Raw genomic sequence first — 67,053 nt, forward strand, 5'->3', positions numbered from 1 at the left:
AATCAGCGCAAAGTATGCGGAAGTAGTTTCATTGCAAAAACCGTACAACCAAACAAAACAGGAGAAGTATTCATTTAATATTTACTTGTTTTTGATGAGACAGTTGACTCAGATGAATTAACCTCCTCTCCCCTATGGTAACTATCTGTAACATCTCTCCCTGTTCTTGTCTCCATGGATTTTGTTGCTATGTACCTTGCTGTCTACAGTCCTATCATTCCTCAGTAAACACATTAACTCATTTATAGGTATTAGCAGAGCCCCATGTGTGTTCCTTTCAGCATGAAGTAGTCAGTCATGTGCTGAGTACGAAGGGAAAAAAACAAAAAAACGTGCATTTGTTTTGTTGGATGTGGGAGCAGCTTTAATGTGGTGGCTTTCAGGCGAGATGAGGTTGTCTGCACACCTGTGAGAGATTTGCATTTGCGGAGCTGGGCTGCAGAGTCTGGTGGCACTGAAACCTGCCCCGGGTGCTGCTGATGTGTTTTGACACTGCTGTCACCTATATGCAAGCTGAAAGCAAGCAGAGGGTCACTGTCAAAAATAAGACTGAGACACACACAGGGAGTGAAACAGGTTCACAGGAAGTGGAGAGAAAATCATAGAAAACTAAAGGAAAACCCACAAAAACTCAAATAACTACAATTCCTGAAGGAATGCATATCGCCCACCATCAGAGTTTTACACTAAAATCAATTCATGTTGAGAAATGATGGAGTTGTGGCCGTTTTTGGTCAAAACTTTGAAGATAAAATATTTGCGTAGCAGACAGACATGCACACATTGGCACAGGGCAAAAACATTATCGCCCACCTTTCACCTTCCAGCAGCAGGTGACAAAAAAACCCAGACATAATGAGAGACAGATTCAATAATACATTTTTGTTCACTAAGTTATTATGTTCTGTTGCTTAAAAAAGTTTAATTTCAACCCTGTCTACCGGACAAATACGGCGGCTGACACGTTCCTTGGTAACATTTTCTTCATGAAACAAACAATTTTCTAAATGTCATGTTGAGTTTTTATGGTCTTTCATCCATCAGCAGCTGCCCAGCACAAATACCAGAGACAGCTTGTCACACACACTCCCAGGAGTCTCTGTTCCTCAGACTGTTTATTTGTGGGAGTTCTGTATGTTTGCTTTGCTGCCTCTGAGATTGCCTGGACTACACCATCTCCTGTATTAAACTCACTGCTTCAGGGCTGGCTGTTGTTGCTTAGCTGTCAGATTGCATTGCTCTAAAAAAAAAAAAATGCAAACATTACATTATGCTTGAAAAAAAAAAGGAAGCTTATTCACAGTCCCCCTCAGCCACTATTTGGTGCTGGTATCTTCACAAAATTATCATCTCATTCCCAGTCAGCAGAATCCATTCTGCAGCATGATGCTCTCATACATGCTTCATATCAGTAACCTGGAACCGCACTGACCCAGCTGTTTTCTGAGGAGGTCCTGAGCCGATCTCAAGTGTCAGATCAGGGTTCCTGATCAAGACGTTTCTCATGGGTCTGCATAAGAGTATCTGACCACAGTCCTCTCCTGATCACTGTTGTTCACCTACTGTTTATGGTTTTATTCCAGCTATGCTGTGAAGCGTTATGATATAACAAGCCATCGTGTCTGCAGCATGGAAGTATTTAAAATACAAAATGAGATATGGATTTGGGTGGGAATCTTTAAGCACCTCACAATTCAGTTCAGTTACAATTTAGATGGCTGCAATAAAACAATTATTGATGCATTTCGGTCATTTGGATGCGTCCTCCCCACCCTTTCTCATTGTGTGACTGCTTTGGAGTTTTAAAGCAATGTATTTCTATATTTCCAATTAATGTACTTACAGTCCTACATCTCAGCCATCATGTGCACGTGTCTGTTATGACCACACCATAGACTGTCAGGCCTTTCATGTTCCTCAACATTACATTATCAATAAACATGAACAAAATCAATTTTTAACATTTGAAAATTGATTCAGAATTTATGTCCCCCCTCCCCCCAGTTCGGTAGCTACTTGCAACATTCGCAATTCCTGTGGCAGTAGTTGTAGAGCGACATTAAATTCTGACTACACTGCCTTCACAGAGCTAACATGGCTAGACAGCACTTTAGAGGAAACTCCAAAGAGAAGAGACAAGTTTCTACTCAATAGCAAGAAGGAAAAAATGGTCACAGAGCTGGTGACTGAATTTATCCTTTTGGATGACAAAACCATCACCGTCATGGAGAAAATAAGTTTTCATCACCTTTTGAAACCATTGGAGCCACAGTTTTTTCCCTCCTGACACCACATAACCAACACTGCTCCATCACCTGACATCTTGTTAATAATAATACTTGGGGAATAACATGAACACCTTTGTTTTAGCATTAAAGAGCAGTTGAGGTGTAAAGCACATAGTGGTATTAATTTGAATAACTTTAATGTACTTGTAAATATAAATAAATAAAATAATGCAAGTATTTGATGGGAACTTGGTAATGGCTATCATTAAATCTTAAAACAAAACAACTTTTGATTTGGTTTCTAAGAAAACTTTTACAAACCAAGTTACACTCTTTCAAAAACCTAAACAGAGTCCCGCTCATGTCAGTCTGTGACAAAGACGCTACCTCTTTGGGGACTGTCAGATGCATAGTGCGATAAAAACAGGCGATAGAAGAGGAACATGTTCTCTTTCTGCCCTGGGGTCGTTTCAACAGCGATCTGCTCAGCATGTACTAGCTGTCAGCTCAGGGACCTCTGTGGCAATGGCCTAACCTACTGACTACATTTAGTTAATAACCAATAGTTATTTTAAACTGAAGTTTTTACTCTGTTATTGACAGTTAGAGCTTTTAATCTTTTTGTCACAACAAAGACTGTGCATAATTACTTAAAAATAAAGTTTTGGGTCTCAAACCCAACACAACATTTGCAGCTTTGTTTAAAAAAAGAAGGACAAGCTGCACAGATTGTCCATGTAAAGCACCTGCTTCAGGTCCCCATGATGGGTAAATGTGTGAACAGAGGTGTGGTGAGAGGCGCCATCGGTCACATGACGCCCTGAGGGACTGTGGAGGAATATGATCACTTCTGCAAGGGGCGGCGGAGAGGAGGTCGGAGTCTGCGTCAGGGCACCAGCTGCAGTTTCTGAGATTGGCTGCAACTTCAGGGAGCAGATTATTGACAGCCATGATGCTGTCCTGTCTCTCTCACAGCATCATGACAGGCTGATAGCGTTCTAAACATCTTTATTTCCACGCTTTATGAATACGTTCTCAGTCAAACTGCTCCACATCATGGGGCCTGGCAGGTTTATTATGCCAGTCTTGGATGTGCATCTAATTTGAAAATGTGAGCTAAAATATGTTTTTGTTTCTTACCAAAATAGATCCAATTAACAAATTAAAATCTACATGAGGTATTAGGTAACTTTTGTTGTTCAATAAAAAGCATTTCCATTCGAATATGTTTATTGCTCAAAATTTCTTAAACATTTCCTGAACTTTCTGTGTAAACTATTAAAAAATAATCACCATTTTGGTGAAATAACAACAGTTTTCTCTTGTATTATTGAAAGGGTTTAACACATCAGTTAGTTGGTGTGTTTGAGCTGTCATTTTTCATCAGTGATGGACAAAAAAAATAGTTTTCTCTCGGCCGACAGTAAAAATATCAAAATCTAATTTTTTAAACTTTGTTTGACTTCTTATTGTCATAAAGTGGCATTTAAAAAGGACACATTTAAGCTCAGATAACCTTTGTGCACTTTGCTGTGGCCTAAAACAAAGCACGCTCTTCTGGGAAGAAACTGAATGAGACTGAGAATATCCAAATGGTATTTAAATATATATTTAATGTACAAACCTCATGAGGTGAGACGGTCTGACTTGGAAAAACCTATTCAGGGCAAACTAGGAGTGGCAGAAACAAACTACGGCACAACAAGGACGAAGATCTACTAAGGACAACTGAAAATCTTAGACTATGACAGACAAAACATGACATTTTTACAGATATTGAGCTAAAATTTGGCAAGTTAGTAGCTGAGAGGCAACAGATTGATGGCCACCTTTGTTTAAAACATTGGCAACAATATGCATTCCTTCAAGAAATAAATTCGGCAAACTGTGAGACAAGACTTTGATTGTTGCACATTACAGAGATAAAAGACTGCAGAGACACTTCTCCGAGTTTTAGACTTCATTCTTTGAGATTTTATCGTGACCAAAAACAAAAGACACTTTTCTATGAAGAAATTAAGTGAGATTTAAATTCCCCAAATGGTATTTGTGTGACTTATTTGTTATACAAACCTCTGGAGGTGAGATGTTCTCACCACCAGTACCCAAAAAAAGAAATACAGATTAATACAGTCTTTGAAAAGAAACATCATACGTTCATGAATACAGTCCAACGTCGAAGGTCCAGTTTAAGAGAACTTGGAGCCAGTTGTATCAGTGGGATCTCAGCTTCAACATGTGGTTAAAAACATATCAGATCTTATCTTTTCTGTAACTTCAGTATAAAAAATATAAAGTGCATTATTAATTAAAAGGTGTGGTGTAAATTAAAGCAGCAGAGTAATTTACCTGTTTGACACTATACTACACAAAATGACCTATTTGCCACCAGCTCACATGAAAGCTTTTATTGAGCTGATACGCCGTATAATGACGAAGATTTTCACCTGAACAGACTGGATGTGGTCATTTTGAACAGGGGGAAAAAAAAGTGTCTTCACTGTGTGAACATCATGTTACTGCTGTGTCACCACACACAACTGCAGCCGCTGTAAAAGCCACCCACACAAGTGTTGGTCTGTGCAGACACAAAGACGCCTGTCCTGCTCTTTCCTTTTTTAATCACTAATCAATGTGCCCCTCAAAGAGGAGCAGGGAGCTGTTTAATGGCCACAAAGAGCAGAAAACAAGCAGAGAAACAGATCAAAGCACCTCTAACACAAGCCAGGTGCAACGCTCTCGGATCAAACATTTTATATGTGACGACTTTAGCAGCTGTGTACATAATTCTCAATATTACTGCCACGCTTTGTCTTTTAGATGGATGCTTCAGATTTTCAACGTCACAAAATTGTTATGAAGTCTCATTTAAAGCTAATTACACCTGAACTGATTGGATGACAGGCACCTTAGATGAGCTGTCATTAGCGGCCTATTAGAAAACAGAATCAGAGCTACTTGGCTGAATGGTTGTAACGACTTTACAGTGCCTTGAAAACATATTCATACCCCAAACCTTGAGGTATTTTACTGGGATTTATGTGGTAAAAGAACACAAACTGATGCTTAAATGTGAAGCAAAAGAAAATTCTGCATTATTTTGATATATTTACCAAATAAAAAGTGCATTTGTATTCAACCCCCTTTATTCTGATACCCATAACTAAAATCCAGTGCAAACTGCCTTCAAAAGTCACCTAATTGGTAGATAGAGTCCACCTGTGTGCCGTTTATTCTCAGTATAAATGCAGTCGTTCTGCGAAGGCCTCAGAGGTTTGTTACAGATCATTAGTGATCAAACAGCATCATGACAACCAAGGAACACAGCAGACAGGTCAGAGATGAAATTACTGAGAAGTTTAAAACAGGGTTAGGTGGTAAAACTTTATCCCAAGCTTTGAGCATCTCATGAAGCACTGATCATCTATCATCTGAAAATGGAAAGAGAACGACACAACTGCAAAGCGATCAAGACATGGCCGTCCAACTAAACTGAAAGGTCAGACAAAGAGAGCATTGATCCGAGAGGCAGCAGGACTTGAAAATTACTGTTCAGATGCTCCCTGACTGAGCGTGAGCTATTTTGCAAAGAAGAAAGGGCAAAAATTTTAGTCTCTGTATATATAAAACTGGTAGAAACATATTCCAAATAACTTGCAGCTGGACTGCAGTGAAAGGTGGACCAACAAGTACTGACTCAGGAGTGCTGAATACAAATGCACCACCACACTTTTTAAACTTATTTATAAAAGTTTTCAAACACTTGCATCATTTTCTTTTCACTTCACGATTATGTGTTACTTTGTGTTTGTGTACCACATTAAATGTCAGTCAAATACATTTAAAGTTTGTCTTTGGAACGTGACAATATGTAAGTTCAAGACTTACAAATATTTTTTTCAAAGTTCTGTATTAAAATATTTACTTGCCTTTTGGACAGGTTTAAGTAAAACTGTTATTTCTTTATTTGACCTAAAACTCATATCCTTATTAACCCAGAAAACCATCTTTGTGGTCGTGTTAGCAAACCTGAGCAGATGTAAGCTGACGCGGTCAAACAGGCCGGAGTTTATTGGTCACATGACGGGGCTGACCTTTCGTTTGTGAGGAGATGCACAGCAGAGGTCTCTCAGTCAGAAAGCTGCTCCTGGAGAGCCTGCTGGTAGGATGCTGATCTTTTGTGACAGCTGTGGAGATGTAAGGTGCAGCTCTGACGGTCATTTTTCACACAAACACGCACACAAACACACACTGCTGCAACGCAGTGAAGACCCTCACAGTGTAGAGGCACAGGAGAGAAACGGAGACACACACCAAAGAGTAGAGATAAGACCCTGATGAATGAAGCTCAAACTGGACAAAGAAACCTAAAGAGGACATTTTCAGTGTGTCTGTGGTTAAAAACCCGTTTACTGTTATTTTGGCACATTGAGTCGTGAAATAACACAATAACATAGTCGCTGCTCTCACAGTGATTCTATGTGACATGAGCACTTTTATATGAGTGACATTTCTGAATGTCACCCTGTTCAGCTGACAGGAAGTCAGATATGATTTCTCAGGAGCAGAGGATGATTTTGACACTGAGTGACTGATGCCTTTTTTTCTGACCAATTTTAAAATGATCTACTTATCTGACTGAATGGCTTTAATCTACTTGCCTCTTTGTCCTCTGCTGTATGATAAATCTGTCCTGTCAATGCTACTGCTTATCTTTGTCCAGCATAGTCTTCCCTTAAAGGAATCTGTCTTTGATAAAACATTATACTTAGCTGACAAATAATTGGTCATTTTTAATGAATGCCAATGTCGCCCGCCGCCGTAGACAGAAGGGCGACATTGTTTGTCTGTCTTTGATGTGGAAGTAGCTGCGAATCATTCACAACACATATGTTGAGCTCTAACATCTCGCAAGATCTCCCAATATCACATGAGGTCGCACATTACGACATTTAGGTTTGTCCAAAATGGCCAAAAGATGATTTTAATTTAAAATTATGGATAGGGGAAAGGTGTTCGAGTTACTTTCTATGTTTACCTGATACTGCCACAAACTTTAACTTACTTTAAAATGTTTTTATTGTTATTGCTGTCACATTCTGTGCTGTGGGTTTCTTTGGGACTTTTCTTTGGAGTGTGGTTTAAACAGAGGTAGTCAGCAATGTGACGATAATGGAGCCAGGCCTGAGGGAGGAAGAGCTCGCAGCACCATGAGAAGCAATTTGAGGTAGCTCAATAAGTCATGACCCTGTAGAGGTTTTATCATACAGCGCTCGGTCTTACTTTCCTGTGGTGTGACAGAACCAGGAGGTGCACCATTAGGCTTGAATTCCCAAAGGTATCAGATCAGAAACGAGGAAGACATTGCTCTCCCAGCAAAGCAAATGTGAGCTGCAGTTGACACTGCTAGCAGATGGAGTTTCTCCTGTTCAGATAAATGCTTCATAATTCTAAAACATGCAACATGAATAGACATAAAGAATCAAGAGACCAAAGAGTAAAAATTGAATTGCTGTTATGAGGATTGGGTTATGTGCTGATCAGTACAGAGATCAGTACAGAGGCTGAGTGCAGCTGACAGCTGGGAGCACAGGAGAGCGCCACGCAGGCAGGTAAGACGCTGCTGTTTGGCAGGCAGGTCCGAGCTGTCACAGCTCATTCCTACAGCCAGGAATGAAGGAAGCACCTCTCGTCAACGTATCTTTGCTCAGTCAAGAGGTTAGACTTTTGCATAAAAGCTGAAATAGACTTTCTGCTTTTATAAATATTGATTGGATTCACTTTTTTTTTTTTGCCGCCCTAGGATTTTTGCTTTATGGTACTCTACAATCTGTTTCACTCCACATGAAGTGGTAAAACGCTTGAGTGAGCAACACCTCCTCTCCGTCCTCCAGGTCTCAGGAGAGCAAGCGACAGCTATGATGATGATGGCACAAGTTCCAAAAGCTGAGTGTGTTAGACTCATGTGAACCAGATGTCAAACTAAGGTCTTCATGTCTCTTTCTGGTCACTTGAACTGACAGCAAGAGTTCAGCTTAGCTACTCTTTTTTTTTTTTTTTTAGGATTTTCAGCACTTTAGAAACAAAAGTATGTGCCAAAGATTTAAAACAAAAAAAAAAAGGATACTTTAAAGGAAAGATTATATAGATACAGTACGTAAAGAGAACATGTAAAAGCTCAGAATATAATGAGTGATTATGCTAATTTGATGTTCAGAGGCATAAACTTGAAAATGAATATACTTTGACATCTTAGGCAAAAAAACTTCCTAAGATTGGATAAAAGGATAAACGCACCAATCATAGGTTTAAACAACTTTCAAATATATCTAATGCGTCAGCTACAGGCTGCAGTTTTTTCCACAATCACTGATGACGCAAATATATTTTTAAGAACCCAATGAACACAAGTCCCAAGTTCCCTGAAGTAGGTGCTAAGACTCTAGAAATAGAAAATAAAACAATGCCAAACAAAGCGAAACAAGAGGATACTTAGATTAAATGACTCACAAGTGGCTTTTTGCTCAGATAGTATTGCATTTAGGAATGACAGTTAAGAGGCACAAAGGTTAATCATCATCATGTCATAAATCTGCAGATTCTAAATGCTAAAACAGAACTTTATCATTTTTTTGTGTCCAAAAATGTCCTGTTGAATGACAGAGACTTGGATGATTGAGTTCATAAATTACAATAAAAACCATTCCATTCTCACAATTTTCTTCAGAAGCATTTTATTCATTACAAAATGAAGTTTGGGTAAATATATGGAGAAATAGCCCCCCCCTTTAAAATTGCGAGCTTCAATAATTTGAACAGTGCCTATACAGTAATATGAACTGTAAAATAAAATTTAATTAAAAAGTAGACCTATAACTCCCACTGTGCAGTATTTTAAAAAAGTTTTTATTTGACATCAGCATAATAAAACCCCTCAATTTGTTATGACTTTTAGTTTTGATGTGGCACCCCGAGATCATCAGTGGCTCCATCTGGCCCTTTGAAAACCTTATGGAGATGTCCCTGATTAAAATATGCAAGAACCAAGCAGAAGGACACAAATCAGGTGAGTGAAGGCAGGCAACTAAATAATGCATATTTCTATTAAACATGACACACACACACACACCTGCTGCATATCTTTGATAACTATGGCCAATATTACAGGCTTTTATGCATAAAACTGTCTTTTTAAAGTTGAAGATGATGGGGGAAAGCAAGCAGCAGCATCATTTCATTAGGTATAAAAATGAATAATGGTCCAAAATGCACAGTGGCTTGGTCTCATTTTGCACAGTGAAAGAGGAACGCTTCAAATGGAGTCAGGCAATTAGCTGAATGGTAACACGCGGACCATAAATCACTCCCCATGTGCTTTTTTCAAAAATATATTTTATGTTTGAAAGAATAAAACCAATAGATAGAATTTGCACTGTGCTTTCTTAAGAGGCAGTTTACTTGTTGGTGCAAACTTTGCTGCGAAAGTAAAGCGAGGGGTTCCCTCTTACAGACAAGAGGGTTTTAGGAGCTGCTGCAGCGAGCGGCACGATTAGAAGGTCAACAGACCCTGAAACACGCTAACACAGGAACTGAAACAGATCGCAGGGTCAGTATCACATCACCGCAGCTATTATTTTAAAGTAATGAACGCTCATTATGCATCCAAGCGACTGAGAAGAATAATTGAGTTCCTAGTGGCTTCCTGTGAAAAACTAATTAGATCTAACAAAGTCTGCACACTGGATGCGGTTATCGCTTTTATAATAACCACACGTTTATCTTGATTGTGCACTTTAATCTGTTTTAACTTGACATGTTCCCTTACTAGCTAAAATAATAAAAAATACAACGACTTTATAGTTTGTCCAAGTTTTATTAGATTCTTTAGTGATGAAGCACTTTTTCATGCAGTGATTTGTAAATTTCCCTTTCATGAGCACTAATATTAGTTTGAATATAATGACCTTGTGCAACTTATAGATTTTAAACTGATGGACACTTTAACAGTGTGTTCTCAGGCTGATCTGCATTTTTGGTTCTGCACCCATGTTTATGTAGATTATCATGTTACTGTCATGTTTACGTTATGCAGAATACTTTTGGCATCCTCTTGCTAAAATAAAAAAAGTCCTTCAGCGAGCATTACTAGTGCTTCCACTTCTGTAGAAATGACCCTTACAGTGTGCACTTCACCATCATTTGCGGTGGCTTTTGAACAAGCTGGATTTCCCGTTTAGAATAACTCTGGTTTCCTGAAAGTATTTCAAGCTTTCGTTCAGTTTTTACCTCGCTCAAGTCCACGTTAAACGAGAAGTTTTAGAATCTTTTTCTCTGCAGGGCAACACTTTAACGTGGATTAGCGGCTGCGCTGATGAACTGTGGTGACTGAAAACGGCCTTCATTCCTGAGCTCACGCAATTATTTTCCATACAAAGAGGATTTACATTGTTGGGGGTCAGTCTTTGTCACTATATGAATGAGTTTCCATCGTATAACAGGGAGATAACAGGTTACAGTACTGTAACCACACACACACACACACACTTACACAGTGGATTACAGCAAAGTGTCAGAGGCAGCATTGTTCAGACGTTAAATCCCTGTCGTGTTTTCAGTGTAAAACAATCAGCAGCACAACAGACCCATGACTCATCCCATAACTGGAATCTGTTTTCAGAACCAGTCTGCTTGGATTTATGACACTTTCTGCAGTTTCAGTGCCTTCTGACGTCACCAACAGCTGATTCCCTTTTTAAGATTTAAAGCCTGGCATCCCTACAAGGAATTCATATCGCCCGCTACAAGCCATCAATTCAGATTAAGATCGTTTTATGTTAAGAAGTGACACAGTTGTGGCTGTTTTTAGTTAAAACTTGAAAATGATGTTTGTTTAATCTCATGCATATTTCAAACTTCAGCTCAATATCTATAAAACTTATTCAGTTATTAACATCTATCAAGTGGTTCAAGAGATATTTTGCTGACAGAAAGATATGGTTGATTTTAACAGTTAAGGCTAAAGTTTTAAGCAAAACCACTGCACAATGGGTAGCACTTCGAGTATGTGTTCGGGATTTGAGCTTAATTTATCAAAGTGGCTGAGACATTTCTATGTTTCCTAAGGTCTATAGTTGAGGGGTCAAAGTTGGATTGGGCTGGCTCCAAAATTTGATCATTTGTAGATGTTCATCCAGTAATTATTTCCTGAAAGTGATGAAAATATTAAATTTGGTCTCAACAAATTTGACGTTAGAATTCTAACTCTGTTGGCTTTGGAAGATGATGAGCATTTAAATGTAATTTTTGCTTAAACAAATCAAGACTATTCTTTTCCAAACAGAACTCGGCAACATAAGACAGATGTGTTCGTCCCAAACACTGCAGGAGATGAGCTGAGGGAGAACGGGAGTAAAATAGAGGTAAAAGCAGAGAACAACGATGGTCGTCTCGCTGCTATTTGGGGCTTTTAGTCACTATCCAGTTCATTGACCGGACTTCTGCTCAACAACCAATCACATAAGAGCGATCCAGGACCTGAAGCCTGTTTTAGCGCACAATCAACACCCCACAGATGCTGTCATGGTTGAGCACAGTCCACTTTCAGTCCATATGGGATAAAGTGAGCAAGTCCTGCACTGTTCTGTGCTACAATTTTTTTTTTCCATCAGACTGCTGGTTCATGATGATATAGTGAGCAGTGATCTTTTTTTACACCCTTGCTTGACCCAAAACACTCTCTGCCTTTGGGAAAAAGTGTGAGAATACACAGTGACATCAGGCATTCAATGTATTTTTAATAACCTGGCTTGCTGCTATGGGTTTGTGCAGAGTAACAGAGACGTCACATTTCTGAATATGTTAACAGTAGAATAAAAACTAAATTTTTGCCACTAAATTTCTCTGAGCATTGGTGTGTGAAATCTTTGGGATCACAGTTCAAAATGCCTCCAACAAAACTAACCTCTAAAGGTTAAAAACAAACTTACTGGTTTACATTTTTATTAACTATTTTGTTTCCCCCCAGGCTCCTTAAAGTCGACCAGATTCCCGTCTGAGTATTTGTGCATTAGTCCCAGCAGGATAACCGGTTAGGAACAGACACAAGATTGTTCTCAGCTGGATGTTTAAAAGCCGCAATATCTTCCTGCACGCAATTTCCAGCACTCATTAATGAAAGCAGTCACACAAAGCTGAGGAAAAGCCCTGCTGTGGGACCCAGAAGTGCGTTGTGACGGGTTATTTTCTGCTACTCTCCTTTTTAAAAGGACAAATTAAAAATAGCATGTGGTTTATTGATTTACATTTAGTACCTGTGAGGTCATTGCTTTTTTTCTCTTGTTTAGAAAAAGTAAGATTATATTTCATGTGAAATGATTTTACATCGAGTGTTTTATCTCTCTGGTCTGAATCCAACCCTCCACAATAAAAGGTTTCAATATAAATAAATTATTGCTGACTTTATGAAGCATTTCCTGCCTGAGATGACAGTCAGACATATTGTTCCTTTTGCCTAAATGTGTGACGTGATGTGGAAGTGAACGCTTTGATTTGTGTGCAAATTTATTCTGTGTGAAGTTTACGTTTTTAAAATGTGTCTTTTTCACCACTTATAATTATGTGTCACTGCATATTTTTTTAAATGAGGTTTTAAAAGTTGAAAATATTATAAAAAGATTTTGTCTTGAATGAACATTTGTGGACAATACCTCTGTATACTTTGTGCTTTTCATGCATTCATGCACCAAAATGTGAAGATGCTGTAACTTTTATCTTTTGTAGTTTTTATACTTTTCAAAATATCTAATTTTATATGAAAGTATTGCTTTTAGCTTGTGCTCTGTTCCTTTAGCGTTAACAACTCAGTCTCAGATGCTTAAGCAAATTCATTCAGCCCTCATCATTCACGCTGCATTTTTGCAGAAAATGCTATTTCTTTAGTTGCACTTGATTGCGTTAAACTGTGCTTTATATGCTGCTGCACTTATGGTTGAATCTGCACCATGATGGATCTTTTCTGCCCTAAAAAGAGAGAAAATCAAAGAAAACATCGAGATTTTGGCCACTTACAGTTTCGCCATCTGTCGTTTTAAACATTGTAGATCATTCTGGCAGATTGCATCAGTTTCTTAACATAAAGACCTCTGGTGTGGTCCAAGATGGTCAATCTGTCAGTCCTGTCAAGCATGTGGACACCCATCAGAGAGAGAATAAGACCTTTGTCCAACACAACACATGGCTCCGAAGGGTGGGAGGAGAGGGTGAAGGACGTTTTAGAGAAAGTAATCTGAATCTGGGTTTAACTTAGTGCAAAGCACAGGTGGCGAACGAGTCAGCAGCATATTGCCTGATGGCTTCTTCTCCCTCTTCTTTCTCTGTGTTGACAAGACAAGTCATTTCTGAGGCTCCCGGGGAGCTGGCAAACAGGTGAGCTGGGGCCAGAGCATGACAGATGTTGTGACAGAAGGAGCAAAGATATGAAAGCCTGTATGAATCAAAATCTGACCCAGACAGGAAAAAAGGAGGCATAATTAAAGACCTAGCATTCCCTAAAAGAATGCATATCACTCACTGTCCTTCATGCCGGAGTTTTAGACAAAGATAATCTCATGTTAAGAAATAACAGAGTGATGACTGTCTTGGCCAAACCTAGAAAATAACACTGTCACGCTCAGAGTATCGTCAAATTTTAGCTCTATATCTGACTGAGATATAGCCGTTTTTGTCACGACTAATGTTGATTACTTGTGTCTGCCATCTTGATTTAATTTGACTCCAAAAGTTCATCAGCCGTAGATGCACATCCAGTGATTACTTTCTGAAAGATTTTATTAAACTCTGTCCAGTCATTCATGAGATATTCAGATAACAGACAAACAAGGTTGACCCCAATAATTAATACTGAAGGTTCTAGCAAACCTTTTGATCAATGATCCACTTGGAGTTTGTGTTGTGAATGACTCTCAGCTACTACCACAACAAATCTTAGCCCAGTATCTGTAAAATTGACTGAATTGTGTCAGTTTATGTGTTTTCTAAGGTCAGCTGGCTGTGACATCATTTTTGAATTGGGCTGACTCGAAAAACTAATCGGCTGTAGATGTTTGTCCAATGAATATCTCCTGAATGTTTCATTAAATTTGATCCAGTGGTTCATAAGTTATTTTGCTAACAGACAGACAAACACACACAAAACCATTATCACCCATTTTTTGGAGAATAAGAAAAATATTTGATTCTTATTAGATAACATTTTTCTAGCTTTATTTTGATTAAATGTATGTGTAATTTGATAATTTATTTAAAAAAGGTCTTCTCCACATTTATAAATCCACAAACCTTCATCTTGTCTGAAAAAAATAAAATAAATAAAGCCACATTATAATACATACATCAGTAACCTAACTGCGCTGCAAGTTAGGGGGGGAAATGTGTGACAAAACATTAATTTCAGAAGGGAAAAAACTTTAATAACAGAATAAATGTATTCAGATTAAGAAGATACAGGCTTCAGCCTTTTCCACACGCACTCACCAGCTCGTCCATTAAACAGAATATTGTCTGTATGGACAAAAAACATGCAAACATTTCCGTCCCCATTGCGTTTTCAGTGTCAGAGTGCGTTTTTGACGCAGCAGATCCACAATCTGTGCCACAAACTTGCCGCTTGACGAAGGGTGCGAGTGGTAAACTGCACCAGATCACCTAAGGAAAGGGCTGTGGGAGTCTTAGAAAGGCCACACCGTGTGCCTCAGAGTCCGGCTCGGGAAAGAGTTGCTTCTAAACAAGTTGATCGCCGCGCTCCATCCATCCATCCATCCACCCTCCGTGCGTCAGTAGGCTCCAACAATCACCGCCTCCGTTTCCTTGGACGGTCTCCTGTCCGTAACCAGAAAGTTGATCATCCCCTCGGACTTTATGAGCAGGTTGCAGCCCAGGAAGAAGATGCCGAACACCACGGTGAGGGACAGCACGCACATGACGGCGATCTGCACCACGCGCATGATGAAGAGGCTCCTCTCATCCGGAGCCGCGGCCACGAAGCCGTTGTCCGTCACCACGGAGGAGAAGTTGCAGCACAAGAACTCCTCCGTCTTGTTGAGCAGTCCGCCTTCTGTCTGGTTGAAGCCGGTGTTGTTCATCTCGGCCACTTGTCCGTCTCTCTCTCTCTCTCACTTGCAACAAAACGGCGACAATGAAACTTTCGCAGATCCCACAGGCGCAAGGAGAGGGAGAGGCTCGGGTCCACCGCAGGAAGTGGCATCAAGTGAGCAACGAGGACGAGGAGCCGGTGATGAGTTGAAGAAGTTCCTCTCTTCTCCCGGAGTTTAAAGAGACGCCCCGGCTGCGCATCACTGGAGGTCTGGTGTGCTGCGCCGTCGTTTCCCTGATCCAAATGATGGCACCGAGCCCGCGCTTCAGCAGCCAGCCCGTCTCTGTCTCTGTCTGTCTGTCTGCTCAGTCAGAGCGCCACCATCCGACCGGACTGAGACCGTCCCCGCAGCCTCCATGGTCCACACACACGGGGGGGGGGGCATTTTGTACACAGCTAAAGTGCGTGTGCGCGCCAGAGGCGTACACGCACACTGAGTTTACAGAGGGGCCCGAAGGGGCCTGGTGGGGCCACCAACTTGGAAACTAATTGGAAACATGTTGTCCCTGTAGACAGAAACGTGTGACTTTTATAATAAAACTTCCACATTGTTATTAAAAAAAACAACAAATAATTAATTTTAAAAGAGTTTGGAAAATATCTCGTGTCTTGTTTTAAAAGACACGGAGATAAATCACATCTCCTGTGACATTGCTGAATGACTGCTGAATATGAAACAAGCAGAAAGGAAGCTGAAATGAGCAGAACAACAGCTAAAAGTATAGCAAAACACTAGCTAAAATAATAATAAAAAAGGGTACACTAATTTAAACAGTTGAAGTTTTAGCACAAAATAGATGAAAGGTTGATAAAAGTGACTTGAATGAGAGCTGAGCGTTTGATATTAGTTGAAATATTTGTAGGAGACAAAGAAAAATAAGAAGAAAGGAGCAGAAGGAGACATGAAAAGACAAAAAAAAGGACATGGACTAAACAATGCAGCAACTATACTTAACTAAATTTAGTGTCATGTCACTGATAGAGAAATAAAACAAGTAGACGAATAAAATTCTGGGTGTTTTTCTTGTACGTCATCGGTGCAGAATCCAAAAATTTACCTCACTCGCCACTAAAAAGGGATTTTTGTAGGGATGATTTATTTCTGAACCCAACTTTGGGAACTTCTGGTCCTTACAAACAAAGACATCCTATTGGACCAACTGAACCAATTTGGACACAGCAGCCATGTAAATCATTAAATCGTAAATCTGTGATGTACAGTCAGTTCACAGACAACATAAGGCTCTAAAATCAAAGTAGGCTTTAGTTGGTAGCCTAGAACTTTCCTTATTATTTATTTTGATTAATTGGGTGCCAATAAAGAAAGAAAAAACGAAATTGTAGTCTGTTAGACTGGGTGGAAGTGGTCAGAAGTAAGGATCTGCATTCATACATAAATTCACCCTGATTTCATGGTTGATTGCTGAGCTGTGCCTTTTTCAGCAGGGCTGTTTAACCTCAGCTGCAGGAGGGTCCCAAATAAAAACTGCTGGGGGTCTGAGGGCCACAGGTAAGAGTTTGTAGAACTTCTTCACCAACCACAACTTCACAGCTTCATGCCCGAGCCACTCGCTGTCATTGTTCTGTATTTTAAGCTATACGTACAATTCAAAGATAATAATAACAGAGTCCCAGTAAAGAGTCCGTAGCTGCACTCCGCTGACACTGCATTCAAGTTATGACGATACTCTGAATGTTAATTAAACTCTGGGCTCAGATTTGACAGTCTGAAGCAGCACTGTGGGGGTTTCTGTTTTCCACAGCAGATGGCAGCATTGTTCAACTAGAGTCAAAACCAAAACCTGCTGCTAAGGAGGGTTTTGCATAAAATGAGTTAAACAAACTTGGACACGATTTGAGGAGCATATTTGTGTAAATTTTAATGCCTAACTGTTGCATGTATATTTTTATAGCAGTGACTGCCTGCAAAATGCTTAAAGGTGTAGTTCAGCTAATTTTTTTCTGTCATCTGGAGGAGCCCCAAGAAACGAAGACCAAGATGACATGAGATGAGATAATACATAATAATAAATAAATGTTTTGAAACCAGTCTGGTTAGTATGGCATTTTAAAAAGCAGTGCAAGTTAAGCACTTTTTGTTGCACTGCAGAAGACATTTGTTAAGTTCAGGCTTGTGTTTTGATTGATCTCATTACTTTAGTGTATTTTATTTCTGCTGCTGCTAAGCTAAAAAAAGAAAAAAAAAAATGGAGGCATTATATCATTTAACCAGGCAGGACAGATTAAGAACACTTTCCTATTTATCACTGTGACCTGACACGTGGACCTGAAAGATACAAAATCTTTTACTAGTACTACATTTAATCTGTGCACAAAGTAAATGTAAGATTCTTTCTAAAATACAGTACATACATAAAAATACACATAATTTAAAATACAAAGCTTAGAGTAATAAAAAAAATAATGCATACTATGTATTGGACAAAAGTTTGTAATGCATAAACTGTAGTAATTAAAAGTTATTTTCAAAAAGTGGAGTTAAGTACAATTATTACACATAAAAGATCTGACGATAAAAGAGTGACATTTGTATATTTGACAAAAATAGTGTCATTCTTTCTTAGCAGTTTTGTTATGTTTTGGAAAAATAAACTTTAAATACATTAAGGTTCTTAAATTTCCACCTGAGGAGACAATAATTAAGAACCCTTAAGCTTAGAAAAAGGACTTGCAAACAAATAAAAAAGTACAGAGGAATGGCTCAAAACTTTTACTGAAAACGAATCTATAACTCCATCATTTTTAACAACAGCTACCACTACACCTACTGCTACTTCTACTAATAATAAATATGCATAATAATATTAAGAAAGTCTGTGGCAGTATCAAATAAATCCTAAAATATGTAGTAATTTGCAGTAATTTTAAAAAATAACAATTATCTGACACCACTTGATGTATTAAACTTTAGCAAAAAGCTATTTGGGGCTGATTATTTAGGAGTTAATTATTTAAGGGTAATATTTAATCGAAGACAAGTTATTTGACCAACAATGAGCAGTAAAAAGACAGACATGTTGCATAAGAAGGAAGCGTAAAGAAACTTAAGGACATTAACGATCAAAATTTAATATAGAATATTAAATATCTATACAAAACTAAAATGATAAGGTGTTGAACAAACAGCTGGATGAGCAAACCCCTGGTTTGCTTGTGGTGCGCGCGCCCTCAGACTCTTCCTGAGTGACGTGTCTGTCAACCAATCAGAGAGCAGCTCGGTCTGCGCCGAGGTTAGATTGTATATGTGTGTGTGTGTGTGTGTGTATGTGCAGAAGTATTATTGTTATCTCGCCTGTCCTCGTGCACGCTGCAGCCCACTTCACTCGTGGAACAGGTGCGTTCCGTTTCCGAATGGCTCGCGCTCGTTTGATAACAATAAGAAACAGATAAGAGACGCCCGTCTGGACTCCTCGCATCGACCGGGTTCACTGCGGCTCAGCGCGACCGTACAGGGCTGGTGGGGGGGGGACAAAAAAAACCCACATCTGTGAGTCCAAGCAGGTGCCGACGGTCATCATGAGAGGCATGGCTGGACGGACAGTGTCTCACAGGACCGTGGACTCCCCTGGTCTGAGATGGACCGTTTCCAGACGCTGTCCGCTTTGAAACGCAGGTTTTTTTCCGTTTAAAGCCGCCCCTGCTGGAACCACTACATGTTCAACACGTTGCCAGGGAGCGAGGCTGGAGCAGGCCACCGGTTCACTACGTCCACAATTTAGGTGAGTAAGTCGTGTCCCCATTATTTGTCGCATTCGCACCTTGGTTGGACAAATAATGTCCCAGTCCTGCAGCACGCGCGTCATAAATAACAGTAAACACGGTCACAGTTCATGTGTTGCATCTCAGTGCAGAAATTAATTGTATTGTCACATGCAGTATATTAGAATAGCTGCAGCCTAACCCTGCAAACGTTTGGATTTATTTATTTGTTTCCCCCTCCACAAGGTTAAATGTTTTGCAGTGTCTATCGAAATAATCAGTCGCTGGCCTAATGGGTCTAAAGAGATCAGCTCTGTAATCACCTTCTGCTCCTGCAGGGATTGGGTTTAGAGAAGCAGGTTTCAGTGTTGGTGCCAGTTCCAGTGTGTGACAGCGAAGTTTTGGAACTCTTACAGGCAGGTGCAGTGCTCTGAAAGGGTAAAGTATGCAACCTCAGGCTTCAAAGTACTTCACCGGGATAGAATGTGATAGGCAAACACAAAGTAGGAACTGTGGAGTGGAACAGAAGTAACACGTGGTTCTCGAAAATCTTTTTTTGCAAATAAAAATCAGAAAAGTGAGGTTTGCGATTGTGTTCTGCCCCTCTGAGTTCATACTTCATCGTCAGGTTATAGCTGCAGGTCTTTTAGGGTTAGGGTTTTGTCCCTCCCAGCTTTGCACACCGATGGAGTGAAATCTGTGTCCATTTTTCTTTGTGAAACAGCTCAAGCTCAGATTAGATGTAGAGCGTCAGCGGACAGATTGTCCTGAGTTGTGGATCCAGAGCTACCATTGGCTCCTCGTTTGCTTCTCAGATTATTGTTCTCCTTACCCAACCTGTCAGTTTAGCTGTGCGGCCATGTTCTTGGTAGGTCTGCAGTTGTGCCGCACTCTTCCAGTGTCAGATGACGGATTGAACAGCGCTCAGTGAGATGTTTAAAGGTTGGGGTATTGTTTTAAAACCTAACCCCGGTTTAGACTTCTCAACAACTTTATCCATGAGCTGTCTGGGGTGTTCCTTGGGCTTCATGATGCCATTTAAGTGGCTGCACTGGATTTGAGTACCAGAATAAAAGGGGCATGCCATACTTTTTGATGTTTATTTGTAAAACAACTGAAAAGCATGTATAATTTTTATTCTTGTTCACAATTATGCATTACTTTGAGTTGGTCTGTTACATAAAATCCCAGTAAAATCCGCTGAATTTGATCTTCAGGTCAAAAAGTTTTGACATTTAAGAATATGCCCATAACAACGCTCAGAGAGTTTTCTTGGTTGTATTGAATATTTCTGTTTGCTGCAATTATTGTAATGATTCTGTAGATTTGAAATGAGTGAGTTTTGTATTTTATGCATTCATAATGACGGATGCAATCTGAATAAGTGTGTATTTTTGGTCGTCTTTTGAAAGCAGCCTCACGGTTTTTGAAATTGAACGACACAAACACAGTAAATCTTGATAACGCACACCCAGCTTTACGTCCACAAGCGTGCAAACAGACAATTTCAGTATTAGCCTGAGTCGGACTGACACCAAGTTTAATATGATCATCTTTCAAGGCTCTTAAAACTTCTTCCCTGTCAGCAAGAAACAAAAAATATCTTTGGTTTGAACTGACAAATATGGACAGAACAAAAAAAGCGTGCAAGCAGTATTTGATCACATCTGTGTTATTTCCTCCCTATAGGTAACTGTCATGGTTCCACTGTCAAGTCTAGATGTGAGTCTGGTCCAATTATTTCACTGTGGAAACCAGTTTGTTTAGCAGCTCAGTGTACAGTAAAGTCACTCCAGTTGAATCAATGAGAAATGTGTAATCTAGACATTTCACAACAAAGAAGGTTGCTCAATCAATCAATTAATCAATCAATCAAATTTTATTTGTATAGCACATTTCAGCAGCAAGGCATTTCAAGGTGCTTTACATAATTAAAAAACAAAATAAAAACAGCATGTGTGTGTGCTCATAACTCAGTTGTCATTTCAGAAAGCAGTTAATGGCTGTTGGTTTAAGCTTGTCATGAAAGGAGTAGAAAAAACAATATATTGCAGACAGGACCAATTAATTTATGCAAATTGTTGGAGTAAATGTGTAAGATGTCTGCGGACAACTCTTAAAGCCATAATAGTTGTCAAAATATGCATTTTTAAATGATTTAGATTTGAATTTCAGGATAAAAATAACCACTAAATATGCATAATTCCCTACGAAACATCCATGACGTAATTTATAATAAATCAGGAATATTTGCTGTTTTCTAACACAATTTTTACCAAACCCCTGTTGAGTTTGAGTCACATTAACCCCCAAACAATCATATAACGATGTAGAAATTGTTAGAAGCCTAAAAATTCAAATCAAAAACACATTTTACCAGCTATTATAGCTTTAAAGGGAGCTGTTTGTTGTGTGGTCAGTGTTATTGTACCAACCATCATATTTACCACTGATGCATGAAAAACATCAGCCTCCAGCACAACATATTATCACTGATCTGTTTACGGTGCGAGCGTGCGTGATATGCCACATGCTGATTCGTGGATCCGTGGAGTCTTGTCAGCATCGTTTATTGGCTTTGCTCTCGTTGCTGCGGTCTAGGTTGCGTGCATCGGCTCGAGTTGGAAGCCAGCGTTTGGATTCTGCCTGAAATCATCCGTGAACACCTTGTTGATGCAGCTGGACAGAGGCTGCCTTGTTTCTGAGTGGAGGGAAGTGCGAGTCCAGGGCAAGCCTCCGTGTCAGCCTCTCTAATGGACATTTAGACAAGAAGCTGAGAGAACACATGCGTGCGACAGTGGAGTGTGCGCTCCATTAGTATGCTGCAAGTGAAAAATATGGAAATTAGCCAGATTTTCCTGCTGGATATGCTGCAGACATTTTCCACTTGTAAAAATAACTAGTGGGGCTTTTTTTCATTCAGTGTTCATTTTATCTAAAGCTTAAAAGTTAGTGTCAAAATAAGATTAAGCTGAGAACAATTGGAAAATGTCTGTGTTGCCTAAAATACACCTCATAATGTGTGTGTCTGTAATTTTACCTGATACAGCTCTGAGGAAGGACTATTTGTTCCTCCAGCACATTATAGCAGCTCAGTGTGACACCTGCCATCCCGTTCTTCCGCTGGTGCACGCAGGCACCAACAAGCCTTCTTGTTTTGCCTCAGCAAACCTATGAAGGACCGTCAACCTTAAAACACTGCTTCCCTCCCCCCTCCTGAACTCCCTTATTAGATTACTGAAATCTGTTTGATGCACAGATGAAATGGTCGGATCTTACAGCCACACAAACATTGTTCTTCTAGTCGTAGGGCAACAACAGAAGCAGCAGTTAAAAAAGATGAAATCTGCTTTGCGAGTAAGCAATGTGAATTTGTTAATCTTGATGAGAGTTTTGTGCACACAAGTTTTTAAAGATCTAATTTTACGATCTTTTTACTCCAAAATTAAACTCTTATTGATGCAAGATTGCTTTATTTTGTTGGATTTTTGTCTTATTTATGATTAACCACGAGGCCAGGTTGCATTCACATACCAATTTTCAATATATTTATCTTTATTTTTTTTTCCAGGTGCTTCAGTGACTTTAATAAATGTCCTGTACCTTAACATCTCAGATTAGTTTAAATCATCGTGCTTGTTTTCCTATACAGTGTTATGTAAAGGAAATGGTCCACAGTGTGATGGACTTTATATGAAAGACCAATGATTGTTTGTGTGTCTCATATTTGATAGGCTGAATGCATTTTTCCACCACTCTATTTCCATACCACTTACATTTTGATAGGCCTTTCAGTCAACAAAAAAGCTATAATTTCAGACAAGCAGACATGTTGTTTTTCATCAGAAATATTGTGAAGCCCACATTCTATGCCAGGGAGATATTTAATCTCCTCAAACTGCCTCTGGTATCAAAGCTTCCCAGATGGTCTTAGCCGCTCTGCTGATGAAGTAGGGGAAGTCTTTAAAGGGGAAATGAGCACTCGCTCATCCTTTCAAATGGAAGAATGAGAAGGGTCAGTGGGCAGATCAATTGATGTTTTTTTTTAGTTTTTTTTTTTTACAATTTTATTGGGTCTGCATACATTCAGAGGGCAAATCCATGAGTAAAAATGACAGTATAATAGACTTCTTCAGTCACAAAACACATTTTGTTGTTTAATAAATTGTTGATCACTGTTATGTGCTTTGGGCATATCTTAATTGTTTTTTTTTCTGTTTTTATCATTTTTGGGGTTTGGTAATCTTTTGTGCCCCTTTTGGACGTAACAATCACCAAATTTTTAAAATGCTTTCATCATAAAAGGCTTTTTACTAGTTTATATTTTCAGTACAGACTTGTAAATTGTAATCCTACAATATTATTGAATGAAAATTTGTACACTGAATGTGTTTTTTCCCACTGTCCTGTTTTATTTTTACATATCAGCGCTTTGGTCATTAGTTTGATTGGGCTTAGACAGTCACAACGGAAAAATTTCTTATTTAGAGCTGCTCAGTATTAGAAAACTTGCGATATTCAGTATTATTGTAATATTGCAATAACAACATCAGTTGTGATAAACCCATATTTTCTCTCAATCCTCACTTTCTCTTTAGTCATCACTATCATCTAAACCAGATGTGGGAATCAAGGCCAGTGAGAATCCACTGGATTTACCAAATATTATATTAGCATGCAGAACATGAATGCATTCTACTTGAAATGGGGTAGAATATTCTAAATATACCCTGAGTGTGAGTGCCGTGGTTTTACATGTCTCTTTGTGGGCCTATGATGGACTGGTGACCTATCCAGGGTGTATCCTGTCTCTCACCCAATGACTGCTAGGAAAAAGACATCAGGTCCCTTCAACCCTGAACAAAGGAAATACATAATCCCCTGTCTTCTTATTTGTCTTTTTTCCTCTCTATCTTGAAAGATGATGCCTCCTGATCAAAGATGCTTGGCCTCATCCCTGTTTCCTCATCCCATCGTCAGAGTTCAAACGCTTCACCAGCAGCCTGAAACCTCGTAGCTTTTATCCTCCTCATCTGTCTGCCTGGCTGACTTCCCTGTGAGGTGATGCGACGGTTTGTTTACTGCAAGGTGGTGTTGACCACCTCCTTGGTGTGGGTCCTGGTGGATGTTTTCTTGCTGCTGTACTTCAGCGAGTGCAACAAATGTGATGACAGAAAGGATCGCTCTCTGCTCCCTGCCCTCCGAGGTGAGTTTACAACAATGTCCACACCTTTTATTCACAGACGGGATTGGAGGAGGCGTAAAGTTTCACGTTATGAAATCTCAAACAGATTCAGTAAAGGTATAGCTCTCTTGTTGCTTCTCTGTTTAAGACGATCTGAATTTTATTTCAAGAGTTTTCAGTTCTAAAAGTAATTAAGAGGGGAAAAAACAAGTCTTTTAAATTCTTTTCATGTAGGGGAGAAAGCTAAAGTCTGCCTCAGAAGTGACTTTTTTCAGTAATAAACTTTTAAATGAATTTGAAAAAAAACATTTTAATGAATTCATTTAACATAAAAATATGCAGGACTCCTACAGGAAGATACATTTTTAACTGTTTGTTTGTCACCGATGCTGCTTTATTTTTCACGTCCTGGACATAAAGAACCATATTCTACCATTTTTGAAATGCTGTTTAGTTGTTGCTAAGGTTGCAGTATATCTGTGTGGTAATAGAGCTGTGACTGCAGATTGCTTTGGAAAGCTTTTCTCTACACGTTTGAAAGAAAGTGGTCTCAAAAAACAACCAATTTTTACACCTCACTCTTACATACCTGCTTCCCTTATGTCTGTATGTTTCTGTGTTTTTCAACAATTGTTCATCATACATCAAACTTGGTTGGTGGTCTGCTAAGTGAGAGATGTCTGAAACAAATTTTATACATAGTGCTCCATGTTAGCACCTCTGGGTTATACTTCATGCTTCCTATGTTATCTGCAATGCTGGCTTCATTTATAAAAGATCACTCTGTTGCAGGACATGGCTGGGTTGATTAATGATTGGCTTAAAGAGAGGCTTGTCTTTGTGGCCGTATTACAAAACCATTTTGTGAAACACATGGTTTCTTGTACTTTATTGATGGACTAGATAGTTTGACGACATCAAGTGAAGTCACTCTATATGCCTTTTACTGCTACAATGATTAAATTAGCCTTTTAAACCCTCTACAAGTTCAAATCTGTTTTATTATCTATGATTGTTAAACACTAATCACATTTCTAACAAGGAACCAAACGTCAAGACAAACCTGTCTCCACTCTGAGGAGCGACAGTTTTCTTTAGTTGGGTGTGAACCAATATGCAGTTGTCTAAATACGTTCATATGCAAATGTCTTAACAGCAACTGCAGTAGCAATAAATTACAGGAACAACATTAACTCTCACTTTCACATCTTCATAGATGCATGTGCCTCTAATGCCATCACGGTGAGTGAGTAAATACGTTGTAATACACTGACCTTTGTGGTTGTTGAGTTCAGTGTAAATCATCAGTTTTTAAAAGAATCGAGGCAGATTGAGGGCCGCTGTGATTACAGGTGGATGTTGGGAATTTAATGCACTTAAATGCACATAAATGCAGTGACAGCTGTATTCTCATTTTCCAAGGTTACAGTGCAAGGTTTCTTTGAGTTTTGCAAACAAGAAAACGAACATTTCCACTTCATGCATTATGTCCTGCTGCTGTGTGCTGGAGACAAAGGCTGTGAAAGCATCTCACCGCCTCCTGTGTTCATGTTTAAAATAAAATACAACAAAAGTATGTTCCTGGATCCTGAGATCAGTTTTGCACATCTCTTTAGCAAGGCTTGTGTCCTCACATGCCCTTAAGAAAGCAGTTTTCTAAGTTTCTAAGAGGCTTACTAATCTTCTTTTAGATTTGAATGAGGTAGAGCTGCCATCTACTTTGGCTCATTACTATGTGAGAGTCTAACATTACATTTCAGCTGATTTCTTAAGAAAAAGGTCAGCTTTCATGTAATATATCTATTTATTTTTCAGCATCATTTTGAAGCAGTGGCATTTTAGATGTGTCATGATTTTTTGTCCCTTTTTGTCCAGCCTTCACCTAAATATACCACTTTTATTCAAACACATGCTGACTTTCATTTTTGATTTTCATTTTGGGTTGCTCTCAATTTAAATCTTCATTAGATTCCATATTTGAGAAACAAAACAAAACCTGCAACTAATTTCATAAAAATAATGGTGAAATGAGTTGTTATCCCAAGACACACTGAAGCAGGGGCCATTCAGGAATGCTTTATGTTGATTAAAAAATCAATATACTTTAATATGAAAAGACCTGTAGTTTTTAATCTTTTTATGGGCAGGAAGTCAAAGCAAATCCACAAACTATCCAGTTAAGTTGTGTTATTAGGTTGGTTTCTTTTTGCTGCTTTACCAGCTCTGACAAGTCAGACATGGACAAAGAACTAATGAGGATGTCCTGGAGTATCTGGTACCCAGATTTTAACCATAGATCCTTAGGCTCTGTGGATTGTGGGGTGGGATTTCAGTGGATTTGGTTTGCTTCCCATCAGACCGTTCTAAGTCTGATACCTTCGGAGTTTAGTGACTGTCCGAACCAGTCTGTTTCAATGAGCCTTCCATAAGCAGCTTTTGCTTAGCCCTTTGCTTTCCTGCTGGGGTAATGGGTGAAGAACTGGTTGAACAGGGATGTGATTGTTTTACATGAATATTTAGGTTGGTGGCAGGTGCCAATATAACATTTATAAGAATGCATGAGTGCAGCATTTTTTTTATTTTTACTTCTGAAAAACATGACACTAAAACAAAATGAGCAGTGTTACTTTAGCTGTCTGTGGCCGTATTGTTGTGGCTAATTATGTATTAACAAATAGTCTCACTTCTACAGTGTGACATGAAAATGTTTAAAGATTTATTTTTAACCCTTTCATAGTCATTGTGGACAGTGCATCTTTAATCGCATCTCTGGGAGGATAATGACCTTTTAATATATGTTGACTCTAAACTCCTGATTAGAGCAGACATACTTTGGTTCCATCAATGCTTTTACTTTGACATAAATGAACTTTATTGCCATTTGCTCCTGGGTACAATGTTTATATAAGACTTTAAGTATGCCTGACAATAAAGTTGAAGTATGCCTGACAATAAAGTTGATTGAGGGGATGTTAATATGTAAAGAAAATGACCTTTAAGTCAGCTGTTGTATCAACAAGATTTTGCCTACAGTGGAATTATGTTCAGTCTTCTGCATCTGTTTTGCACCACGCAGTAACTAAGTTATTGAATTTCCTTTGAGCTGGTGGTTTTAGAAGAGAAAGGTTAAAATAACAAAAGCATATACTGTAGTAGCTGCTCTTTGAGTTGTAGTAGGGGGAATACGCCGTTATACTTGCCATAATTCAATCGTAAGCTTTCTTGTAAACATGCTTTAATCTGAGATTGATTTAAGTTAGAACTCTGCAGAATTAACCATCTGTTGCTCTGCGCTCCATTGAGAGTTTCTGTGAATCAATCTGCTGCTATAGAGCTGCTGCAATCCAAATGAGATTTGCACAGTTGATCACGCAGTGCGACACAGAGTGGGTTTTTCATTTATAAAGTAGCTGAATAACTTTTAATTCTGAAACTGACTTACTTTATAACACAATGAAGTCTTTCAGTATTTAAAGAAATGTACAAAAATGTATCTAATCTGTTGAAATTGTGGTTGTCAGCTGTTGTAGATGCTAAACACGTTTACTGGCAAATCTTGCAGTGACTGTTTTTTTTTTGTTTGTATTTTTCTATAATTAAAATTAGAATTTTTGCTTGCCAAAAAATAAAGTCACCACCTGGCTGTAATTTAACAGAAAGTTAAGCGCCTCCAGTTTAAAAAGTACTAAAGTTTATAGTCCATTGGTGCAGTGGGTAAATGTTTTTAGATAAACAACCATACTGACAGACACAAAAGCTGTTTTGTAAAATTTCTTTCTTTTTTTTAGACATGTCAAACTGCATCAAACAAACGCAACAGCAAAGGAGGCTGCCAAAACTACTAAAACAGTGTATAAAACCGCAAAGAGCTGAAATGATGGGGTAAACTATCACCTTTGAAAGAGAAAAGTGGTTTAAAAAAAAGTTAGTTATTAACAGAGGTCGCATATTTTGCTAAAAATCAAATGAAAAATCGATGCTTCAAAAGAGCAGTAAATGAAGATCACCACTCTACAGCTGACTCATAATTGAAAATGAGGATAACATATTGATAACAGTAGGAATAAAATGTCATCTTAATTGATAAATTACACCAAATAAAGTAGGACCATCATATGGATTATCTGCTAATGTCCAGGAAATGATTCTGTCATTTTGATGTTTTTTTTTCCTTTTATTTATAAAACAAAAGGTTTGATTTAATAGTATGTTTATGATTTAAATGAGCTAAGCTGATTAGTTAATTTTGTAGACACACCAGGGACTGATGCTACATTTTCACATATTTTAAAAGAACAGAGAAATGTAGTCCTCAATGTGATTTATTGTAAATAAGCTTTCCTAGCAAAATTAACTTTTCATTTTGCCTCAACTATAGCAGGTTTTTGATTACATATGAATACTTCCAAACCATTTGCTTTAAAACATTGATCTTTTTTTGTGCAAATTGCATTCTTGTTAGTCTTATACAATGAGACCATGCTGTAGATTGAGTTAAGGAGCCTAGAGCAGTAGTTTGTACCTGGTCTGCTGCTATTTTGTGTAGAAATGGAGCTTCTCTGATCTATAATGTAATGGCAGCTGTGTCAGACCTGCAGACAGAAAAGCAGAGCAGTGAAGTGAGGAGGAGGAGGAGGAAGAGGAGGAGGAGGAGGAGGTAATGGATTGAGCCTTAGACGGTGCCTCCAGCTGTGCACCACTACACAGATCTTTTTCTGTAAAGTAAATGAAAAGGAATATAGCTGCAGGACATTGGAGCCTGTGTGATGAAGAACACGGCCCTAAATCTGCATGCAGTTTGGTGTTCACCTTGACTGTCCCGCTGAGACAATTATGAAGCTCTCAGAAGACCTATCCATGAAGATGGAAAGAGCAGCTGTAGCTCTGGACGTTGAGTGGTTGACTTTCATAAAAATAAAGGTATCTTCTAAGTGAATTATTAGAAGTATAAAGTAGGTGTTTATGTTTTCCAAGTGGCAACTGTTCTTTTAAAAAGCATGGTTTGTTGCAAATTTTGATCCTAATCACTTCAAATTGTTCAAGACTTAACAATTCATTAGTATATTCTTGCTAAAATTACATTCTGTATATAAACATTTAAACACCAAGTAATGTCAACTACTAACTTATGTGGAGTGAAAAACGGATAGTATGGTTCAAATTGTTTTTAAACATTAATAAAGTAAATACAATTTCAAGAAATGAAAAAGAAGAAAAGAAATAAACTAAATGGAACATGTATTTCTGTCATCTGCAGAAGTTTATGAACCATTCTGTTTCATTTACGTCATTTGTCAGTAATTTGTTTATTAGAGCTTGAGAATTAGGTCAAGAGCTGCCATTAAAAATTGCAATCTAACGACAACTCAGAACTTCACTGACTCTAAGGGTCTGAATGAAAGCGAACTGATGCATTTAAAAAAAAGAGGCTATAAATAGATAAGGATGCTTCTATTGCAGATTGATAAATCATCAAGAAATGGCAGCTATGGGGAAACTGAAAGTTAACACAAGATTCGAAGGAGCAAGAACAGCTTTAGTTAGAAGCTCTGATTCACTTTATGAAAGCAACTAGAAAAATCACACTTGAGGTATACAAACTAACAGCTTTTTGAAACAAGTACAGTGTACTGAAGCTAAGGATGACTACTTTTTAAATAAATTTGTGTTGTTGTTGTTGTGACGGCCCATCTGCCAACACCTGTACATAAATACACACCAATCTGTAAACTACTGTCATCGTGAGTCACAGTGACAATAAGAACAGGACAGTTTGTCACATTCCCACTGTAAAACCAAACAGAAATAGACTAAATAAATGCTGTGTAACAGAAACATGAACCAGATTTGGTTCATGAAACATTAATGTGGATTTTCTTGTGAAAAAATGGTCCTCCAAACACCTAATTGCATCTTCCAGTGTATTGTGTATTTACAGTCTTTATTTGTTTTACGTACATTGACAAAACAAAATAGTCAATTGTGCTTGAAGACGCTCACCATAGTATTGATGGTTCTGCTTAAATCTAGAAGCAGTCTGTTTGCTTTCATCGGTTATTTAATTAATAAAGAAAAGATGAACTGGGAAACAGACAGACAGCGAGTCTAATTTTTAGATTAAAGTGTGCTCCGTGGTGATATGATGTAGTTAGGAAGAAAGAAAGAAGCAAAGCTGCAGATTTTGTATTCCAGGCAGCTCGTGAGCTGTGTCCCCTATGAGATGTAGTAATAAGTCTTCGTGAAGCCTTGTTTTTCTTACCACCTTTTCTATTATTCTGTTTCGGTATTGCAATATTCAGCTGAATGAAAACATCGTTTTTCTTTCTTATTTTCATGTTTTACAAAATGGTTCACATTGTGTAGATTTTACCTTTTTCAGCAGCTGAAGACAGGAAAAAGTTGGAATGTTTCCTCCAGGTTGGGGATGAGTCTTTGCCTCAAGAGGAGTTAAAGTATCTGGAAGTCTTGTTCATGAGTGATGGAAGGATGGAGGGGGAGATGGACTGAAGGACTGGGGCCTCGTCTGCAGTTTGAGGATCATGGTATGGTCCGTAGAGGTTTAGAAGGAGCTGAGCTGAAAGCAAATGTTCCTGATTTATTGGCCTGTTTTCTAACCCTAAACTATGGTCAGAATTAAGGTGGTAAAGTGAGGAGCTTCATCATTCGGCGTGAGCTCGGAGTGGAGCCACTGCTCCTCCACATAGACAGGAGTCAGCTGAGGTGGTTCGAGTATCTGGTTGGGTTGCCTCCTAAGTGCCTCCTGTTGGAGGTTTTCCAAGCATGTCCCACTGGGAGTAGTAGCAGGCCCAGAAGTCATTGGAGGGATTATGTAACCTTGCTGGCCTGGGAATACCTTGAGATCAGGACCCTGGAGAGCGTCTCTGGGAGACGGGTTGTTTGGGTTTCCTACTTGGACCTGTTGCATTCTTGGCCTGAAGAAAATAAATGGATGGATGAATTTTTGTTGCATTTTCCAAACTTGAAATCACATTTTGAGTCCTTCGAGTTACTGAATCCTCCCCATACCTTCTCCATGAATCACAGCACATTTTTTATTCTACATAGATTTGACCATTTTCTGACAAATAGGATAAGAACTTATGATGGAGAACATGAGTAATAACAAACCCAGTGTTGTTTTTTGCATTACTAGTGCCTGAGGCTCATTTCCTTATACAGTAGTGCTAAAACACCTGGTATCCATTTAGACTTGTTTAATAAAATGATAAAGAACAGTAGATTAGACAGAACCGCTTAGTTTTTTCAATTTATCTATTCTAATTTTCTTTTTTATTTGATAAGACTAACAAATATTGCATATCTTTTAATGAAAAATAGATTTCAAACTTGAAAATAAACAATTAATTTCAGGGTGAAATTAGAATTAAGTATTCTTGATCAAAAAGAGGACCGTCAGTTGTGATTGTGGACCATAGTTTTATGTTAACATTATTTCAAGTTTAGATAAACCAAAGAACAAGATGTTTCTGAGAGCTCTGTGAATGCCTTTTTCACATTAACTAATATTTACAGTTCAGCATCAGCTTTGTGGAACAATTTCACTAGAATTTCACTGGAAACCTGGACTTTTATTGATCGGTTGGCATTTTCATTGTGCAAGATGTTTCTTGACGTGTGTGTGTATATCCATTCTTGCAAGAATGATGGATTGAAGAAGGATCAGACACGTTGATCAATTATCCAGCTCAGCTCCTGGAGTTGAGTCCATCAGATCCAAGCTGGTCTCCTTATTAAGAGTGTCAGCAGCTCTTTGAGGAAAAGAGCATGATCATTCAAGGATAACAACGAGGCCTACATCAGCCTGTCTCAGTAAGGGTTGTAGGGAATCCTCTTAACTGTTGGCCATGCAGCCACTGTCCCCTGTGCTCCCTCCCTTCATGGAAATCACTGCCTCAGTTTTAAGAGATTATTAGGGGAGGAGTGGTGGTGGGGGGAGTGCAGCGCGCAGCCGTAAATCCATCAGAGGTTATTTACCTTTGGTGAAAGAAGCTGCAGCTCAGTGCTAATCTGCTGATGTTCTGCAGTCATTTGACTGTTGGAGAGTCTTGGCAAGAAGACTGTTGCAACTGAATGAGTCATTTCACTTTCAGATGAGCATTTTACATATATATAGTATTAGTACTTTTTTGACGTCTAACAGATTATCTGTGAAAATAAAAATAGCTGCCAGACTGAACAGTGCTTAATACCCAGTCAGCCTAAGCCAAAGCAACCAGGAGAGAGCTTATGGAGGGTGCTTGCTTTGTTGCTACTAAAGGCTTTTTACTAAGATTTCATTTAAGCACGCTCTCAGTATGCAGTTATGGTTTTATGGTTTTGCTGCATAATTATACTATTGTTACTGGATAAAGCAGTGTTTTAATATGCAGAAGTTACTCATGTATTTCCAGAACAGAAAATCTTTTCTTAAAGTCCATTTTTTGTTCTTTATCAGAAATATTCAGTGTTATGCTTTGACTGTTTACTAATACAAAAAAATGCTTTCTTATGAAGAGGACAGAAATTCTGTAAAGCATTCAGTTTCTTTAACCCAAAGGACCAAAACCTTTTAGAAATAGTTATTTTTTCTGTCATATGCACAATGTGATTTGTTTATTCTGCAGTATGTTGTTAATTTTGCGCCTCATTAGTTCGACTAATGTCTGTTATCTTACAGCGGTGATCTCTCGGAGCCACGAGGGTCCAGGCGAGATGGGCAAGGCGGTAAACATCCCCAAAGATGACCAGGAGAAAATGAGGGAGCTCTTCAAGATTAACCAGTTCAATCTGATGGCCAGCGACATGATCGCACTCAACAGGACTCTACCAGACGTGAGGTTGGATGGGTGCGTAAGCTTCGACTTAGATCTCTTCCACCTGGCTGCTGTGAATCGCATTACTGCACCGACCATTAAACATCTGCTGAGACAAATACTCACACAGACGTTGACTCACACGCATTTATCTACTCTCCATCATAACACTGTCCTCCCACTGCACCTGAAGCTGTCTGTAAACATCTTTTGATCTTCACCACACTATTGAGTGTGCAGTTTAAAAGGAGGTTAAACTGCTTTTGCTGCGGCTGAGACATTCTAGTTTTTGCAATTTTTGTTTGTTTTTAGGAGTTTTTGCTTTTTTTTTTTTTTTTTTTTTTTTTTTTTTAATGGGCTAACTTAAAACTATTCCAATGTAAAGATGAATGTGTGGCTTACCAAAACCGGCTGATATCATCTGTGAAAGTTGCAAAACTAACAATTATTCAGTTTAAATTGTGTGAAAAATAATTATGGGCTCTAATCACAGTATAGGACACGCAAGAACCCTCATGTTGAGTACTTTAGACCTAATATTGAAATGATATATTAGTTTGTTTACTGTCATTTAACATCCAGTAAAACCCTTGAAGTTAAACATTGGGACATTAAATCACAGAATTTTGACAACTCCTTTCAGTTTTCTTGTAGCACTTCGCAATAACAGAAAAACATTTCAAAGGATGGGATGCAAGGTTGAAACTTACTTCAGTCAAAGAGGACCTACATACATACACAGAATCAGCTGATTTCAACTCCTAGATTTTCTGTCATTATCGCTCTATTATAAATAATAAAACAGCTTCAGTGCAGTACATTGCTTAGCTTCGCACAGTATCTGCAGTTTTGCATTGAAAATGATTTCAAACTGTGTAGAACTGCAAGTTGTTGCCTCTGAAGGGCAATAATGCTTTTACTTGAAGGCAGCCTTCTGGCCTAGTTCTGTCAGTCTGCACCGTCACGTTGAACAGACAGGACTGAGCGAGCACTGCTGTCTGCTCGGTGGCTTTTTTTCACCCTCCGTCACCTCTCACCACCTCTCCCCTGCCACACAGGCTACTTTTGCTGTCCAACTCCTTTTTTGTAACGTAGCTAATCCTTTATTCAGTCACATTTGGTCCAGCAGCGTCCTGAGTTTACCACAGTCTCACTGTTAGACTTTCACACACATCACATCAAGCCAAGGACATGCTGGCATTGCTGTCAACACCGGTTTTACATTTTCCACTTTCTTCTGAGATATTTGTCAGTAAATCCCTTGTGAGAATATTTCTGCACTGGTGGCGGCATTAGAAGTCAGCAGGATACTCAAACTACTTTCACAGAGATTTTAATGGGCTGCTTTTTAAAACCAGCCATAAAGAAACTCCAAATTTCATGGTATGAATTTTGTATATTTGTATAAAATGTATACAAAACTAATTATTTAAATCCGAGTTGAAATGTAGCCAAATTTGAACTCATTTAGAAACAAGTTAGCTAATTGTTTTTATTTGCTACAAGGTTATAATATATATTAAATGCAAGCTATTATTTAAAACCATTATTTTATCTCCCCAGCATCCTCCTCTGCCACTTCAACCTCTTTCACTACATCCATGAACTTCCTCTGTGGTCGCCCTCTTTTTCTCCTCCCTGACATCTCCATACCCCATATGTCCACTATATCTCCTCTGCACTTAACCAAACTGTCTCAGCCTTACCTCTCTAACCTTGTCTCCAAATCTCTCAACCTGAGCTGTCCCTCTGATATACTGATTTCTAATCCTGTCTGTTTCTGTCACTCCCAATAAAAATCTTAACGTCTTCATCTCTGCCACCTCCAGCTCTGCCTCTTGTCCCTTTTGTAAGTGCCACCGTCTCCAAACCAAAAATCATTGCAGGTCTCATCCTGCGAACCTCTCCTTTCACTCTTACAGCTATCCTTCTGTCACAAATCACCTCTGACACTCATCTTTATCCACTCCACCCTGCATGCACGCTCTTTTAAGATGGTTGACCCAGGTACTTAAAGTCATCCACCTCTAATACCTGCACTCCTTGCAGCTTCACTGTTCCACCTATTTCCCTCTCAAAATTAAATACTTGTAGGTAATGTTATAATTGGATTTTTTTAAAAAGTTTAGTTCTCTCTCAGACAATCTCCTTACTTGTTCAGACCTCATGCTTTTATGTTGAGTCTTTCAGAACAGATGATTGTAGACTGCTCTGCTTGGTATGTGACTGCTTTCCCCCCTTATCTGTGTTTCTCTGTCAGCTGTAAGACCAAGTTGTACCCAGACGACCTGCCCGGCACCAGCATTGTGATTGTGTTTCACAACGAGGCATGGAGCACCCTGCTGCGGACCGTTCACAGCATCATAAACCGCTCTCCGAGACACCTGCTAGTAGAGGTTGTTCTGGTCGATGATGCCAGCGAGCGAGGTTGGTGCTGTGTGACTAATATTCATCACATCACAAAATGGACTTTATTTTATCCCTGACAGAATCACAGATAGGGCTGCAATTGGATTTTTTGCAGTTTGAATATTAATATAGCTAAGAACTGCTTAAACTGCATAAATTTTAGGTTATCTAGAGTGAAATCAAAGTGAAACCTTGTTTAATAAAAGGTGTCACATTTTTAACATTTCAAAACTAAGGTTTATGTTATTCTCTTATATCTGGGAAGAATTCCTCGAAGAAGAATGCTAGAGAACTCATGCTAATTTCATTAAATCATCCTTTTATGCAAGAGTTATTATTAATGATAAGCCTGTGAAGTTTCCCTGCTGATCTGAGATGGATATTTAATGTGCTTGCTGATATCAGAGGGGGTCACACTCTTTTCAAGAAGTTAAAATGATTGCTTTCAGCTGATTTGTAGCTTCTTCTCTTATCACTTATCTCCAGTAGAGAAATCTACTAAATTTAGAGCATAAAAATGTCACCAAAATGTCATTTTCTTAACAAGTTTTTTTTTTCCTATCTCTGGGTAGGAGGTGTAATCTGATTTCCAGACCCAAAATGTTTTCTTTTTCAATTCATAAACTCTCATTTGGCAGAACATCATAGCTTGGAAAGAAGTCAGTCATTTTTGATTTTAGTAAAAATTGCCTTTCACTCTGTTAAAGGTCATGTTCTACTTTTGTTAGTTTTGTTTAATCAGTGGCACTAAGTGAAATAGATTTGTTTTTAATTGTGATCATTTTTAATAATATTGCTTATTTAAACTGTTATCAAAAGCTTCAGATTTTGGTTTTACATAAAGACTTGCTATTTAAAAACACTTTGCGTCCATAAAGCGTTTTCATTTTTTGCAGTAATGAAACTATCTTGTGATAACCTAACACTTTGTTAGAAATTTAAGATTATTCTGATAATGTATTAAACTGATGAGTTTAGACTAAATATCTGTGATAAAAATAATAAGTTTTGAGCATCTATTAGAATTTATATAACAGAATTTGTCTTTTTACAGTATCAGTTAACTAATAAATAGATCCAGTTTTATTTTAGCTCCAGTTGAACTGTTTTGCTCGATCTGTTTTCTTCCAGACTTTTTGAAGAAGAAGCTTGAGAGCTACGTGCGAACTTTAGAGGTGCCAGTGAAGATTCTGAGGATGGAGCAGCGCTCAGGTCTGATCAGAGCCAGGCTGAGGGGGGCCGCCGCCACCACAGGTCAAGTTATCACCTTTCTGGACGCTCACTGCGAGTGTACCGTCGGATGGCTGGAGCCCCTGCTGGCTCGGATCAAAGAAGACCGGTAGGAGCCATCAAGGACTGCACACAGACTTCAGACCAGCAACAAAACCACAAACAGGATGCGATTTTCAGGAGCAGTATATCACAATACTGTAGAGTTTTTTGCTGTCAGACAATTCTTTATATTAAGTCTTGAAACTTTTGTTAAAATCACTGTTATTTCATTTTGCTAAAGTTGCATATCTAGTTGCATGAACCAAAAGGTGCATCTGAATATTAATTAAACAGCAAATTGTAAACCTGACAGTGCTGAGGGGAAAATTATTCTACTGCTGGGGCTCCGTTAGAGGAAATTGTAACTTTCTGTTATTGTGTTTCTGTAGCTTTAGATGACGCTCGTAAACCAGAATCAGGACTGAAGTAGAGAAGAGATGTTTTCTTTGTTGTGGTGTGTCTGCAATGACAAAACACTGGGAAATCTGAAATAAACAAATAAATAACATCTAAATCTGCTACCAATTTAACTCTGCTTAAAGGTAGAGTTCATATCTTTTAAAGCGGCGTTCTGTGGAAAGGATATGAACAATTAACATCTTACCTGTTGTAGATAGCTCTTTGAACAACCTCAGTTTGGAAAAGAGCTTCAAATCTGACTGGTTTGATAAGCTAGCAGCCAGTTCATGTCAGACCAAGACCAAAGTGATTTGTTGTAGTCTTTAAACGACTCCAGCCTCCAAATTTTTGTGGCAGTTCATTCCAGTGCTTTATTATAAACTGTTACACTGCACCCAGTTTTACCTTTTTGTTGAATTCTCCATGAATTGTTATAACGTGCATGTCGAATCTGTATTTAATGTTCAGGATTCCATACTCTACTCCGTATCATACCTGAATATTACTCTGTGTCTTTCAGGTCAGCAGTGGTGTGTCCAATCATAGATGTCATCAGTGATGAGACGTTTGAGTACATGGCAGGCTCAGATATGACTTACGGTGGATTCAACTGGAAGCTGAATTTTCGATGGTACCCTGTTCCCCAGCGGGAGATGGATCGACGTAAAGGAGACAGAACGCTTCCTGTCAAGTACACAAACGCCTCAATTTTTCCTTCTCAGATGCTGAATCTAGATTACTTTTCAAGCAAATGGGTGTCCAGATTCCTTTATGTATAATTTATTTTCATTAAGACTTAAGACAGTGGGGATCTAATTTCTTTCTCACACACAAATTTAGTGATTGCTTTATCCAAACAAATGATTGTGTTCTTTCTGTGGTGGCAGCAGGTCACTAATAACAACATGGTTAGGTTTGTTCTCCTCTTTAAAAAAGCTAAAAATAGACAATTTCCCTCAAGCTGTTGCCTTTTCTGTAGTTTAAATATGCTCGTATCTCAAAATAGAAAAATAGAAACTCTGCTTACAGTTGCCATTTTGGCTTCACAAAGGGGAGCAGAATTTATTATCTATATTCAGATTACTCTCATTAACAAATGGCGTCCTGAATTTACTGCTGACTAAATTATAAGATAAAAACAGTTTTCCTCTCTAAGGCTTTGTTTCATTTTGTCAAACAAATTGGGTTTTCATTTTATCCTCAGGAGATACTAACATTTACAGCCAGAATGGAAATTTCCAAGCAAGAAATATTATCATTATTTTTCCCTTTTTTAAATTTTGATGAGCTCATCAATACCGTGGCCTTCCTGTTTATTAAAAATTTAGAGGCCACGGTTCATGTTTATATTTTCTTTTACAACTTCTTAAGCCCCTTCTAAATCTCCTCTGTGCTGGCTTCTTTTTATTGAATTTCTTTAAACTGGATTGAGTTGCACTTCATTAATTGAGAATAAAAGAAAGACCAAACCTTCGCACATTCGAGCAATATTGCATATTGCATTATTAATTTCATTCTTCTGCAGGACTCCCACCATGGCAGGAGGTTTATTCTCTATAGACAAAACTTATTTTGAAGAAATCGGAAGCTATGATCCAGGGATGGATATATGGGGAGGAGAAAATCTGGAAATGTCTTTCAGGGTGAGTGAATGAGAACAGAGTCGGCTGATGTCAATTTCCCAACTTGTATTCAAGTTTTCCATCTGCTTAAGATTCACAAGAGAGCTTCAAGAAAAATACCTGTTTGGTGAAATGAAATGCATGTAGTGGAGCTCTCCAGTCTTATCATCAGCACTATCAGTTTCTGATGACAGCTTCATTGCTGCAGGCAGCTTTAATATCTTTCTATGTGAAATGGGTGATCACGTTTGTGCATTTTTACCTAATAATAGGAATACATCATTATAAAGTGAGGATATTCAGGAAAACATTAGAATGCAGTCCTATACGTATACTTAATACATAGAAATGGCAATTTCTTTGTTTATCCAGATCTGGCAATGCGGCGGGTCTTTAGAAATTGTAACATGCTCGCATGTGGGGCACGTTTTCCGAAAGGCCACTCCGTACAGCTTCCCTGGAGGAACGGGCCAAGTCATCAACAAGAACAACAGGCGCCTGGCTGAGGTGTGGATGGATGAATTCAAAGACTTCTTCTATATCATCTCACCAGGTACAGAACAAAGAACCTGCCTGAGGACATGATGAAGATAAACGGGTTAGAATGGCTTGTATTTAAAAGAAATGATAGATTAGTCAGTAATTTACTGGATGCTTTTATTCAGTGCATACCCATGTTTTAAAGCAGATACGAGCAATCCTCATTACCCAAACCAAACTGTGATTGCTATTATATTTAGCAAATTGCTGTAGAAGCAGTTGTCTGCTCCATTTTGTTCTTTTATTCTTTTGTCTGGTTCCTTTCCTTTTCATTCATTTGATAATCCACATTTCTCTTTTCTACTTGCACGCTGGAATTTAACGCTGCTTTTGTCAACCTGAAAGGGAACTAATCCATTTCTGCTTTCAGACACATTTGTAGTGCTCTCCTGAACTTGAGTTCAGAAATTTGTCACAAAAGGTCTTCTCTCCAAGAGAGCTTAAACACATATGGGAAAAAAAAAACTAGAGCAACAGGGCTGTGCAGCTAGAGAGATGAGAACCCCCTTCCATCTGTCGACTCTGTAATGTGATTACCCTTTAGCAGAAAGCAGTTTTCCGGAAATCTCTGGCTAAGTGTTCTAGATGGCTGCCAACCTATTAGGGATCATCTGTAATCTGCAGATCTTCTGGCACACATTGTGACTTTCTTCTCCATTCAGTCAGGCAGGACTCTTCACAGGCAGGTGTGGAGGCACAGCCAGCGTTGTGATGGATGACTTCTACTGTGTATTGTGGCCCCGCAATGACTGTCTGTTCCTCCAGGACATTAGGGAAAATGATCTGGGCTGGGCTGCTGCCAGATTTTAGTTATTGGCACAGAGGAACACACTATGTCACTGTGCTCGAGTTTGGAAGTGGTGTAGGCTGATCCTATTTAAAGTGCAACTGCTTTCTTGTCCTCACCTTTTGCACGGAGCACTTTAGGATCAAAGAGACCACTCATCTCCTGCAACGATATCCTCCACCTGAAAAGTTTCAGTCTTTAATTGACACCCGAAGGCAAAAGCAATAATGTATTTGTCTGTAGCGTTAGCAAAATATCACATCTAAGCAACCTTGGCAAACTGGCTAACCAATTTTACAGATATGGAGCTAAAATTCAGTGTGCTGGGAGCCAGGTGTCATCTCCAACACATATTCTGAGCACAAACACAATTTGTGAGATCTTACAATATCAGATAATGTCATTTACAAGCTTTGACCAAAAAACGATTTGTTTATTTTCTTTTTTTAAACTTTGCCCTTACCTATTGGAATCAACTTTGTCTGTCTGTTACCAAAATATTTCATGAACCACTGGAAGAGTAAAGACCGAATGTACATCTAGACACATTAACTTTTAGGTTCAGTGCAGTTCAAGATGGCTGCCAAAGCTGATCAACTTAAGTCAACACAAAAATGGCCATAAGTCAGTCAGTGTTATAAACTATAAGCTAAAATTTGGTGGGCTAGTAGCTGAACTTCATCCTTAATACATACTTAAAGTTCTACACATTGTGCAACGTCTTTGCTGAAAACTTTGACATTAACTATTGGTGTAAACCCTTTTTGTCTGCAAAACACAATACTTCATGAACCACTAAAAAGATTTTAGTGAAATGTTCATAAAATAATCGCTGGATGTAAATCTACAACTTATTAACTTTTGGAGTCAACCCAATTCAAGGTACCTCAAGCGCTAATAGATCACGCAAGCTTTTGCTCATATGAGATTACGTGTAACTTCATTTACATGGTCTGACCAAAACGGCTCCAACTCGCTTCTCATCATAAGATGATTTTGGTTTAAAACCATGAAAGACAGCAAGCAGTATGCATTCCTTCAAGGAACGCTAGGCCTTTAATTGAAGTAAAAGACTTGGCCGTATTCTTGTATCTTGTATCATACCATACTTCATGCAATTTATGAGTCCATGAGAGTTAATCCAAGGAAAAGTCATCTGTTTCATGTGTTTTTAAAGGTCTTTGAGCAGTTGATGTCCAATCCCTCTCCAGTCTTCAGTGTCAGTGCCGATACTTCATTCTGTTTCTGTTTGGCTTAAATAACATATATTATGACACACAGTAGTCCACAAGAACGTTCCAGTTGTGCATTTTTCAGATCTTGAGCAGTATATCTACTGGGTGTGTGTGTGTGTGTATAAATGGGATAAGAGAGGCCAGGTTAATTATGTGTTAACAGGAAATCCCTCCATGATCATTCACATAGCCCATACGTTTAGGCTGTGTTCGTGCAAAGGGGCCCTCTGGTGTTTAGTTAGAGTGATGCAAGAAAACAGAACAACTTCTCACTCCTTTTTTTTTCCCCCCAGAACAAAAACCTGTAAATCCTGGCTGATGATTTGTGTTGACCTCTGCAGGTGTGATGCGGGTGGACTACGGAGACGTCTCCTCTCGTAAAGCCCTCAGAGAGGCTAAGAAGTGCAAACCATTTTCTTGGTATCTAGAGAACATCTACCCAGACTCCCAGATCCCACGAAGATACTACTCACTTGGTGAAGTATGAGTGCTTTTGTATTTTAATTTTCCCATCACGCTGCAGATATTTACCTCTGCATTCAGTAATATCTGTGCAGCTGCTGGGTGCGTTTTTAGAAAAAGCATCACTGTTAAAAATAAATGTGTGAATATCTGAGAATCCAGCCAAGGCTTGGGAAAACAAGATAAATTCAAAAATAATGCACAGTTATTTGTATTGAACACATCTGACAAAGAATCGCTTGGATGCTTGTGCAGTCTATATTGATCCCTCAAACATTTTTACACAATTACAGTGTGCATGCTGAGTGGGTGAGATAAGGCTCATGGATGCATTTATTTGATTTCAACTCAGCAAGCAAGAATGAATTTTAAAAGACTGATAAGCAAGTGTTTTGTGGTACCATAGCTTTGAATCCATTTTGTAATACATTTTTATCACCTGCCGCAGAAGGCAAAACAGTGATGTTTTTGCTTGTTGGTGTGTTTGCTCATTTGTCTGAACTGTTAGCAAAATATCTCATGAACTACTGGATAGATTTTAGTTAAACTATCAAAGTAATAATTGGCCATACATTAACATTTGGAGTTGATGCAATTCAAGAAGGCCATCACAGCTAATCGATGGTAGCAAACACAAAAGCGGCTTCAACTTAAGTCAAATTAACAGATATTCAGCTGAATTTGAAGCGGCAGAAGCAGATAGTCATTCCCATCATATACTCTGAGCACAAACACATCTCACAAGATGTCTTAAAACCACATGAGATGACCAAAATGCTATATCTCTTTTCATCATAAGATGATTTTCACTTAAAGCTCTGGCATGAAAGGAGGCAGACAAAATGCATTCCTTCCAGGAATGCTAAGCCTTTTAATTTGTCTGTATTTTTTAAAAAAAGTCCGTCTGAAAGAGGAGTTTTTAAAGCACGATTGACTTGCAGAGATGAGAGATTGCAGTTGTAATAAATACTGTTTCTATGTGCAACTAACACATGGCAGTACTTTGATCTTGATAACAGAAGGTCAAGCTTAAACTCACTCAGACTGAAGTTTTTGTTTTATTTTTTTTGATGACCTGAATTTCCTTTTGATTTATGTCAGTTTTGTCAGCATTTGCAGTACAGTCAGAGCGGGCGTGCAACATGCATAGATGGCTATTTATAAGTTATGTCAGTCAAAGAATTTAGTCTTTAAGAGAGCTTGTAATCCTCCAACAGCTGAGGATGTGAGAATTTCCATCGTTGCTGCTATAAAGCTGTAAAAGCTGTGCGTCTTTCTGTCACTCTTTAGCCTCTGCAGCGCCTCTCCTCCCATTTCCCTATAAGCTTCTTCTGACCGAGTCTCGTCTTCCATAACACACTGTCAGCCTTTCCTTACCAGCCTATTTTCCTTATATGCCTTATACTTTGGCATGAGAAGCATTTGGCTTAGACAATTGTCAGCTCAGTTTTAACCCTGAGGGGCACGAGGTTTTGAAAAAGCTGATGCTAAACCACTAGGAGCAGTGATAACATAGGTTGTTCAGGTCAATATTTCAGCTTTAAAGGTGAATTTAATGAGTAAAGGTTGGGCTTATATATTGAAGAACTAAAACCTCTGTTTTAAATGATGATTAATAAAATCTGTAACTGTCACAGATAATCCATATCCTAAAGTTAAAGAAGATGCATGCATCATTTTAAGATGAATTTCAGTTCTTTTCTGTTTTTAAAAACATGTTGAGTGTTAGAACTGAGATATCAAATAAAAAATATCAGGCTCAGGCATGAAGAGAGAAGAGGGCCTGTACAGGTGGAAAAAAATCTGGTCTAGTTTTTATCAATGAAAATAAAATGTATTTTCTTGTTTAATTATACCTCCTCATGAATACACATTTCTGTAATGCAAATACAATTAACCAATTATGAACAAAGATACATGCCCAAAAGTAACTGCTTAAACATTTTGATGTGAAGATTGTAAACATCAACTCTAATGATGTATTTCCTGTCCGCAGATCAGAAATGTGGAGACCAATCAGTGTGTGGACAACATGGGAAGAAAGGAGAACGAGAAAGTTGGCTTTTTCAACTGTCACGGCATGGGTGGAAACCAGGTAAAGAAAAATACATTACAATTTCCTAATGCAATAAGTTTTTGTCATAAAAATCTAGTGACACGCCGAAGTTTGAACATCATTTCTGTGAATAATTAAATTGGTTGCATTTAAAGTGGTTTTCAAAACGTATACAGCTACACTGAAAACAGTTCTTTCAATATTACAATACACTTTGTGTTATTCCTAATAATAAGGGATGGAAAATTACACAAAAGGTGTGGCACCAAGACAATTTAGGCTTTTAGAAAAGATTTTCAACCTTTTTCAGGATCTTGTGGTTTCTTCACAGCCATTGTTAGAAAAAGTTCAGAAAAGCAGATATTTGATTACAACTCAATTCGTATACGAACAAGAAGCATCTCTGGGCTTATATAAAATTTTTTTTTGAAAGATAAAACAGTTGATGCACAAAGTAGGAGACTTCTTTGCAATACAAGTAAGCACCTATAGTTTACAAGTAGAGTTAATGTTTAGAAACTTTTCAGTCATGTTTTGCTGCCCTTTTTTTACATCACTAATTATTGGGTTTCCTCCACAGTCTCTAACTTGTAGTTACAAGAAAACATGAAAAAATAATACAATGTCAGTAGAATATTGAAAGAAAATCCTATGCAGCGACTTGTACTAGTAATCAACACAGACACAAAGAAATGGATGTGTATTTTAGTCGCATGTCAGTAAAAGCACTTCTAAACAACTTTTGTGTCCGTTTCTTGAATGCCAAAAGTTGTCATAATTGTGAAGTTGTTACTGATTTTTATTTATTTATTTTTCCAGGTGTTCTCGTACACGGCGGATAAAGAAATCAGGACAGATGACCTCTGTCTGGATGCCTCCCGGCTCAACGGACCCATCCTGATGCTCAAGTGTCACCACATGAAGGGCAATCAGATGTTTGAGTACGACGCTGAGGTAGGATTTATGTTTCCTGCATTGAGCAGAGAGTCCAAAATGAGGCTCTGCAGGTGGTCATTCTCTCCTCCTGATGGTTTATGTTCTCAAAATGTGAGCAGCAGAGTCCTTTGGAGGATTTTGGCTCTATGAAAGAAACTCTTTGCTGCCACCAGATGGCACTGTGTGTGTTTTTTATTTTTTTTATCTAAAACAACACAGAGATTGAGTTGCTATTTCCATCCAGCAGCTGTCTCTCTCATCTTCTCTCATTTCATATAGTATGTTGGCAAGTGGGAGTATGATTTTGAGGTAAGCTGTCCAAGTCAGTCCCTCCTTAATTTCCCCATAGTTTGTGTCCTGTGCTTCAAGCGTCGTGGCATCCTGTGTGGCCTTTGATGTGTCGGTGGTTGTTAGATTAGATCACATAAATCTTTAGTGAAATGAAGCCTTTTTTTGGTGCGAGCCTGAAGCAGGGTGAAATTAAATTATAAATGAACAACAAAAAGTAAAAAAAATCAGAAACCAAAAGTGAAACCAAATGAGTCGACATTTACTTATCATAGATTCCACAGAGCAGTCAAAATATGAGGCCAAATTAAGTATTCATGGAAAAAAACAAAACATTGAGCTTGATGGGGAGTCTGTAAAAGCAGCAGGAATATTTCAGCAACACAAATGACTAAAACAAAGCTTACACTTTTTGAGAAAGCAAAACAATAATTATATTAAGATAAAAACAATTAACAACTAAAAAAATTTCTAGCATATAACACATTTAGGTACAAAAAAGTCCTAAATTAACAGAAATGCTTAAAAATGTCATAATTTATGAAAATGGGAGCGAAGGTGAGATGAATGGCAATGCAGATTGCTGCATATTACTCACAAAGGTTTCATTTTACTTAATACCTCCTGCTCGTTCAAGCTGTAATGTCAATATTCAGTCAAATGGAGAAACAGATGTTGTGTGCAGGAAATAAAAAGCCATTTTGAATCTCATTGAAGAGATAGAATATCTTCCCTTTCGCCTTGTTGCCCGACAGGAAAAAAAAACAAAAACTTTATGACTTATACAACTCAAAAAATGATTTTATTTTACCAATTTATGACTTTTTAATTCACCGGGGAGAGGTAGAGGAAGCACTGCGGCGTTCTGGTTTGAGTGATTGAGACGTCATTCTGCTGACATGTTTACATGATGATGTGAAGACGGCCGCGGGCCGTTCCATCGAGCTCTGAAGAAACCCCAGGAGAAATTCTTTAATTACGCTTTGTTCTCAGGGGGCTTTCTTAAAGTGAAAACAGTTGAATAAATAATGAACAAAGCGGACCTGTTCTCTCTTGTAAACAGCGCTGGGGCTTCACCAGTGTTCGTGGCTGGGGTTATTTTTGGCTCAGGTGTGACTGACAAGGGCTGAATCCTACAGCAACCTGAACATTTCATGTGGGCATCAGCTTCCCTCTCACATATTCACTTTTTTTACCTTCCTGCTGTATGATGATGATGATGCTTTAGCTAGATTTGAACTGTGTTAACGTTTGTACCAAGTGATGCCATATTTACAGAATTTTCTATTTGTTCAGCTTTTTTTTTTATTTTTCTGTTTGTGTGAAGTTTTGTGTATGTATAATGCAAACTAATGACTGCAGAAAATCCTGATTAGATTTTTTAAATTTAAAAATAGTCAGCTCCTTATGTAGAATACAATAATCTAAGTGTTGTCTAACTCCACTCATCTTCAGCAAAAAGAAAGTGAATATTTTTGTTCGAGTCGCAGTGTTTGAGTCATGGATTGTCAGACATCAAATCCATAAAGTGAAGTGGCATAGTCTTTCTTAGAATGCTGCATTCATGTCATGTTGGCTTGAAAGCGGTTTTACAAATGAAAACTATATTAGTTATAACTGCAACAAGCGATCAAAACACACAACTACGTTTGTTGTAAGTTTTATGCAAACAGAATTGTACTAAAAATCCATTCAATGCATCTGAAAATAAACAAATATTTTTATATATTTTTATTATTATATTAACTAAACCAAGAAAGAAATGTCAGAGAGGCCTGTAGGACAGAAATGTGGCTCAGGGGTTTTGGTCCTCTTCAGATTTTTATCTCGTCCTTGCAGACTGCTCAAATTCATGGCTTCGATTTTAGGCTCAGACAAAACCATGACCAAAACACATGTCTCCAAACCTAACAGGAATAAGAAATAATCTGTAACGTATCAAGAGGAGCTTTGTGTCGGGTAAGCTGTCAAATTCAAGTTTTGAATAAATCACCATAAATAAATCAGACTTCTGCAACAGCTGAAAAAAGCGGGAGGAATTTTAAGGTTTGCTCCAGTTTTAGGCACGACAATGAGTCTTTTGTCTTACCTTCATGATCATCTGTCCTTCCTCCCTCCTGGGTCGCTGCAGAAGCACACCTTCCTCCACATCATCACCCAGTCATGTCTGACCATCAGCCGTTTGGAGGACGGCACCTATGGTCCCACCGTGGAGAACTGTGACAACAGCCCCTTACAGTCGTGGATTCTCCTCAACTACACTCGTCAGGAGGTCGCTAGACACCTCTACTACAGTCCAACGGATTATTTTCTCTAAACTCGTGTCTGCTCTTTGGGGCCATGTGTCGGGGTCCTGAGGTGAGCAGTTTAGGACACATAACCCTTAGAGTAGAGGCTGGTGATAATTTTAGCGGTAGTTTAGACTTATTAGATTGTGTCATAGAAAACGGTGCTCCCATGTGCGCTTCTGTAGCCTATAGTTGCCTTAGCTTGTTAGATTTTATTTTATTTTGTAAAACTTTCTTGGTTTTGGTAGAGAAGGCTGCTGAAATTCAGAGCATGAGGTTGTGGGTCTTTCAAGTTTTAGAATGTGCATGCAGTTTGTCTCAGGAAGCATTAAAAGCCTTAACTTGTGACCTTTTAAAGTGAACGCATAAAGACAGGGCAGAGACACATTAGGCAATGACAGATGTCCTGTCAAGATGCTTCAGTGTATAAGATGCTATCTGCAAGACCTTTAGCTAGTCTTCATGCTAAATTAGATCTCATTTGACATTTATTTTCCAGCATAAATATTTTATTTTGATGTGAATATTCGCTGGCTGTCTCCTGGTCAGCCCACGCCTGGTGAGTGATGTTTGAAACGGAGGAGGACGTGTTTATTTTTAGCTGATTATCTACCAGCACACATGATTGAAATGGGATTGCCATTGTTTACAAGTTCTTTGAAGTGATCCTTCATTGTGAGGCTACCTTTCATGGCTCTGGACGCTCAGATCGCTCTGCTATTGGCCTGAGGCAGCTGTGCACACTGTGTGCCATGCACATATTGTAAAACCAATGAATCCCAATCATCAATGCTTTTCACCACTCAGCCTGCTTATTTACATAGCTTTCTGTAAGAAATGTTCTTTTGCTCAGCTTTTCTTTTCATTGCAGGGTTGGCTCTTTTTTTTCCCCCGCCTTTCCAGCCTTTGTGCCTGTCATTTTCTCTATAGCCTATTCTGTTCTGCTTAATTATCTCAGGTTTGCACTTCAGAGTCCCACTCCTTCGTACCTCTCAAAAGGCTAAAGAGCATGTAGCATGCCACCGTTTTTTGTGTCCAAGCAGTGTAAATTGGGTTTGAAGCTCCATGGACTGCTAGTGTGTGTGTGTCAGAGTTGTGGCAGTAAAGTGACATGCTGTTAGATGGCCTGATTTGTTGTTCACACTCCCAGTTCCTTTTGGCATAGGTCTGACGAGAAGAAAACACATACACAAGAGCGGGGAAGAGGGGGTGAACCATTAGAGGAAACGAAACTATTGCTGACTCTACCTTGAGATAAAAGGAAGCTGCTGTTTTTGCATCTCCCTCAGCAAAAGCTACTTCCACATCCCGAACAGAGACTCTTGTGTCTCGCAGCGGATCCAGCGTGCAGCCTGGTGACAAAGAGGATGCTCTTCCTCGTCTGGAGTTGATGGTCAGAAGCCGTTCTCATTTAATTAGCCGGCCTCAGCTGTGCACACACTCGGTAACTCGCTCCGGAGGCACTGCTTGGTTTGCTGGGAGGTTAAGATGGGAGTTTTCTTTGCCCCAAAGCTGGCATGAAATAATTATTAGCAAAGAGTAGGGCCTTCACACTTGTAGTAATTTTATTAAATGTGGGACATTTCTTCTACTCTCCGCTGTGATATTACTTTTCTGACATCTATTTCAACAAGTCTGAGTCCTGGAAGAAAGTTAAAAAAAAAAAAATCCCACACAAATAATATCTCGACTTGTCTTAGGATTTTTTGATTATAGGTGGTCAGAGTATAAATACACCCTCAAAGACAGGCATTTGTTTATCTTGCTGCTTGTCATTTTCATATGTTAAAAAATACAGTATTTTTCACGTCAGGATTATGATGGATTTTCTTTTTCTTTTTCTAAATAAAGCAACCTTATTGTTGTTTTTTTTCAGTCTTTTGGCAGGTGCGGAAGATCGTGTGCCACCTGCTCTTTGTTCTTTTCTCCGTTTGAACAAATGAGTCTTGCAGGGCAGTCTGCGATGTGCACTTCAGGAAAAATAAATGTGTATGTGTGTGAGCGTCTACGCAAGTGAGCACTTATTTGTATCCAGGCAGAGAGAGCCAGGCCCTCGTGTTTTATTGCTTAAGATCAAAGATGGCCTGAGTGTCTCTGTGAGCTCATTAGTCTGAATATCCTCTGTCAACAACCAACACACAATCTAGTTTTAATGAACAATTATAGTATGCCTTAAGATATAAAAAAGCCACGTCATACAGAGACTGGAGTTTATATATATATGAATATATATTTGTTATTTCTTGCATGATTTTAATATTATGTTGCTTAAGAATGACTCCCAAGACGGTAGTGAATGGCGCTGCAGACTGTTAAACTCAACGTTATTTCCTTTGTAACTTCACTTTGTTAGATCCATACATTTTTTATGCATTACAAATCTATATGGTATTGTGCCGCCTAACATCGTTTTCCAAATTGTTTCCTCCATAAAAGTCTCAATTTCCTTTTTTTTCCAAACCAAGTCCTCCACCCCTCCGCATGCCATCATTAGGCCGAGAAAAGCAACTCAAGTGAGGAGCCAAATCGCGGAAGCATGTTACTTCTGAGGACATGAACATAAATGGTTAATCAAGGCCATTGAGAGCTCTCCTGTGGTTGTTAGCAGGGTGGGGGGTCTTCATAGCAGATAGCTACAGATTCTTTCCTGTGTTACATGCTGATGTGGAGCTCGAGTTCATCTCATGAGAGTTTTGATTTGGTTTTTGTTTTTTTTCAGGCTTTATGTGAGGCTGTTCTGTCGTTATGTGACAGAGCAGCAGGCCGGCAGGACTGACAGGTGAGAGGGGACAAACAGCAGGAGAGAAATACAATAATTACATTGTTCTGTTCTCGCGTTTCAGCAAACTGACAGGTGAGCCAGCATGCGCAAAACCAAAAGTCCCGAAACAGAAGCATCTTAATGGAATTCAGACGCGATTAATTCTCCTACGGTGTCGCTCATGAAGCGGGCTTGTTAATCAGTCACTGTCACCGGATCTGGATCTGACAGATCCTGCAGCGACCTGTCTCACGGTCAATTTATTTTGTAGATGATGGCACATTTGACCTATGATGTGTGATGTAGCATTCTGATTTTTTTTTTTTTCTTTTTGTAAGTGGTATTATGAAAGCACATTGATAATAGCAGGGTTGTGTTTTTTGTTTGTTTTGTTTTTTGTGATTCAGGTTTGGCTTTTAGTATGTCTGTGTGTTTTGCAGCTTATATAATGAATTACAAAAGGTAATGCAACGTATATTTTATGCTTACATTAATAAAAGTAACAACACAAAACACTGCTGTCAAAAAACTAAAGCAATTAGAATACGGGTTTTAATAAATGTATTCTACTTTTATGTAAATACCCTTATTCATTTTAGCATTTTTACACATCCCAACTATTTGGCTGTCTTTGTGGTGTAATGGCTTAGGTGTAAATTATAATGGGCCCATGACCTTTTGTTGCTTGAAGCATGTCCTGCATTGTCTCTTCCAGCTGCACCGTCTTTCAGGAGCACAGCGTATTGGCAAAAGTGAACGAATAGATGAAGTGGGGGGAGGGCGATGCACTGTAAAATCTAATGTGTTGTTTCTATTTAATCTAAAGGGCTGCCTTAAATTCTAAGTCAAGTGAAAAAAAAACACTATTTGTTCCATTACCATCATTTTATATTATCTTGATCAAAAATCCCTTGTTGTGTAAACCTCCATGTTTGTTTGTTTGATTTGGATCTGAGGATTATTTGTTGTTTGGACTTGCAAATCTGCGCCACTTAAATTAAAAGAAGTTTCGTTAACCTTGTTGTTTTACTTAATTTGATCTAAAATAATTGGTTGAGCTGCTTCGGGTAACTGTTTGAATCTGCAAATTCATTTAGGCTTAAACTGTTGTATAAAAATAAGGTGAAATGACAAACAGATAAAAACCTATTTTACAGTGTAAAGAAATTCTGAGAAAGTGAGTGAAAGGTTGTATTATTTCAGTGACCATGTAATTGTTTAGTAAATCACATGGGAAGTGTCTTAAGTTAAAGTTGGCACAGGAGCAATACAATAATGTAGAGCTTATAATCCTTATTATATTGCATGGATCACAAAGTAAATAAAACAAAGGCTTCAATAATTAGAATAAATAAACACTTTAATCTGTTGTGGTTATTGTTACAAACAATAGACTGCATATATCTATCAGGAGATGGTGGGGACCAAAAACAAACCTGACAAAAAAAGAGAAAAAATCATTATTATGCATGCATAACCATAGTGGTATCTGTTCCATGCAATTTAGGACAAAAAATAACTGAGTGTTTTTTTCAGGAGATGAGTTCTTGCAAAGGAGCATCTTGGCAGAGGACCCATTATATGATCCTAAAAAGTACACTGTGGAAATTGTTTTGTTTGTAGAATTTCAAGATGGTGCATGAGACTTAATGATGACAGTTTTTTGTATTAATAGAATTACAATATGGGTAGAAATATATCCACATTAATGTCAAGTTTAAAAAACAAAATACAGATCGGTGAAAGAAAACAAAAAGTTTGAAGCACTCCTTGGAAGTTACCTCAAACATCTCTGTTGCCAACATTTGCTTTCTTGATGCCATCTGTTCAGATCATCAGTGGGAAATTTCAATGCTGCTGTTCATGGATAAAACTAATGCTTACTACCTACAGTATATGCCTGGCATTTATTACTGATATTGGATTCACTGTTTCAGCTGGTAACTTTTATTGCAAGCACTATTCATACAGAAAATGTTCCTTTTTTTAAAAAAAGTTGAAATGAAAAAGCCAGTATCTCACTATGCTGTACTGAACTGCGATCTTCATTCATGAGGGAGTTTCCAAAATGTATGGAATTTTTTTTTTTTTTACCACGGCCAATTGAGTATCAACAGGTCTGTGATGCCCTTTGATTGTCAGGAGGTGCAGCCCCACCACTCTAATTAATGAGCCTTGTTCCTCTCAATTTTTAGTCACTAACTAGTCTCCAACATTTCCAGCTAAGTGAAGTACTGGCTAAAGTCTTTCCTGTACAGAAGCCTCAGTTCTGATATGATCACACGTACAGAAGCATCATTTTCACCGTTTCCTGCCTAAACCTTTTGATCTCCTCTTTTCAATCAGTCAATAAAACAGAGTTAGCAGAAAAGAGCTAAAATAGTGTTAATGATGCAATTAGCTGTCAATATAAAGTGGACATCTTTAGTTTATTTTGGCAACTTGTTTCCTAAATCATAAGAAGTTGCCTTTTAACTTGCATAAATTTGTTCAACAGCTCATGCTTGTGACGGTGTAATTGCCTGTGTTTTGTTCTTCTCTTCTTAGCGACTCACGCTCCTCCACGTGAACAGTAACCAATGCTTGGACATGCCGTCTGAGGAGGACAAGATGGTCCCCACCTTGAGAGACTGCAACGGTAGCCGCTCCCAGCAGTGGCTGCTCCGTAACATGACCCTGAGCGTCTGATCCGTTAGCTCACCACTTCCTCCACTGCTCAGTCCTCCCTCCTCGCCTGTCCTGGCTGTCCACATCCTCACCAGGTGGCTCTTACCACAGAACATATGCTTCCTCTTGTAACGGCCTGGCTTACCTTCCACGTCTGAGGCGTATCCTCTTACGGCTGGCCACAGGTATAAAAGAAGCCGCACCTGCTGTTCCGACCACATGACGAGATGTAGCTGCGGGTCGTTGTCAGGTCCAAGCTTGGAGAACGGTGCGAGGAGTTCGCGCATGGACATCGAACAGCTGGAAGTTGTGCATCTGCTCATAAAAACTGTTCAGCTGAAGGAGAAACAAGCTCACCCAGGAGCTTTTAAAATATTACAAGGCATGTCTCCGAGATGGTCTGCAGTGGTATTGACAGCATTCATGTTTCTGCTGTAGGTACAATCTTATATCAGCACAGCTGGTTTGCTGCACATCTATTTTCCACCTGCTTCTGTTATGTTCAGATAAAAGAAGAGGTTTATTGGTTGACTTGAAGCTCAGCACCTCAGTTTATTCACTTTCTGATTATAAACTAGAGCTGGTGCTTTTGTTTATTTTACTTTTCAGAGAAAGATGAATATATTCAGAGAACTCTGTCGATGCTTTAGGCTGCTTGGTTTCCCATGACGACAGCTGCTGACATCCGAGGGTCAGCATCATCACTGTAAGAGGCCCACTGTCAACTTTTGTGGTTCTTTGCTTGGTGGAGAATGTTGTAACCCTGTATGACCTCACATTGAAACAAGACTGGATTTGGTGTTTGAAGATTTTGGAGGATTTTCTTTATGCTATAAAGCTCATGTTCATTTTGAAAGGAGTAACAACCGGGGTTAACAAGCTGGAAGTTTGCCTTCGCAGACGTTAACTAAATAATTTGAAGCCATCTTAGACTCAGAGAACACTCATCCAAGGAGCAATTCATAGCAAAAAATGTTAATTTTCTGGTCAAATGTATGGCAGTATCTTTCTGAGGTTGCTTAAGTAACATATAAGTTCAAGCCCTTAAATTCAAATTTTAAATAATAAAGAAAATTGTCTTGTTTTAAAGAGAGGTTTAACAGCCATCTCATCTTTCTGAAGCTGGAAAGGCTTCAGAGCTGAAAGTTTATTCTGGCCCTCTGCAGAAATGTAACAGTATAATGTTCAGTCTGTGTGGAAAAGGAATAATGTGCAATTTTTCTTATTTGGGAGCAAAAACCTGAGCCGCTCTACTCTCCTTTCACACACAAAGTGAACCACGCATTGATATTCTTAGCCATAACTCTAACCAATCTCACACCTTTTGCCTAATTCCGCTGCCTTTCAGGTAACACGTTCCACATGAATATTTACGAGGTTTACCCAGCCCCTCCAGCAAAACAGAATTAGCATCTGTAAATGTAAACTGCTCATTCCAAAGTAATTAAAACACTATTCTAATTTTTACAAGATTTGAGACTAATGAAAACATAATTACTAGTATTATATTTCATTCTTGTTAACATACTTTCTTAAATGCCGCACCTGAAGATGAATTTGTGGTCTCAGTCGCAAAAAAAAAACTGAGAAAACAATCGTTATTTTTGAAAAAACGAAAGATTTGAACTTTCAGTACAAAATGTTCTTTTGTTAATTTTCAATTTTTGGTTTGCAAAAATGTTTTTCTTTTTAATCAATGAATACAGAAATATTTAAGAAGTTGTTCAAAGTGACAAAAGAAGCTGGGATGACAATGTGAAGGTTTTCATATGGAGAAAGAAATCACTTGTATCATAAAGAGGTTTTGAGAAATTTAAAGTTTCAGAACAGTTTTAAGAAATCACAATGTCTTAGAGTGGAATAGTTACATGTGCCTTCAGAAAGTTTTACTTTTAGTTTTTTATAGTGCATATTTTCATTTTAAATCTTTTCTTAAAGTTCTCCTAAAGTACAATCATATCTGATGATTTTTTGTTTGTTTCCACAGTTACACTGATTCTTTATCTAATATTTAGAAAGAAGTTTCTGTGTATCAGTCACTGCTCACTCGTTGCATTATCAGCTGGGATCAGGCTGCGAATGTTGTTGTACATAAGAAATGTTTCTATCGCTGTTGAAGTTGTACATAATGAAACAATTATTTTTCTAAGATTCTGTGAAGCTTGAATACTTAGAAGAAAATAAAAAATCCCAGGAAGTGCAGTGTTTATTTTATTTTTTTTGAAAAGGTTAATACAGCGCTCGTCTTTGGTTTTAAAATGCTCCACAAAATAAATAAATTCTCAGACCACATTAAGGACCTCAGGTGAGCGTGCTGGAGTGAGTGAAATTGTATTATTGCTACTTGAACACTGAGTCCCTGCCAAGTGCCTGCTTGGCATTCAGAGAAAGATTTGATAACCTCTTTGTAAAACACCCATGTTTGTTTTTTGTTTTTTTCCCCTTATCTTAAAGTGCATGGTGTTAAAATAGGAACGTTTTGCCTCGGTGTGCTGGTTGCAAAGTGATGTTACCTGTCTCGCCTTTTTGTAGAGAAAAATAAAACTTCTTTTGAACCTGAAATCAGCACTATTTTCTGTAGCTAATTAATAAGCTTTTAGGACCCCTGCGCATCTCATTACCAGGCTTTGTATAGTGATGAGCTGAAACGTGGTAAATTGGTGACTTTCTTCCATGGTGACGGTGGACAGCACCCATACAAAGAGTGACTTTTTGTTCAGTGCGTGTAAGGAGCTGGCAACTGTCAGCAGACGAAGGTACTCCTGACGTGGGTCATTTTTTTTGTTCATTTTTAGCAAAGAAGGTTTGACCTTTCAGAGGGCTCTGCTTTGTTGAAATCTGAGAGGCAAAATTACTCTCTCTCAGGGAAGGAAAAAAGGCACCATGAGCATTGAACAGTGTGAATATTACAGAGCTCATCATTATTTTAAAGGGCTCCTGTTATTCTTTTTGGGTGTTTTTCCACTCTGTGTGTTGTGTGGGTTTTTTGGCAGACCTACATCATACAGATCCACACAAAAGAAGATGTCTTTGTCATTTGTAATCCGTTCTTTTCTTTCCTTTGCTAAATGACGGCCTAGTGGCGAGTTTGCTCTGCCTCAAACAAACAGTGAGCCGCTGCTTTACACTTCCCATCACTTTGGACCAAGCAAAGGCTTTGCAGTTTCACAGAGAGCCTAAAGAGAGGAGCGAAAATAATTTATTTCCAGCAGAGATGCTGCTGCAACAATTAAACGGCTAAAACTACTTGAGTAGAAACTGAATAGGAAGTTTGAACCTTTGAGTTAGATGTTATACGAGCTCTTCATATCTTATATGCAGTTTTTTTTACAGGAAAAAAAGAACAAAAAAAATGTGTTCTGAAACTTATCAGTCAAGCCATGTTTATTCTCACCCACCACAACAGGTGATAATGTTGTGGCCTGTATTTGTGCATGTGTGTAGCACTAAGTGATTCATGAGATATTTAACAAATTGTAATGGAACTTTCAGAAAGTGATGACTGAATTGACATATACGACTGATTCACTTTTGGAGTCACCCTGATTCAATATGCCTGTCAGAGAGAAGTGATGCAAAAATGATTATAATTCAGCCATTTATACAGATATTGAGCAAAGATTTCGTGTGGAAGTAGAGTTTATGCTGCAGATCAGTCTCAGCTGAGTACTAACAAATCACACAAGATCTGTGTTTAAAACTTTGATAATAACTTTTGTAATAAACTAAGTATCTGATGAATCACTGGACGGATTCTAATGAAACTTTTAGAAATTATTCAATAGATGGACATCTACAACTGATTATCTTTTGGAGTCAATCTAATTCAAGATGGCTGCCACAGCTAATCAACCTTAGCTTACACAAAAATGGCTATATGTTAGTGAATTTTACAGATATTGAGCTAAAATTTGTTGTTGTGGTAGCTGAGAGTCATTCACAACTCCCACTCCAAGCGTTAACAGAGCAGGCAAGATATTGCAATAAAGCAAAAGTTTGTGCATAATGTTATTTTCAAGCTCTGACCAAAATACACTTCGTCATGTCACAACATAAAATAATCTTAGTCTACAACTCTGGCATGAAAGGTGGCGGGCGATATATGCTGATTTTGGGCAAATTATTGAATTCCAAGTAGAATGTATCAGAAGCTCTTTACATAGCAGCTGTGTGTAAATGTATAAAAGAGATGTCATAGTGCTTTATAAACCCTTGCCAAAGCTAAAAATGTGCCAGGAGTTGACCACTTATCTCCAGTTTATTTTGTCTGACCAAATGGAAAAAAAAAATCTTTTTAACAGCAAGTTTGCAGTTTGCACATATTTCAAGCTAGAAATAGTAAAAAAAATGTTTTACATTTTCAAATAGGAGTCATATTTGTGAGTAAAATGATTGAATGGAGAGTTTAGGAATGTGTTTTCTAAAAAAAAAAAAAAAGAAAGATGAAAGAAGTAATTCTTTTATGGGTGTCCTATAAGAAACATCTAACATATCTTTCTTCCCCAAGGGTAAAATCTAAAAGATCTGCTGGAGAAAAGTGTAAAGATTTGTGGTTTTATGGGTTTTTATGTGCTGCACAACGTCCTGGCTATGAGACTTCTTTGAGTCTTTTCATCAAAGAGAATTTGACAGCTTCACCAAAGGTGTTTTTTTTTTTTTTTTTTTGCTTCTAGCCAAAGAAATAGCTGAGTATATAGCCTCTTCAAAGTGTTGTTTCTATGTATTATGTCAGTTTGTTTTTGTAACAGCATATTGCCTTAGGTCAATATGATGCTTGCAGCTTCATGTTTAAACTACAGACAAATGTATTTCAATAAATATTTCAGTAATGCTATTTGTGCGGAACTGTAGCTTTTCATTTCCTTCCCTAAGCGTTTCAATAAATGGTTTCTGTAAACCTCTCTAAGGTAGTTACAGCAAAGACATTAACAGTTGACAACACATCAGCGCCTCACCACTTCCTCAGCCGGGGCCCTCTGGGGACCGGTGGAGGTTTCAGACTCTCTCACACCTGTTGGAAACCAAACACGGGCTCGTTAACTGGTCCTGCGAGGATAAGATAGTGGTTTTGTGGCCAAGCCAGAGGAGTCCATTAAGGGGTGTGATGCCTTTGAATACTGGCCCTAATGGAAGTCTTATCAGTTGCTGTCTGAGGCAAACCATGGCTCCCTGAGGTGGACGATGCCCAACACATAGGCGGTGTAATTCTCAGTTATTTAAAGCATGGGCTCATTAGAGCTCAGGAAATACAAAAGTGTGGATGCATTAAGAGACCAGCTTTTCACTTTTTTCCTATCATTTTACACAATAAACTCCTTAACTCCTATCTATTTAAGTAGTTATTTTCCTTTTTGCCCTTTTTGTGCTACCAATACAATAAATCCATTTATACAGTGCAAAATACTGTTAACTTGTCTTTATGTTGTGTTGGGTTGCAGCAACAGAATGGTACAGCGTCGGTCAGTGATGCCACCGTAAACAGCGTGTTTGTGTGAGACTGTGGAAGGCTGTGATGGGAACCTGCGAAAACAAATGCAACCCGAAGAAGGTGTCAGAGATTATAACTTTTTGTGCCTAGCAAGCTATTTTCGTTTGGGAGCAGATCGAGGACCGACTATGACCAGCTCACAGGTCAGAAGCTTGACGAGATATACTCCGAGCATGCAGCAATGTTGCCATGACAACAAGGCAACGTCTGGGGTTTGTGTTTTGTAATTGTCTTTGGTGTCACTTGTTTAGTAGTTACAAAAGATTTGGACGCAGTACAAATATGGAATCTAATGATTAGATGAGCTGAAATACTTTATAAGAATTAAAGGCCTGGCATTCCTTAAAGAAATGCATACCATTCACCACCCTTCATGCCAGAGTTTTAGACTAAGATCATATGATTGTGTGATCAGTTAGCACACACAGTATAAGTTGGTAATCAGTCTCAGCAACTAAAATCCCAAATTTGAATTCAGTATCTGTAAAATTGACTGTATTATAGCCATTTTTGTGCTTGCCAAGATTGCTTTGCTGTTGTGGAAATATTGAGTCAGGTTGACTCCAAGGGGTAATCAGTTGTAGATGCCAAGCCAATGATTACTTTCTGAAAGTTTTATTAAAATTCCTTCACTGAGTCATGATAAATTTTGCTAATGGGACAGACAAACAAACCCACACAAACAAACACACACACACACACACACTAAGACCCAGGCGAAAACATTTTACCTCTGCTTTTGCCTGGGAAATAATAATATTAAAAGAAATGCGGTGGGGTTGGGTTGGTATGATGTTTTTATCTCATCATGACAGGAACACGGTTGTCTGAAAGGAAAAAAACACAACTTAACCCAGACATGTACAAGAAAACCACCTTTTGTAGGCGATGAAGATCATTAGATAATATAAACTAGGTGTAAAATACATGTAATATATACATCAGTGGCATGATTTCATGGCATTTTTTAAAATCACAGCAACATCAATATTGAAACAAAAACAACTACAATGAATTTTTGCCTAAATGGTTGCCACATGACATACAGTACATCAGTAAACAGATTATGAACAGTCCTACGATGAAAACTTTTGAAGCTGTGGCTCAAATGGTTTAGTCTGCAGCCCCAACAGCCCCTCACCTCCCACACTGTTTGCCCATGAATGACCTGACTGCTGACCCAGAATCAGTCAAGAACATCTTTCCGAGTGTGGGTGCTGAAACTGAGCTAGATCAATAAAATGTTGTGTCCAGTACAGTTAACAACTTGTTGCCTATAGTGGATCAGAATGCTGATGAACCTTACAGGTTTTTACACAAAACCGGCAGCCAGTACTGGTCTACAGCAGCCAGGACATGGCCAAATGAAGCAAATATAGCACAAAAAGAAAGAAAATGTGTTTGATTGATTATTTCTTTGTTGTAACAATTATTCTTGGCACTAAATTTCACACTGTTTATTTTCCCTTAAACGGTGTCACATTGGTTAGGAAAATGCATTTGTGGGTTGAGCAGCAGAGTTGAGTCTGCAGGTTGCATGCATGAAAAACTTGCCAAATCTTTGCCAATGCCAAACAGCTTTTTATGCTATTGACTTTTGTTTGGTGTTGTTTATTGAACTGGATGATTGAAGTCTTAAGAAACAAGACATACCAGCAATTTAATAATTTATTCATTTAACAAACAGGGGACTCAGTAGGGGTGGAACAGTGGAGCAGCAGTGAGAGCTGTCGCCTCACAGCAAGAAGGTAGTAGGATCGCTTCCCAAACTGGGGCCTTGGATGGGACTAGAGTTAGCATGTGTGCACGTGGGTTTCCTCTGGTTTCCTCATGCATGTTAGGTAATTGGTAACTCTAAAAAATTGTCCCTAGGTCTGAGTTAGAGCATGGATGTTTGTTTGTCTCTATGTGGGCCTGTAATGGATTTGCATCCTGTCCAGGGTGTCCTCCTCCGCCTCTTGCACAGGGACTGCTGGGGATAGACACCAGCTCCCCATGACCCGGAATGGAGAAGTGGGATGGAATGGATGGGACTCAGGAGCATATGGAAGAACCCTGCACAGCCACAACAGCCTGATACCACCTCCTCATGCTGCTACCAGCTTGGTCAGACATTGCTGTGAGCTGGCATCTCATACTTCAGCCAGCATTTATTGTAAGGTGTTGTATGTGGTTGTGTGTTGGTCACTTCGTAACAAACAGCGTTCCTCACTGGTGTTTAATGGGACTGAAGTCAAGACTGCAGACTACATCCACTACATCCTCTCTTCTGCCAAATTCTCTAGGTAGTCTTTGATAAACCCCGCTCTGTGGGGGCGAACATTGTCATTTTGGAGGATAGAGTTCAGTCCCAGACTGTCCAGATATGGGATTCCCACTGTTTGCAGATTCTCATCTTGTGGAACGCCCACTTCACAGCCTGTCTCTAACACCCTCCGTTATACGGAACTTGGCCTTCACTTGTTTGCTCTAAATAATGCTTAAACTTGATTTTGCGGAACACTGGCTTAAAGTTACCGTCTGGCATGGGCCCTTTCCAGATCAGTCAAACATGGCATGCTTGGAGCTGACACCAACTGACCTCTGTAGCAGGGTCCATGGGTATCAGAAGCTCCAAACAAGAATCAATAGCAGAATAAACTGTTTAGCATTGGCAGAGATTTGACAAGTTTTTCATGGGTGCAACCCGTGTACTCAACTCTGCCGCTCGACTCACAAATGCACTTTCCTAACAAATATGGCACCATTTAAGGGGAAATAAACAGGCTTTCCAACGATTGCCAAACACCATTGTTACAACAAAGAAATAATCCAACAAACACATTACTTTGTGTGCTATGTTTAATAAAGTGCTGATAAAATATTTCACACATTGATGTGGCAAAAGCAGGCATGAACTCTTTCTTTTACTGCTCGCATTCATTACACAAAAACTCACATGCTGAATGTGTTTATCAGTTCTTCTACAGAAGATATTCAAAGACATCACAGCTCTTACCTGTTAGGTCATGTGGTTGTCTCCATCCTGTTTCTATTATTCCATCAAGTGCATAATCTCTCAGCACTAGTAGTGCCTGGCCTTCAAGCACAACGCTGTACATTTTTGCTCCTTTTTCTCCAAGTGTCACTGGTGTTCTTGAATATACGCCCATCTGCCTCTCTCTATCTATCTATCTATCTATCTATCTATCTATATATATATATATATATATATATATATATATATATATATATATATATATACGTGTGGATCCATTAGCCGAGTGAATCCAATAATGGTTAGAGGTAGAATCTACGAGTCTGAGGGGGTAATCAAGCTACTGGATGTGCCTTTTCTCTTCGCTTGAGACCAAAGAAATCCTGCATTTAATTGTTGAGGGGGACCTGAAGTTCCAGAGCACCTGCATTGAAAAGTAGCTTTAATTAGACCTGGTTTCAGGCCAGTATCTCACAGGGGGTCAGATCTAATGCCACAGGAGGCATACAAACACCCCCACAAACTGAGAATAGTGTACAGTACCTATCTGTATATGTAAAAAAAAAAAAAAAACGGCTGAGGGATTTTACTGAGACATATCTGAAACATGCACACAATCTCATGAGTATTATTTTGTATTGATTTTCAGGGAGGAAGTGGCTCTAACTAGCAGCTCCTTTGTGATAATCTTCTTTTAGCGACAAGAGCAGTGATTAGGAGGAGGAGCCCCGCTGCTTTCAGTAGTAATTGTGCAGTAATCAATCATCAATCTCCAGAAGCTGTTCTGCAAAGCACTCCTGTTCAGATGCTATTTTTGACCACTGCCGCCACTAATGGGGTCATGATTTAGCGGGGAAAAGAAAAACAAACATGCTACACTGGAACAATATTCCTATTTACTGTTGAGTGCACCTAAAACGACTGTCTAATCTTACAAATAATATGCTTCACAGTTATTTGTCTCTAAGAGGTATCATTATCATTATGTTAAAGTCACTCCCCAGCAGCTGTAATGTGATTTGATTACCACAAGATGTTGACAATTTCGTTCATCACTTGAAAGCTCCATATTTTGACCCATTTGCTTAAATCTGCTCTGCTCATCTACCACGTGGTTTTACCTTCATGTAAGGAAAAAAAAAAGCCTGTTAGAACTCTCCAGCTTCCAGTGAGTTTTCTTCAGATCATGTTTAAATCTAATCTTTGCAGAAAGGGAGAGAGAGAGAGAATCATAGTTCATGCCTTTAAATGTGAAGAGGATTGTTTGAACAAATACAAGAATCAATATCGTAGCTGTAAAATGAGATTACAGAGAATTTTTAGTGGGGAAATTGCAAATTTGTGGGGGGCACAGAAGAACAAATCAATCGAAGCTGACATCAAAGCCGAGGCAGGTTTTCTCTGCTCTGTCTGATTGTGGAGATTACAGCGGAAGATGAGAAATTAGAGAAGATTGTCTGATCTTCCCAGAGAACCACCTCAAGTGCTATCTTAGCTGATTTGGAGTGGGGTCAAATGCATCTAGTGTCCTACATTGGTTTGATTAGATTAATAAATCAATCCCATCCCCACCCGCCCATCAGCTTTTTGCCCCAAGCTATTTTTAAGAAGTGGGTTGCAGAAGATCGTCAAAGTATTTTTGATCATTTGACACAAGTGTTACTTAAACTGAAGCGGTAAAAGGCATCTGCATGTAGAACAAGATCATTTCATTTCTGTTTGCTGATTGTAAAATAAAAAAAGTTATTTTAAAGCAAAATGTGGAGCATTATAAAATCCTTCAGTTATTAGATGAGAGCTAATCTGCATGCATTCTAATTTAGTGCACAGTGTTTTACATCAGCTGCCTCCTGATGTGTGACAAGAACAAGCCTCGACTTTTAACCTCTTTCTTGTATTCAGCTGTCACTGACAGAGCCTGTGAACGCAGCAGGATTAAAGAAGCGTCGATGTGACACTGGGCACATTTGAATGATGGTTCAAATAAAGATTCCTATTGACTCCCTTATAGCTGATCATTTCTTGGAAAATGTACAATTAACACTTGTTTGTGCAGCTGTCTCTGGGACTGATCTTGAAATGAGTCCATGCGGTCATGATAGCTCCTCAGTGTAAATCATCTGAAAATGATTTCCTCAAACAAAAAGACATCAGTCCATTTCTGCAACAAGACTTGCTGCGGTTCACAGCAAAATCATAGAAACATCTCATATAAACCAACTTTTGCTTTGTTTTATAGAGATCACATGAAAAAAAAATCTATTTTTAACACTAATAATTTTGCCTCTTCACATTTGAAATGTATACTTTTCTTTAGTGATTTGAGAAGGACTGGTCACTGTAAACTTATTTTTAATCAGTCCTTTTTAAATTAGGTAAAAAAATGTTTGTTTTGACTTTCTTTTTCCATGTCCAGTCATGCAAGTTAACTCAATTTCTTAAAAGACATAACCATAATTTTATTTTGCTTTAGGAATTAATTTTCTCGTCAAAATATATTAGAAGACATAGAAGATTTAAGTACTGAAGCCATAAAAAGGTAAGATATTACATAGCGTGTCATAAACTGAACTAAATTTGCTCAAATACATACTGTTCTAAACAATTTATTTTGTTTAATCTTCATATAACAGACCTAAGAGTGTGGGTTTTTTACTGACCATTTTTGTTGTTTGTTGGAAAATTCACAACACTCAGGAGTCAGGAGACTCGGAAAGAAAATGAAAAAAATATATATATTTTTAAAGAATCTAATCTAAAGTGTCTCATCTGCCTGAAAAGCTTTTCTTTTCTAAAAATTGTTGGCACTGTCCTGTTTTGTGTCTGGTTCTGTCCTTGTTTTGGTTTGCTCTTGTTTTATGTTCTTGTATTTTTTGCCCCTTTCTTGGTTTGTCTTAGTTCTCTGCCTTTCTGCTCTTCCCTTAAGGATGATTCTGGTATCTTATTTAGACCACCTGCATCAATTCAGTAAGAACCCTCCCTCAGGATAAAAACTCTCTGGTTTACTTTATTTGCTGTCGGTTTCTTATCACATCTTATGCTCGACTTGAGTTCAGTATTGTCTGTTGTTTGACTTCCTGCTCTCGTCATAGATTCAGTTTTGGTTTCAAAATGAATTTATTTTTTTTATCTGCCTCTGGATTTCAGTTTGTATTTGGGTTCTCCTTGACCAAAAACTGTGACAGATTCCTCTTAGAAAAACCACCACATTTTTTACCTTCAGATCCATCCAACCATTTTCTTTACCTGCTTTTTTCCTGGGTTGTGAGGGAGCTGGTGCTTATTTCCAGCTGTCATTGTGTGAGAAGCGAGGCACACCCTGGACAGGTCGCCAGCTCATAACAGGGACAAACAACCATTCATGCTCTCACTCACACCTAGGGACAATTTAGTGTTACCAATGAACCTAACATGCATGCTTTTGTTCTGTGGGAGGAAGCCAGAGTACCTGGACAAAACTCACATATGCAAGGGGAGAACATGCAAATGCCACGCAGGGGGACCCACGCAGGAGACAAACCTGCAGCCTTCTTGCTGTGAGCTGACAGCTCTAACCACTGAACTGCCTTGCCCCCTCCCACCTAGATTCCAAATAAATAAATAAATAATACAATCAAAGAAAGGGTGATGTAACACAAAGGTAACTTACATCTGCTTAATTTTTTTATCAGGGGGACATGCAATGAAATTCTACTTTAGTTCCAGTGGTCTTTATACCATAGAAGTGGCTGGTGAAGACACTGAAAATCCCTATATACATCTGAATTTGTATAAATATATTACTAAATATTAGGTTTCTGATGCATTTGACAACTTTTTCTACATTTCATTACTGAAAACCCCCTAAAATGAATTATTTTTTGGTTGATTTTTTTGACATTTCTGTTCTAAAAACTGTAAACAAGTATTTGGATATGAACCAAAATGAGGATGAGGGCAGATGAGGGGATTTGATGAGGGCATTTGAAACTTTAGAAGTAGACAGCTCAGCAGGGGGACTGTGTCATAAAAAGCCAACAGTTTCCTGGATTTAATTGCTTTTTTTCTTTCCCAAAAAGTTTATGCAAGACAGACACTTTGACCAAAAAAAAAAAAGAAAGAAAGAAAACAACTTCTGTTTCCTTGGCTGCATATGTGAAATACAGCAATTAAAAATTTCTAGCTCACCTTGCTGGTTGGCTGCTTGTTAGACAGTTCAAACTAATAGCCTTATTTTTCCTCTGCAAACATGAGAATGGCCTCTTTCTCCTAATGAGGGCCAGAATGCACAGATTAGATGACCTGTGTCCCTCTGCGCTCATTATAAAAGCACGGAGTCCTGCAGAGGCGGGGATAGCTGATGCTCACCTGGCAATTATGATGGCCTGGTGACTGATGGGGAAATAGTTTCCTGTCTGTTCCCCTCAACAGAGCTGCATCACAGAGCCTCGCAGACACAATGCTCGGAGGCATCCCCGACTTCTCACTGTGCTGCCATGCAGCCATTCATTTGGAAACAGTTATGTCAGGGCCTCAGCGCCGCTTTTAGAAGCTACCATTTGTACAGAGGAGCTCTGTGAGTTCAGACAAGGCATGGAATATCATGTGATGAACCGCAGTAGAGAATAGGGAGGTAGATTGTGCCTGGAACCCGGGTGACTTAACATCATATTGATCTTATGGGAGCTCAAACACTAGATCCAGAAATACATTAAAAATAAGAAACGAGCAGCTGCAGTACCCATTTACTAACAGTGAGGCAAAGAGACGTGATCTGTTTACACAGTATGCAAATAATAAAAAATAATGTAAATGAGCATCTGTTTTGACACAAGAGGTCATTGAATTTAATATGTTGTTTTGGTCTTTCTGAATGAAAAATTCCTACAACTTGTCTCCGTGTTGATAAAATATGATATTCCTGTGCACATTAGTAGCTGCAGCCTTCAGGAGGTGTATGCTGAAGGTATATTTGAGCTGTCTTGAATTCAGTAAAAGAAAAAAAAATAACTTAAACCTGACATTCCTTGAAGGAACTGCATTTTGCTTTCCTCCTTACATGCCAGAGTTTTCAACTGAGATCCTCTCATGTTGAGAAATGACAAAGTTCGAGCCACTGTGATTGTGCAAAATCTCACACGATATGTTAGCACTTTGAGTATTTGTGGGGAATGCCACTCAGCTACTACCACATCAAATCTGAGACCAATATCTGGAAAACTGACTAAGATGTCGCAAACTTTTGTGTTCACTATGGTCGATTACGTTTAGTGGCCATCTTGAATTGAGTTGACTTTGAAAGTTAATCAGTTGTTGAAGTACATCCAACAATTTTTTTCTGAGTATCATTTCAGTTTGTTCAGTGGTTTACAAGATATTTTGCTAACAAACATCTCTTGCTGAATTTTTAGGCAACAATAATGCACGATGTGTAGCAGTCAAAGTAAGTGTTGGGATTAACTATCAGCTACCACCACTGCAAATTGTAGCTTAATATCTGTAAAATGTAATAAGTTATAGTCATTTCTGTTTGTTAAGGTAGATTTAGCTGTGGGGGCCATGTTGAATTGGAAAAATTCCAAAAAGTTACTTAGTTGTAGAAGTCCACGCAGTCATTAGGTAGGTAGGTAGGTAGGTAGGTAGGTAGGTACATTTATTTATATAGCACTTTTCAGCACGAGGCGACTCAAAGTGCTTTACAACACAGAACAAAATTACAGACAAAGTTACAGAAACAAAATTACAGACAGGTACAAGATACAATGATAACTAATTGTCTAAATAAGCTAAG

General features: G+C 38.5%; 2 protein-coding genes across 3 annotated transcripts; one reads left to right on the forward strand and one right to left on the reverse strand.

Annotated features, from left to right (window-relative positions):
• Window positions 1-14,675: 14,675 nt before the first annotated feature.
• On the reverse strand, window positions 14,676-15,670 carry rprma (reprimo, TP53 dependent G2 arrest mediator candidate a). The gene has a single exon (XM_017424431.3). It carries the CDS (start codon window positions 15,365-15,367, stop codon window positions 15,059-15,061), a length of 309 nt encoding a protein of 102 aa, XP_017279920.1. The 5' UTR covers window positions 15,368-15,670; the 3' UTR covers window positions 14,676-15,058.
• Window positions 15,671-18,647: 2,977 nt separating this feature from the next.
• galnt13 (UDP-N-acetyl-alpha-D-galactosamine:polypeptide N-acetylgalactosaminyltransferase 13) lies at window positions 18,648-56,610 on the forward strand. Of its 2 annotated transcripts, XM_017424551.3 has the most exons (14): window positions 18,648-19,118; window positions 24,020-24,304; window positions 32,961-33,129; window positions 35,357-35,523; window positions 36,637-36,844; window positions 37,697-37,867; window positions 38,702-38,819; window positions 39,171-39,351; window positions 41,702-41,841; window positions 43,819-43,917; window positions 44,698-44,832; window positions 45,094-45,123; window positions 47,234-47,460; window positions 52,699-52,804. In XM_017424551.3, the coding sequence occupies exons 2-13, from the start codon at window positions 24,163-24,165 to the stop codon at window positions 47,417-47,419; spliced, it is 1,746 nt and encodes a 581-aa protein (XP_017280040.1). In that variant the 5' UTR covers window positions 18,648-19,118; window positions 24,020-24,162; the 3' UTR covers window positions 47,420-47,460; window positions 52,699-52,804. The 2 variants fall into 2 exon arrangements, with proteins under 2 accessions (XP_017280040.1, XP_017280041.1); XM_017424552.3 differs by lacking the exons at window positions 45,094-45,123; window positions 47,234-47,460 and having other exon boundaries at window positions 18,649-19,118; window positions 52,699-56,610.
• The last annotated feature ends 10,443 nt before the right edge of the window (window positions 56,611-67,053 follow it).

Source organism: Kryptolebias marmoratus, linkage group LG6, assembly GCF_001649575.2.
Source record: "Kryptolebias marmoratus isolate JLee-2015 linkage group LG6, ASM164957v2, whole genome shotgun sequence".
Lineage (NCBI taxonomy): Eukaryota > Metazoa > Chordata > Actinopteri > Cyprinodontiformes > Rivulidae > Kryptolebias > Kryptolebias marmoratus.

Bases quoted from the DNA above. Each gene is read 5' to 3' on its own strand.
- galnt13 (XM_017424551.3), top strand. From the start codon at position 24,163: ATGCGACGGTTTGTTTACTGCAAGGTGGTGTTGACCACCTCCTTGGTG. The intron at 35,524-36,636 runs GTTGGTGCTGTG...GTTTTCTTCCAG, and splicing joins CGATGATGCCAGCGAGCGAG to ACTTTTTGAAGAAGAAGCTT. The intron at 43,918-44,697 runs GTAAAGAAAAAT...TTATTTTTCCAG, and splicing joins ACGGCATGGGTGGAAACCAG to GTGTTCTCGTACACGGCGGA.
- rprma (XM_017424431.3), bottom strand. From the start codon at position 15,367: ATGAACAACACCGGCTTCAACCAGACAGAAGGCGGACTGCTCAACAAG.